We start from the raw sequence: 72,089 nt of genomic DNA, 5'->3' as shown, positions 1-72,089 counted from the left end.
TCATTACCGCCGACGTGAATAACTATTTTACCGTATTTACGTTTATCCTTAGCCAGCAGTTTTAAATAGGATTCTATGTCGCCCGCTCTGGCCCCTGGAATGCATTTGACTATGGTCGCTGGTGTCGCTAATGCCACGTTTCTGACTATAGAGCTGCCAATTACCAGAGTTTTGTTCTCAGGAAGTCAGATGAATTCCAACACCCATCACAAGTGAGTATCCCCTAAATCAGGCATCACCAAATGCCGGACCTCGGACCAAGCGATGGTTCTGTCCGGACCACATGAGCCGTGACCAATCTCTGATAAATTCATGAGAATAGATTATTTTCATGGAGCATTTTTTCTGACGGCGGGCGCTGCTACTCCAGTTAATATGACAATAGTGTCACTCAGTTGAACCAATCAGATCTTTTGTTTACACTGTGCGGGCAGCGCGCCAGAGGAGAGACAAACAGACAGAAGAGAGACAGAGACAGATGGAAGAGACAAATCTTAGTAACTGGACCTCGGTGAATTTTAATTGAATACTCCTGCCCTAAATGTTTGTTGAATTTGAACGGTCTGTGAAGCATCCATCACCAAGTAATTTGCGTTCTCATTATTTCAGGAACAGTTTTCTGAATGTCCTGGGAATGAGCTTCTGTCAGATCAGAACAGCATTCCGAATTCAGAACCGCACCAAATTTCAGATGCTGATGAGAACATGTCTGACAAAGATTACATACCCAATTCAGAGTCAGAAGATGATGATTCGGATGCCAGCATAACCTTCATGCCAAGTCAGTCGTTTCAAGTCAAACCAGTAATACCTGATGTTGGAACATCTTATGGGTCAAACACAAGCATCCTAGCTGGGCCCAGCACGTTAAAAGAATTGCCACCTCTTGAAGATCACATTGTTCCTGATACTGCTGAAACATATACTTCACCAAATTCTTCAGTAAAAGACTCATCAAAGGACAAGCCAGAGGAGCAGGATTTAACAAATCTGACTATGTGTAAGAAAAAGACTGTTTTGTTTGTGGTAAGCCACAAAGCAAAATTTCCCGCCACTTGAAAACACACAAGACACATGCATTTTCCCTTTCTGAGAACTCAAAACAGCGCAAGATGTTACTAGAAAAAAGGGAAATTTCACACATAATACTTCAGTTTTACAGGGTGGATCCGGACCACTAAAAGTGAAGAGAAAAACAAAGGCTAAAGTACCATCAGGAAAGTTTATTCACTGTATGTACTGTCAAGGAATGTACATTCGTAAGGAGCTTTGAGACATGTGCGCAGATGCCCCTGTAAGCCAGAAAGCCAAGATTTGGATAAAGAACCTGGGAGAACCAAAGTAGTGGGCTTGGCTGTAGCTCAGGAGTCTGCAGTCTTTCAGCAGATCTCAAGTAGTGTGTGGAAGCTCATAAGTGTCATGAAACAAGATGAGGTTGCCTCAGCTGTACGAAATGACCTCTCCATTATTCAGTTTGCCCAGTCACTCTACAATAAACATGGACAAGACCCAACAAAATATGAATATGTGCGACAGAAGCTCCGGGAAGTAGGGCGTTTGTTAATATGCCTGCGCACAGACTTCTCAGTGCATAACCTAGAGGAGGCTGTCAAACCCGCTAACTTTCAGAGAGTTGTGCAAGCAGTAAAGAAAGTTTCAGGTTTTGATGAAGAAAAACACCAAGCCTCGCACTGAAACTGGGACATACACTACAGAAAATCGCTGACATCATTCATTGTAGGGCACTCATGACAGAAGATGAAGAACTGATCAAGTCCACTGACATGTTCAAAGAATTGTACACCTCCAAGTGGTGTGAGTTAGTGTCTCACAGTGCCCTGAATACATCGAGTGATGCAAAGTACAACAAACCATCAACATTGCCCTTCACTGAAAATGTTCAGATCCTTCATCTGTACCTTCAGAAATCCGCCCAAAGTGCTGTTTGTAGCTTGAAGGAGGAAGCCACCACTATGCTCAACTGGCAAAAGTTACCCTTGCACAAATCATCGTGTTCAATCAAAGACGTGCTGGGGTGATTTAAAAAATGCGCCTCAAAAGTTTCCATGAGAGAGACAACACAAAGCTCCACAAAGATGTTGCCATGGGTTTGTCAAAGACTGAACAGAGGCTCTGCAATTATTTCAGCCGAATTGAAATGGTGGGAAAAAGGGGCAGAAAGGTTGCAGTTCTGCTCACACCAAGTGTCTTTGATGCTCTGTCACTACTTGCGAGTAAAAGAACTGAATGTGGTGTTGATGCCACACATGTTTTCCTGTTTGCAAGACCTAAATCAATGAGCCACTACAGAGGACAGGATTGTTTGCGTGTTCATGCAAACCAGTGTGGAGCAAAGCATCCTGAGCACCTGAGGTCCACACAACTCAGGAAGCAAGTCGCCACACTCTCACAAGTCCTCAATCTAAAAAACAACGAACTTGATCAGGTGGCAGACTTCCTGGGTCATGATATCCGTGTTCACCGTGATTTCTACACATTACCAGTTCCCAGAACACAGCTGCCAAGATTTCCAAATAGCTTTTGTCAATGGAGAAAGGGCGTCTTTCCAGCATGCAGGGGAAATCGCTGGATGAGATTGAAATTGAATGTTTGTATAGAAGTTATCGCTTGTAGATATTTTTATTATATATATATATATTTTATAGATAATTTTTTTAATGAAAAACTATGCTATATACTGTATACTCCGTGTACAATTTGCTTAAATTTACAGAGTAAATGTAACTTACAAATGTAACCCACATCTGTATAAGCATTATTATAATATTGATCGATTGATTGAGCACGAGCACACAAATTATCAAATGCTGAATGTTTTTTCTATATATTGTTTACTACTGTACATCTCAACATGCTCAAACTAATCTTTTAGAAAAGTTTTTTGTTTGTTTTTGTACCAATATAAAGTTGTTTTTTTTATGTCCAGCTGCTCATGTGAGTTTTACTAATACCATTTCCCAGATGAAATTGCATGAAGTGAAGCTGAAGTCAGTGACAGTGAATCTGATGAAAGCAGCACAGAGGTCACAGCATCAAAATCTGGAACTGTGGAGCCCGTGGATGCTGTGGAGCCCGTGGATGCTGTTTAAAAAGAATACAATAGAGTAGAAGATAACATGAAGGTGCAACAAAACAAATAAATTACAGAATCTAAATTCAATTTAATAAAAGGCAGTGGCAAAGAGAAACTGTACCACATCTGTACATAAATATAAGTAGCATGTGGAAGTAATCATGGAGGCCACTGAAGTCAGCGTTTATGGTTTCATTCAGAAACTGATGTGCACTGAAAGACAGTGAATTAATTAGCAGATGATAACAAGGATGAAGCAAAAAAGAGCAGACACGTTAAGCTTTGCTTGCACAGAAGTGTCCGCAGCTGTGACTTCTGCCACTGCAGAATTGTGACAAATGTTGATTTTGGGTTATGTAAAGTCACATGAATTCTTTTGTAAAATGCCTAAGACACTGCGGAGTGTTATTTCTAATGTGGACCAGTCTTGTTGATGAAGTCACATCAAGTGAGCAAATAACTGTAAACCTAAAGTGAAATATCAAGTTTTTTTTTTTATCACAGTAAACATCAATATCTTTTCAACTGTGACATTAGTTGAACTCGACTTTTGATGGCTCAAATTGGCTTCTGTTTGTGCACTAATTTTATTCTCCTTCACATATTTTCCAGGGACAGATGCTGGTCAAGAACATGGTTCCAGAAGGGTGCCAGAGAGCGTGGTCCAAGGCTGAGATTGGTGCACTAATACAGCATTTCAAGGATCAAGTAAGCAAGGGAAAACTGGCCACAGTCACTGTAAGCTGGTAGAATGTCCTGTGTTGGCACAAAGAAATGTACAAAATATAAGGGACTTTGAAAGAAAAAGTATCTGCAAAGAGGCAGTCACAGAAGAAATCTGTAATCACAGAGTTGAGTTTATTTTTTCATGGTGTCTAGCTGTTACAGGCTGTGATCTGGCTGTTAGTCAGTGTCCTCACCTAACAGAATGGTGATGTTTCAGCCTTAAAAAGGTGAATTAATCATAATAAAATGATTGTTCCACTAATGCATGGTGCAGTCAGGCTTGTGCATTTATTTTAATGTGTGATTTAAAAGTGACATCATTACCCTTTAAAGTCCCAATAGTGTTTTTTTGGATCTCATAAACCACATATTTTATAAAAAAAAAAAAAAACACAGTAGCGTTCAGGGGCTGTGTTTCAAGTGTGTTTTTTAAATCTAAAGCGACCTAAATTGTTTTCAGATTTTTTTTTAGAGTGTTTCAACTTAACTCCCAGGGCTCTAGGACCTCAGAAAACAGTAGTCCACCTAAACCACCACCGGCCTTTTTTGGAAAAAAAGGCTGCTAAACCCTACAGACCCGTATGTGTGTGTGTGTGTGTGTGTGTGTGTGTGTGTGTGTGTGTGTGTGTGTGTGTGTGTGTGTGTGTGTGTGTGTGTGTGTGTGTGTGTGTGTGTGTGTGTGTGTGTGTGTGTGTGTGCAGGGAGGAGAAGAGGTAAAGGTGAGCTGGCTGCCTTGTTCCTCATGGTAAGAGCTCGGAACTTTATTCCACATTTGCTGATTTTAAAGCTGTTAGCCTTTTTACAGTACGCTTGATAAATATATGGACTTAGTTCCACACGAGTTCAGTACCAGAATTCTGAAAAAAGTCATTTGTTTTATGATATCTCAACGATATAAAATTAAATTGTGGTACATACAGTGATCTTACACCTGTTTGTGTTTGTGGTCTTTTTTTCAGTGGCAAAACTTGGGAAGAAACCTGGGAGCCTGTCGACAACTTCTAGTTTAATTCCACTATCTGTACTTTATCCACAAAGATTTTCTGACATAAAAAAGGCATTACAATCTGCACCAAGTGAATGAAACGTTAGACCAGGGGTCTCAAACTCACTTTACCCGGGGGCCGCTGGAGGTAGAGTCTGGATCAGGTTTTTCACAAGAAAAGCTCTTACAAAAACATTCCAGTGCTATCAAATGTCTTTATTTTTATTTTTAACACAAAATAAGATAAATAAATAAATAATAATAATAATAATAAATAATAATAGTGGATAATAATAAATTAATTAATTCATAAGAAAAAAATCAATCAGTAGTAAATAAATAAAATGATAACAATTAAAATAATAATACAGCAGATATAGAAGACTGAAGAAATCACATATAGTTGCCGACTAGAGAAATGTAAATATTATTATTATACAGATTCAAATGTCTGTAATTAAAGTTGTTTAACCTTCAACTTTCTGAACATGAATGGAACATTGAACATAAACTGTTATGACCATGGCTTCTTCTGCCTACTTCTTACTGCGTGAGATCTGGCAGCGCTTCCTCTCGCATAGCTGAGCCACATTTGGCTTCAGGGAGGAGGCAGTTGAGACCCTCAGTAGGACTTGAAGATGCTCATCAGTAAGTCTGGACCTGTACTTGGACTTATTGAAGTTCAAGGTAGAGAAGAGCTTTTCACACAAGTATGTGCTCCCAAAAAGACACATGGTCCGCTTGAACATTCGGGAAAGCTCAGGGAAGCTGGGGGGCAATTCTCTCAAAAATTGCCCGAGCTTGTCTGCTTTTCCACTCACCTCCCTGAACTTGGCTTTGAGTTCAGAGTTGCACTGCAGGTCAACGAGCTCCATTTGAAGCACAGGAGGGGCAACGAGAAGGGGTCAGCAAAAATTTTAAATGAAGCTCTGTGCGTCTTGAAATCTGCAAATCTGTGATCAAATTCCTCCTGTAGCTTCAAAATGACATCCACATACTTCTCACCACTGAATGGTGGGCCTACATCCGTGAGTGCATTGCATGCTGGGAAATGGCAAAGGTTTGTCTGAGAAAGCTGGGCAGTTTTGCAGAGAATGCTCTCACGTTGTCATAGGCAGCACTGACAAGTTGCCCCTGGCCTTCTTGTTCAGTACATTAAGCTCATGTGTAATATCAACTAAAAAAAGCTAAGTCCATGAGCCATTTGGGATCACTTAGCATGGGAATAGCAACCCCATCTTTCTCCATGAAGGCTTTCACTTCAGCTCTCAACTCAAAAAATCTCTTCAACATGTTTCCCTGCTGAGCCAACATACCTCGGTGAAGTAGAGCACATCCCCATATTCTGACTCTATTTCCTCTAAAAAGGCACGGAACCTTCTGTGCTTTCAGTCACTGGATCTGATTTGGTTGATGCATTTCAAAACGACAGAAATGCCACAAAGGGCCTGCTGATGGATAATGCAGTGCAGAGCAATGGCCTCCTCCACACTCTCGTCTTCCAGTTTTTTTTTTTTTTAACGAGTGCCACCAATCCATTTTTCCTCCCCATCATTGATGGCGCTCCATCGGTTGTTATTCCAACAAACCTCTTCCATGGCAAACCGGCATTCTCAATGGCATCACACAGCTGGTGAAATCTCTCCTGAGCAGTGGTCTGGCCATGCATTGGAATTGCTGTGAGCAACTCCTCTAGGACTTCAAAATTGTCATCACCACCACGGACATAGATTGCGAGCTGGGCAGTGTCGGTGGTGTCTGTGGTCTCATCAAGAGCGACAGAGTATGCACTGAAACATTTTGCTTTCTCACACAGTTGATCACTTGACAGGTCAGAAATACGCTCTGCCACGGTGTTGGCAGAAAGGCTGATGTTGCTAAACCGACCTTTCTTTTCTGGACAGACAATACTTGCAGCCTGTAATATGCACTTTTGGACAAAATCACCTTCTGTGAATGGCTTTCCTGCTTTAACAATCATCTCACTAACCACATAGCTAGCTTCGACTGCTGCATCATTCTCTTTGGTTGCTTTCTTAAAGAAATCTTGTTGCCTTAGTAGACATGTTCTAAGATTAGCAACGCGGTTGGCTCTCTCATCTCCCTGGTATTTTGCATACTCCTCAGCATGTCTAGTTGTATAATGACGTTTCAAATTGTATTCTTTGTGAACTGCAACTTTCTCTGTGCAAATAAGACACGTTGAGATGCCCCTGTCTTCAACAAAGAAATATTACACTTCCCACTTTTCCTGAAATTGTCTGTGCTCATCACCAACCTTTCTCTTCACTGCAGGTTTTGAAAAATACATGTTTGGGGCTGTGTAATATAAATAATTCCACTTGGTGTCACGGTCGCATTGAAGTTTCAGTGTCTAGCCGATGCGTCTTTACCGCTTCTTTTTCTGCCTCGCTGAGCAGTAACTTCCGGGTTCAGACTGGAAGCCGAAGCGCGTCATAGATGCCGCATTCTGGCTAGTCAGGCATGTCAACACGGGCGCCATCTTGGAACGGGGTTTCTGACAGCAGTCAGGCTGTCAGAACGGGTCTGACAGCTGTGCTTCTGGCAAAATGCCAGACTTTTGTGCTGCTTACGAATGTTCCCGTGAAAGAAACTTATAAAATGATAAAATTTTGCTCAGTAGGCCATGTTATTCCTAAATGATCAATTAAATCAGTTTCATAGCACTAACATGAACGTTAACTGCTAACGTAAGTTATGTACCTGAATTTTTGCTCCATAAACACGGAGAACGGAGCGTTGTTCAGATGGAGCGGTTTTGTGTGTAAGCTTCCAAAAGAAAAATGGAAGAGGCAGGCATGGGCAGCAGCACTCAGGAGGAGAGGTTTTATCCAAAAGGACCGGTCAGTGAAAATCGGCTGAAAACTCAGTGAGTTGTGGTGACTTTAATCGTTGATAGACCTCTGGCTCTGTTGACTAATGCAGTAAGTAGACACGGCTTCCCCCGTCCCAAGATGGAACGTATGGTTCCAGTGGACAGCAGCATCAGAGGCGGCATCTACGTGTATCTATGGGAGCGCGTGAAGTGGGAGCGGCCACGCAAAAAATAGAACAGACGCCGAAACTGTCGCAGCGCATTACGGCGCGTCACAGCTGGTCTGGTCAAACTCGCGGGCTGCACTAACATTAAACTTTCATATTAAGGCGGGGGCCACAAACTATCGTCCCGAGGGCCGCAGTTGGCCCGCGAGCTTGAGACCTTTGCGTTAGACACTTCCTGTTTCCCAAATGGAAAATCTCCTTAAAAAAAACGTAATCTCCTCGCTCCCGACCTCCAAACCTCATTCAAGTGCGGTGAACGTCATGGAGATGAATGAAATCAGTGTGTTGTACCAGAGACGAGTTCAAAAAGTGGTTTTAGTTTAGTTCTTAGTGATTATATTTGGTGAAACAGACCAAATCAAATCTTGCAACAGTGTTTTTGCTCTCTGCTTGATTCTGTGCAGAGCCCGAATGTCTGGTGAAAAGTGAGTCCAATATTTATTTCTGTGACTGAGCTCACGTTCACTTTTCCAATAGAGTTGACACAATCAGGAGCTGCTACAGGTCTCCTAAAGGGGAGTGAGTGCCAGTGAGGTTAAATTTCAATCTTCATATTTAATTATATTGTTGAACGGCACTTGCAGTGGCTAAACCAACGTCTCACAGATACAGGAAATTACTCCAATGAGTCTCGTTCAATCTGAATGTTTAAAAAAAAAAAAAAAAAAGAAACATTTTTAAGAATAATTCTACAGCACAGGCAGAGGAATAAAAATTAAATACCTTTGTTTAACCACGATTATGCTCGTAAAATCACATGATATGATGAATAAAATATGCATAGAATATCATTTATAATACGTTCATAAGCGGCCTACTTAATAGGTTTCTCTTCTGGCTTTTATTTTGAAAGAGTAACCGGACGTTACTTATTGTTGTTGCTAACTTGCCAGCGACGGCATCATATCAATGAAACATCCTTGCGTGTGAAAAAGTGACGCTAGAAGGGTGCCCACAGCGTCACTTTTTGAGGAGTAGGGCCACAGACCAAGCTGCAGTTTTTCACGTATTGGGAATGAGAACATGTTGTATGATGAGACCTTCGCTTCTTTTTGAGTGTTCAAAATAAACCGGAATACTATGCTCTTAACACAACATTTAGTCAACATCATTGCTATGGGTAGAATTTGGATGGTATAGTATCATGAGCCATGATTTAAGTATTATGACCCCCGCACCAGGCGTTATTGAGCTTCTGCACACCGGTTGTTGTGGGCCGGGCCAAGTCAAAGTCCAGGGCTGTTTTTTAGTCCCAGTCCGTCCCTGGTCCTGAAAATATCAGGATTTAAAAACAGCAAGGTCAGACAGTCAAATGTCAAACAGTTTCTTATCCACTTAAAGGACTAAAGGTTAGCCTTTACGGTTTTAGGGGTTGTTATAATGAGACTTTCAAAACTCAGCTCAGGATTCTATCTAATATTTCTCCTCTGCTTCTTGCTCAATGAGATCACTTATTCTAACGTTCAGGTGCAGATGGTTTTTAAGCCAAGCTGATAGTTTTATCAGAAACATAGGCAGAAAATGTAGAATTTCATTACATCTGATTGATTAACTTCCCCAATCTTAAATCATTTACATATTCATCAGAATTAAATCAGCTACAGCATAAGGAAATTTCATTGTCAGATCTTTAACAGCTTAAATAAACAAGTAATTAAATCTGTTGTCAACCTGTAAAGGGACAGAGATGATGTTTTCACCAATTCTGAGTTACTATTTATCATCAGTATTTATATTTGATCTTATTAAACCATTTAACTATCACACTGCAGCAGATCTATGAAACGATTGATCTGTTCTCTTAACAGAGCAGCAAAGTGCTTTACAGAAAGTGAGTTAGATTATTAGGATATTAACAAACAGCAATAAAATGTGCTATGGGAGTCCGATATCACCGATGGCTTTCTGAAAGAGGAAAACTCAGAAAGTTAAAGGCAGCTGCAGTGAGTCTGAGTCATAACAAGTCAAGGTTTGTTTTTGTGGTGCATTTAAAAACTGCCACAGTGACCAGAGAGTTGTACACGGTGAACAAAATATGAATATTATTAGCAACTTCTACACCTGCAGATCAATAAACATGAAATAAAATGAGTGAACTAGAAATAAAAACAGTCTTTATATGATAAAAGTTCAGAGATGTAACTCAACCAGATTCACAGACTGAGAAAAGTGGGTTGGGTTTTAGATCATTTTAAAGAATCGGAGGTCTGAGCTGCTCTGACTGGAAAAGCTAGATTAATCCATCTGTAACAGGTTGAACATTTAACTTAAAGTGGTAAATCAAATTTTACGAGTTTACTTCAACTACAGCAACAAGAAGTAAAGTACAATACTGAGAAATATACACTCTTTGCCAGATATAACATCTCAGGCCTACATTTTGCTTTCAGCCCAGGACTTTATGTGCCGAGGCAGACGCTCGACCTTACAGAGCTGCTCAGTATGGATGAGGGCACAACAAGCTTCTTCTGAAGGTCAAACTGTTGATTCTGACTGACACTGAAGCAGTGTGAGCAGTTTTAGGGACTCACACCACAAAGGACATTTTGAACACTGATCCAGCAGTGATTGGATGTTGAACCACAGAACATTTGGAAGTGAATTTAATGCTTTTTGAGCTGCAGTCTGGGATCATTGCAAGCAGAACAAGGGCCTCAGAGGGAGAGCCAGAGACTGTGAATCTGACCATAAACATCACGCAAAGAATGAAAGAAGTGAAAACAAGAACATCTATATCAGCCTTGAGGGGCCTAAGAGAGCCACAACAGGTGTGCAAAGACCCACAGGAGCATGATGGACCTGTGATGAGCTTGGACATGATACAAAGAACTGCCAAAGACCACGAGGAAACTCTGATCCTCAGCATGAGCTGAGCCTCTGCAGGGTGGAGCGAGAGACCCGGTGGATCTGGCACAGATTTTAGAAAGGAAATTAAAATACAAATACTGATATCCAATTCAACCCCTCACAGTCTATCGGTGAGAGCTTTTTTTGAGAGATTTTTTAAAATGAAGGTTCTGGTGCTCTCCTAGGGTGTATATTGTGATAAAATTATTCAAACGGAGCTTCCCATGTTAGAGCAAAAATAACCAAAAGTTTCCTTTTGAAAGACATCTGTAACACCCACCTCATAGTACCTGGTTTTACTATCATTCAGTCTTTTATAGTCAAAACATCAAATAAAATTAAGCAAAACATTAAATACCAGCTATGATGGACCACACGCACTCACAGACACGCACACGGTCCACAACAGTCTCACAAGTGTCACCGTCCAGCCCTGCCCCTTTAAGACGGTGTCTGTGACGTACGTGTGCAGGGAGAGGGTCGATAAAAAAAAGATTGATGGAAGAAAACGAATAAAACCTGCGTTCCGCACAAAAAGGCTTGACTCCGTTCTCATTTCGCCCCACACTTTGGCCCGGACCCTACGATTGCCAGTTACCGGTAACGAGCCAGAAAATAAAGACCAGCTCCTTACTACGGTTCGGAGGCAGGGGGTTAAGAAGGTAACACAAGTCATCTATAACCCCTGTTGCAGGCCTGTGTCGTAGCTTGGGTGCGTTGGGGCTTAAAACAAACTGGCCACTTCACTTTTAACAAGCAGAAGGGAAATTAAAGGCACGTGCAAATCATGTACTCACAGCTCCAGACAGTCAGTGTGGTAAAGGGTACTGAACAGTAGCAGCACACAGTCCAAGCGGGCCGACACATCCACTCCTCACACACACAGCGGGAAGGACGCAGATCCTATGAAGTTCACGAGTTTCGCTTCCCTCTTTAATGCCGTCAAAACGTCCATCTCCTTCTCCTAAATTAAATGCACAAGGTAAATTCCAAGTCCACTTGCTGCTTCAGGCCGATTTAGCCTTAACTCAAACTAACCAAACACGTTTATACAGAGCAGACAGCAAGCTAATCACAGACACCGCTAGCTAAAGCTAACGGCTAATCACGTTTAGCATTAACAGTTCGTTTTATACTGTACAGCTTAGTCACAGTTTTCAAAAACACATATGCTCACAATTACCTCTCGGTTGATGACACATTTCTTCACATCAGGTAAACTAGCCGTTTCCCATAAAAATTAGAATTCTGGTCCACCCAATCACTCGTCTCCCTCCTCTCCTCTCTCAGCACACCTCAATCTCGATATCCCGCTATGTCCCACCCCCTCACCTACAGACTGCCCTGCGATTGGCCAGAGTTACCTGAGCTATACACATGCCAATACTATCAAACAAATTAATGATTGACAACTCATAAAACAAGTAATAATACAGCGAGCCGAAATAACACAATGCAGATGGAGGGGAGTAACACCAGGGCGCTGTGGCAGGGACTACGCACCATCACGGATTATGAAGCAACGCACCCACGCACGATGAAAGCCGACGCTTCGCTGGCTGATGACCTAAACAACTTCTTCGCACGCTTCGAGTCGGACAGCAAGCAAGAAGCTGCGCTTCCAGCCCTCTTACAACATGGTTCATATCAGCGGGCCAGTTCTTTTGTTTTTGGGTTCATGTGATATCTTGATTGGTCGACAAATGAACACTGGGATTGAACCTGTTAAAAGGCAATTCCTGAATGTAGAACATTGTGCATTGTTGTGCTGCTCGGTTCTTTTTCCTGCTCACACTCATCCACTTGTTAGATTAACTGCATCAGCAGCAGAACCACAGCAGGACTCACAGTCAGGTGACAGACCAGGTGCCCATCAGGCCAAGATGATGGTGCAACAATCACACAATCTTTATCTACATTTGCACATAGATGGGCCAAAAGGGTCACTGGTGAAGCTGAGCATTCGATCCTGACTGAGTGAAAAGCAGATTTGAAGAATTCATTCCATCAAGTGGCCGCCAAACCACTTGACCCAAAACTAGTGTTAGCTCTTTTGTATCTCTGATTCTCAGTTTTTCCCAAAGTGGAAATCACAAAAAAAAAAAAAAAAGTGTTGTGTATTGTCCACCTGGCCCTTTTTCTGAGTTTCTGTCTCAGAGTTTGTTATAATTGGCTTTATTCTTAGATATTCTGTATTTCACTAAATAACCTATGTTCCTATTTTGTACTTTTCCACTCTGCTCGTACTACGCAATAGATGACCTTGAGTGGTCCAAGACTTTAACATAGCATAACGAGACTAAATAACACTGACAGATGAAGCTTCTCTATCTTGTCAGGTCTGGCACATTAGATACACACCTAAAACAACACTAACACGTTGTTTATCACATCCAAAGAACTGTTCAAGGAGGTTTTCTCCTTAATCAATACTTCCAATTAGATTTGACAGGATATGTACCTCTTTAAAGGTTGCTGTAATTAAACCTTTGCTTAAAAAAAAAAAAAACCTCTATATGCAGAAGTTTTGGCCAATCTCCCGTTCTTGTTAAAATAGTTGCAGTTCAACTTTGTAATCATTTACATAGAAATAATCTGTTTGAAGCGTTTCAGTCAGGATCCAGAGTGCATCATAGCACAGAAACAGCACTGGTGAAAGTTACCAATGATCTCCTGTTAGCTTCTGATAGTGGACTTGTTTCTGTGCTTGTCCTGTTGGATCTCAGTGCTGCATTTGATACGATCGATCACAGCATTCTGTTACAGAGACTTGAACATGTTATTGGGATTAAAGGAACTGCATTAGGCTGGTTTAAGTCATATTTATCTGATAGATTCCAGTTTGTTCTTGTAAATGAGGAATCTTCCTCACACGTTGGAGTAAGTCATGGAGTTCCTCAGGGTTCTGTGCTTGGACCGATTCTTTTTACATGCTTCCATTAGACCGCATGGCATACATTTCCATTGCTATGCTGATGATACTCAGCTGTACTTATCTATGAAACCAGATGAAACCAATAGGTTGGTCAGACTACAAGCCTGTCTTAAAGACATAAAGACCTGGATGACTCAGAACTTTCTGCTTCTAAATTCAGACAAAACTGAAGTTGTTCTCTTTGGCCCCGAGCGCTTCAGGGAGAAATTGTCCAGTTATATAGTTACTCTAGATGGTATTTCCTTGGCTTCTAGTTCTACAGTGAGGAACCTTGGAGTTATTTTTGACCAGAATTTATCATTTGACGCACATATGTTACATCCCCCAAGGGGGTGTAACATACCAACAACCAAGGAATGAAGACATCAGGATATAAAATTGAAATAGGTTTATTTGCTTGAACTGGAAAAAGGATATCAGCTGCTTTTACCTGTGGGGGAGGAAGGGACAGATGGCTGGGCTAAACAAATGAAATAAACATAACAAAACCAAGCCCAACTGTCTACTAAATCTAAAAGTAGAAATCAAACAACCAAAACCTAAATTACTTATCCAAAAAGAGTTTATCAAAATAAATACAGAGGGTGGCACCAACCACTACAACTAATGATTTAGACATAAGGAAACCTGTGGGCAAGAACGTATTGGGTACCCCAGCTTACCTAGTCCACATTCCTCCCACCACATACCTGACATAGCAGCATCCAGTTTCACAGCTATAAGGCAGCGCAGGGCAGAGAGATGTGTGAGTGAGGAGGGCAGCCCCTAAATGATCTCTGCGAGCTTCTTTTAAAGGAGGGCTCCAAGGTGCAAGTCATCCAGGCAATCAGAGCAATCAAGAGCTGAGCCTCTCCTGAATCAGCTCTCAGACCAGTGACACCTGAGGAGAAGTGCTTGCACGTAACAACATATAAAACAGATTTCTAGGACTGCCTTCTTTCACCTTCGTAATATTGTTAAAATCAGGAACATCCTGTCTCAGGGTGATGCAGAGAAACTAGTTCATGCATTTGTTACTTCAAGATTGGACTACTGTAATTCCTTATTATTGGGCTGTCCCACATATTCTCTGAAAAGCCTCCAGCTGATCCAAAATGCTGCAGCCAGAGTTCTGATGAGAACTAACAGGAGAGATCATGTTTCTCCAGTTTTAGCTTCTCTTCATTGGCTCCCTGTTAGATTCAGAATAGAATTTAAGATTCTTCTCCTCACATATAAAGCTCTTAATGACCGAGCTCCATCATATCTTAAAGATCTCATTGTAAGATATTTTCCTAACAGAGCACTTCACTCCCAAACTGCAGGTTTACTTGTTGTTCCCAGAGTTTCTAAAAGTAGAATGGGAGGCAGAGCCTTCAGTTATCAGGCCCCTCTCTGTGGAACCAGCTGCCAGTTTGGCTTCAGGAAGCCGACACCCTCTCTAGCTTTAGGACTAGCCTTAAGGCTTTTCTTTTTGATAAAGCTTATAGTTAGGGATGCTTTGCTTTGATTTTCTATTTCCTCATATGATTTTATGTACATGTGACATTATTGTGGTTATTAACTTGTGTTTCCCTGTCTCAACGGGTATTCTTTGAATGGTGTTTTTCCCCCCTCTTTTCTATCTTCTCAAACCCGAGCTGGTCAAGGCAGAAGGCCACCCCTCCTGGTTCTGGTTCTGCCAGAGGTTTCTTCCTGTTAAAAGGGAGTCATTTCTCTCCAGTCTCCTCAGGCATGCTCAGGACGGGGGACGGGACCAAGAAGTTTCAGTATAATCTGTTGGTTTCCTTGGGTAGGAAATTGTTTTTGAATTGGCTTTGTATGTATGAATTTGACTAATTTTGAATTCAATTAATTGGATTTGATTGTAATTTATGACTACAGTAAATTGGACTCTAATTGGCTTGAACTGGACTGTATAATTGAGATGACATTTGTTGTGATGTGGCGCTATATAAGTGAACTGTATTAAATTGAACTAACTTATAGCCATCAAACACTGTCAAGAAAATATGCCTGAATTCTCTGCTTTATTATCCAAGGTTACTTAGGGAAAAGGGGTGGTAAAAACCCCTTCATGGAAGTGAAGTGCTTGTAACCTCTCCTTTATTAGTTAGCTCTGGCTCAGACTGCTGAACTGATGTTCAGCCAGAAGAAGACGAGTTCAGCCAGCAGTAACAGGACTGGACCGGAAGACACTGAGCTGCACTACACTACTGCACATTTATCATTCCCTTTCAGTGAATCATTACTCATCATATTGGAACAAGATCACATGTTCACATTTGCATGCACGTCATAATGTGACATGGGGGTAAGGTTAAATGTTCGTATGTATCGAGTAACATTTTGTTGATCAGTTTGGTTGTTTATTGTTATTGTTTACTGTTTGTTTTTATTTTCCAAAATGCTTTTTGTTTAATTATTTGGTTCATTCTTCTTTCTTTTTATGTTTTTTATTTGTGTTTGTATTATTTGTAGTTCAGCTAAGCTGTCCTTTGCCATTGGCAAAAGTCAACAGTACATAGCAGGACCTTTTGGAGTTCAAAGAAACCACAATTTTTGGGAAGTTCAGAGGTCGGTCGCTACTTGGGGTATCGGGCCACAGGAGAATTTTCTCGTTAATAAAGTTGTGAGTTACAAACAGAAGCTTGGTTTGAGCAGTTTTATTTTTGTTTATTTATCTTAAGTTGTTAGTTGTGTCTTACTTTATTTTTTTTAGCAAGCTTTAACTTTTTTAGTTTATGAAACAATGAAACAACACCCCCCCCCCTTTTTTTTAGGAAACTTATTGTCTTTGTACTTTGAACTGAAGTTACCCTATGATCAGATTTCAAAACTTTTCAAGAATAATGAAAACAGTTAACATTATTATCATGTGATCCTGGTTTTATTGAACTAAAAGGCACAGGCAGCTGAAGGAATGCAGGGATTAAGAGAAATTACATGAATTCCCTCAGTGGCATGAAAGCAAAGATCTAGATATAGTTAAAGAGAAATATCAGCCAATAATTTGCTTCCATAAACCTGTTGGAACAGCAAGCCATACAGCGGAGCAGCAAAAAAAGTTTCATCTCAATGAGAAGTAGTATGACCATGTTTTTAAAAGCCTCATGACAAATCTAAAATGAAAACAATGAACCCATCAACCGGTTTACATGACACAAGGGAAAAAAAAGAGAATTATTCTTTTATGATGTTGAAAAAGCCCATTTAGACAATATGTCTATTTGCTGTTGTTATAAGGTATCTTTCCATTGAATTAGTCCATACTTACATGTATAATGATCTGCCACAGAAAAAGTTATGCCTTGAATGTTTTCCCGTACAGTCAGGTGCCTTCACATTGGTCTTGAAACTTATAAAACAGGGAAACGATTGCCACTTTGTAGACAGCGAGAATCACATTCACAACACAAAAGATTTTAATATTATCAAATTTACAGTTTGTAGAAAGTCCCCCCCCGACACAGACAGTAACAAAAGATGGAGAAGTTAAATTAAATCATTTAAAAATTTCCAGCTGATCAAAATATCAAGACACCAATGTCAAGGTCTGGCTGAGTTTTCTTTTGAACAAAACACAGGACAAAAAGAACTAAATAAAAAGAGGCATCTCAGTCCCTTTCGTTCTTCTCATTCCTCCTCTAGCTCCTCATTTAGTGGCCCTCCAAGATGCAGTTTTACTTGGTTGCATGGTTCAGCATTCCAGCGTGGTTAATAGAATTAAAATCAATGACAATCTCAGTCTTCTTGGGCTTGAAGTGCCTAGCAAAACATTGAGGGAAAAAATAAACATCAGGAACACACACAACAGGCAGTGATGCCCAATGCAGTCCTGTTCTTTTTTTAAAGACAAAAAGTTTTTAAGCATGCCTCGGCCAAACAGAGTCTACTTAAGCGTTTTCATGCATAGTGACTTGATCCCTAACTGCATTATGTTGGTGTGTTAACCCCCTTTTGAGAAGCTCAACTTTGTATGATTTCAGTTGGATCTTTCTGTTTGACCTTTGAAAGATCAACATGCGATATATCCAATTCCAATACAACTTTATTTAAAAAGCACTTTAAAACAACATGTGTTTGTTTGCTACACTTCACTCACAACAGGTTTATGGACCAGGATTGCCTAAAAACCCATAGATACAGGATCAGTGACTGCAGATACAAGCTCTAATTTGTAGCCGTTACAACACTAAAGGGCATGAGTTTGAACATCAAGCAGTGACTGAGAACTGTTACAAATGTCTGCGATGTGTTGACTTTAGATGAATGAATGCATTTTAACAAACAGGCGCACGAGGTGACAAGCCAGCAACGGGGACTAACTGTTGTTAGTTTTAATACGTTTGTACAAAAAACAACCAGAAGTATCCATTTTTTGCTTCTACGTCTGCTCATAAACATGGACTTACTCACACAAGAAACCATAGTGTGCGTTTACCACTCCATTTGCACTTCATGTATCATCAACAAAAGAAGGGCATCGAGCTACTGATCCTCGGGTAACAGTGGGAGAGGATGTGAGCGTCCTTACCTTATCTAAGTCTTACTGCAGAGGTTTTCTGTCTCAGTTGGCATTTTATCAACTTCTCCACCAATTAACACTGAAGTATAATATTAATAGAGTTTACTGATCATCCAACTTCACAAATAGAAGTTAATGGCCATCTGATTAGACCATCAATGAATCTGATCAGAAGGCACAATCCCCATGGAGATTTGCTGATGGCTGATCTTTAGCCAACAATAAAGCCTCTGGAATTACTTGAATCACTCAACCTCCACTCACTATACATTTAAAGCAAGAAAGGAACACTTTCTTTGTTGTGTACCTGTACTGTATTCCTGCCATGCCGAGCAGCCTTCTGGAAGCAGTCATCTCAGGTGTATCATGGTACTTGTCAGAAAGATAAACCACTTCTTTAAGACCTAGACAAAGTGAGTTAGGGACACAGAAGGGAACAGAGCAACAGAAAGATTGTGAGTCTACTTTGTACAGATGCACTTCATGCCCAGATTAAATGTAAGGCTGTTAAATGCTGAAAAGGATAAGACATAATCCCACTGGACACGCCTTTTCTTCACGCTAAGCACATGCTTCCCATTCATTTATTTATTTTCCAAACACACTAACCTATTTAGGGTCAAAGGTTATTTATCTAATATGACATACTGAACAGAAGCAGTTCATTACAAATCACAACAGCAGTAGAGCCCGCGAGGGAAGGAAGAAGAATAACAGCTTTTGTAGAGTTGAAACATCACATGACTTTCTGACATCACCCACTTAAAGTGGATCCCAAAGAAAACCCCTATAAAATCTGGAAGGAGCAAAAATGTCCACGTTATTTTAAATTGTGATATTTAAAAAAAATAGAAATTAAAAGCTGAATCATACTGGAACTGCTCAATGCTATTAAATTGGTGTGTCACAACACCAGCATTTAAAATGCATTTTAATGCCATCATCACCCAAGTATGATGAGTGAATCAAGGATTTGAGGATCCAGAAGGTAAATCTGTATGCGCTGTCAACACTCACCGGCCTGGATAATTAGCTTGGCACACTCATTGCATGGAAACAAAGCCACATACATGGTGCATCCTTTCACATCCGCACTGTTCTTGTTCATAATGGCGTTCAGTTCTGCATGGCACACTGTGGGACAGAGCATTGAGACAAAAATCTTTCAACACAAAGCGCTGACTCCGAGCTTATCAGGTGACAAGGCTTCAGCCTGTTTACATTTGCTATATTCAAGATTTTAAGAAGAATATGGAAAATTGGTGGATTAATAATCTGCTTAGTTCTTTTTAAGAGCTGTTTAAAAAAAAAAGAAATCTCGAGATGCCATCTTTGCTGCTCCGCTCAAATGAAAATGTCATTCACTCTGACAGACGTGTGCATGTGCGTTTGTGCACGCAAGCAGGAGTTCATGTGGAAATCATCGACTTTATAAACAATAAGATAAAAAGGCGCTTGATGTGAGGTGTTGGCGGTGATAAGCTCTTTGGTTTTGTGGTGCCCTGCATTATGGCCAAACCTCTCCACTTTGGCATTATCTGTCAAAAACACATCGCTTCAAAAGTTTGTTCAAACTTTTTAGAGAAAAGAAGCGTTCTCCTGGCGATCCTTCCAAACAGGCCACAACTGATCGGTCTTTTTGTCCACTTGAACTGGCAAGGGTGGCACATATCTTGACTAAACAAAGAAAATCATCTTTTTGTGCCAACAGTCGAGCTGTTGTTCACCGATCACTGTGTTCTCTTGGCCAGCAACCGTGCAGCTGCAGCTCTTTGTCTCTCACTCTGCAGACTGCCATGTTTCTGTATGACTGACACACCTTCCTCGTCAGAAACAAATGCATTTAAGGCAACTTAATATTACTTATTATTCTATTCTTTTCTTACTGAGATTCACTTAAGAAAATTCTCACAACAAAATGGTGTCAGAGGTGGGATTCCATGAGAGATTGGTCAGAACGAGTTCAGACAATAAACTTGCTATAGGTTTAAAAGATGGGACGGTGGAGGAAGAACCTACAAAGGTTTTGTGCCTACTGACTCCAAACACAACCCACTTGTTGACATTTTATCTATTGGTGAGCCTAACAAACATAGAAAATGAATAATAACTAATAGATAATGAATATTATCTAATTATTAATTCATTTATTTTCCTCATTAGTAGTCAGAAATTGCCCCTGTCCCAACTTCTTTTCCATACCAAACTATCATTTCCTCATTTGGGATTGTATGCTCACTTTAACAGGTTCCTGAAAGCATATAATTCAAAGAAATGTCCGTACAGAAAAAGGCTGCTAATGCACACGTGCTCCTACCATAGGGGTACTTAGTGTCAAGCTGGTCATCAGCAGTCCGCGACCACGGTAAAAGGTCATCATCACAGCCATTGGGCATACCGTTGTAACCGATGCCAACTATCTTATTCTCCTGATTGACAATGCAAGCGCCCACCTGCAGAGAGAGGTTGCACACATTTTAATTAGTACATTTGCTTAAAATGACATATGTAGTGTATATATTCATGTAGACAGCCTAAATATTAACTTTAATTCTATATTAGACTCTATTGGATTTTCTCAAAGTGTTCACAGACCTACTCACTGCCTTAATCATACCCTTGACCTTGTGCTGACTTATGGCATTGAGAGTGAACAGTTAACAGTGTTCCCTCATAACCCTGTCTTGTCTGACCATTTTTTAATAACTTTTGAATTTACATTACTTGACTACACAGTTTCTGAGAAGAATTCTACATATAGAAGGTGTCTATCAGAGAATGCTGTAACCAGATTTAAAGAGTTGATTTCATCATCCTTTTCTTCACTGCCATGTGCAGATATGACAGAGGACGGCTACCTAAATTTTACTCCAGTAGAACTTGACTCTCTTGTTGACAGCACTATAGCTTCAATGCGTACAACACTGGACAATGTTGCCCCTCTGAAAAGGAAGGTAATCAGTCAGAAGAGGTTGGCTCCTTGGTATAATTCACAGCTGCGTGCTTTAAAGCAGACTGCAAGAAAGCTGGCGAGACAGTGGTGTTCCTCTAATTTAGAAGAGTCTCAATTAGTCTGGAAAGATAGTTTAATAACGTATAAGAAAGCACTTCGTAAAGCTAGAACTGCTTATTATTCATCATTGATAGAAGAGAATAAGAATAATCCCAGGTTTCTTTTCAGCACTGTTGCCAGGCTGACAAAGAGTCCGAGCTCTGTTGAGCCATGTATTCCTTTAACTCTCAGCAGTGATGATTTCATGAGATTCTTCATCAATAAAATTGTTTCTATCAGAGAGAAGATTAATGGAATCCTTCCCATTATCATCACTGATGTATCATCAAGTAGAGCAGCTTTAGAAGTATCTTTAGAACCTGAATTGTATTTAGACAGCTTCTGCCCAGTTGATCTTTCTGAGCTAACAACAGCAATAGTCTCTTCTAAACCATCAACTTCTATTTTAGACCCAATCCCAACCAGACTGTTCAAGGAGGTTTTCCCCTTAATTGACACTTCCATATTGGATTTGATCAATCTGTCTTTGTTGACAGGATATGTACCTCAGACTTTTAAGGTTGCTGTAATTAAACCTTTACTTTAAAAACCTACTCTTGATTCAGAAGTGTTGGATAATTATCGACCTATATCCAATCTCCCCTTCTTGTTTAAAATTCTTATTAAAATAGTTGCAGCTCAACTTTGTGATCATTTACATATAAATAATCTGTTTGAAGAGTTTCAGTCAGGATTCAGAGTGAACTGGTTAGTTACACACGTATAACAATCAGTGAAATGCAACTCTGTCTCTCAGACTGCGCAAAGATGTGTTTTAACAATAAAACAAGAGAAAATAAAAAGCTAAAATACATCAAATAAAAGACAAAGACCTGGATGACTCAGAACTGTCTGCTTTTAAATTCAGACAAAACTGAAGTTGTTCTCTTTGGACCTGAGCGCTTCAGGGAGAAATTGTCTAGTTATATAGTTACTCTAGATGGTATTTCCTTGGCTTCTACTTCTACAGTGAGGAACCTTGGAGTTATTTTTGACCAGAATTTATCATTTGACGCACATATAAAACTGGTTTCTAGGACTGCCTTCTTGCACCTTCGTAATATTGCTAAAATCAGGAACATCCTGTCTCAGGGTGATGCAGAGAAACTAGTCCATGCATTTGTTACTTCAAGATTGGACTACCGTAATTCCTTATTATTGGGCTGTCCCACATATTCTCTGAAAAGCCTCCAGCTGATCCAAAATGCTGCAGCCAGAGTTCTGATGAGAACTAACAGGATAAATCACATTTCTCCAGTTTCTCTTCATTGGCTAAGATATTTCCTCAACAGAGCACTTTGCTCTCAGGCTACAGGTTTCCTTGTGGTTCCCAGAGTTTCTAAAAGCAGAATGGGAGGCAGAGCCTTCAGTTATCAGGCCCCTAAAAGCAGAATGGGAGGCAGAGCCTTCAGTTATCAGGCCCCTAAAAGCAGAATGGGAGGCAGAGCCTTCAGTTATCAGGCCCCTAAAAGCAGAATGGGAGGCAGAGCCTTCAGTTATCAGGCCCCTAAAAGCAGAATGGGAGGCAGAGCCTTCAGTTATCAGGCCCCTAAAAGCAGAATGGGAGGCAGAGCCTTCAGTTATCAGGCCCCTCTCTGTGGAACCAGCTGCCAGTTTGGCTTCAGGAAGCAGACACCCTCTCTACCTTTAAGATCAGGCTGAAACTTTCCTTTCTGATAAAGCTTATAGTTAGGGATGGCTCAGATATAGGCCGAGACTGCTGGGGACCTCCCATGATGCACCTCTCCTCCGTCTGCTCTGTTTACTCTCCATGTACATATGACATTATAGATGTCATTAACTTGTGTTTCTCTTTCCCAGCAGGTATCCCTGATCTGATGCTTGATTCCTGACCTTTCAACCCCCAGCCGATGGCGGCCCTGTTTGGTTTCCAGTTTTTTCTTGTTAAAAGGGAGTTTTTTCTTTCCACAGTCATATTCTGCAAACTCAGGGTGGGGGATTGGATCAATGTGAAGTTTCTATGCAATCTGCTGGTTTCCTTTGCGAGGCAACTTTTCTTTGTTGGCTCTGTAAGTATTGAACTAATTTGGAATTTAGTGAATTGGATTTGATTAGATTCTGATTGTATTACAATAAACTGGGCTCTTATTGGCTTGAATCTTTGAAGTGCCCTGAGATGACATTTGTTGTGATTTGGCACTACATAAATATACTGAATAGAATTGACCCCCAATGTCTCATTTCCAACTTTGACAACATCAGATTCATGTTCATCAGAAGCTTACACCAGCTCAAACCTCACGCATCACTTGTCTTTTCGGAATCTGTTTTTAGGATGCCGTCGGCAATGAAACCACATCTAATATGCCTTGAATGGCTTCTTAAATCAACACTAGCTTTGAGTATGAAAATGCATTATTATCTAAAAGGTAATAATTCCTCTTTCTTGTACTCTTAGATTGCCATAGTACATGTTGCAATGCATTATGAACAGTGGTGACTGCCACGGTGTTTTCTTAACCCAAGCGCAGTACAAGTGATGAATTCAATAAGAAAATACCTGAAGGTGAAGAGGATGGAAGAGGTGGTAAGGTGAGAATCGAACTAAATCTTTAATGTCTGTGCCACATCTTCCTAATGCTCGCTAAGAAGCTCCACAAGCCAAAACCCACGTTTTTTTCCTTCAACGCTTGCTGAGAAGGTATTGAATGCACCAGCCACTGATCTTTTAGGCAGCTGTCTTTGCTCCTTCTGTTATGTAAGAAGGCTGTGAGGACTTGCTTTATTTCTCCTGTTGCCTTTTAACTGGAAAATTCATCCAAAAGCAACACCACGTGGCACTGAAATGAATAAGTTTATTGTTGGCTGATAAATGCTCTAATAATAGTGAAATCTGGACATTTGACATCATCGAGCCAGGCTGTATTGTGCACTTAAAGTGAGATGGACACTGCAGCTCAAAATGTCGAATACATTTTTTAAGAATTTTTAAATAATTCAAATATTGAGGGTGTTCTGAGGAGAGGGCAATTAAGACATTTATGTCTATAATTATTATAAGTTGGGGTTTCTTCTAACAAAAAAATTGACATCCTTTCCGAGTATCTAACTGTTTTAGTGCGTACAAATGCACGTGCAGACCCCCCCACACACAAACACACTCACCTGTGAGCTTGGGTCTTTACTCCTTTGGGCTGAAAGGAAGGCTACAGCCATGAAGTATTCTGGCCACTCCAGGTATTCTTCTCTTTTCCGAGTTGTGCCACTAAAGACAAACAGGGACAGACTGTAAAAATTTGAAATTTTTTACACAGCTTTGACAACTGCAATTGTGCAGGTTTTGACCAATTAGCAGCTGAAATCACTGGTCGAAGTTGCCTGACTTTTGACGGGACAGCATGAAATGGCAGAGGTGTGCAACATCTTCATGAACTATTTTCAGAGTGAGACAGGGAGGCTGATCCATCAGGACGCTGTCCTCCGGCGAACACATGTTGTGATGCACATATGCACTGTCCTTTTTGTTCACTGTTAATACCACTGTACATGTAATCCTGACTCATTTGAACAGTCAAAATGGATGGTAAAACATGGTGTTACAGTTAATTGAATTACTACCTTAAAACTGGTCAACTGAGAACAAAACAGTGCTTAATTTCATATGAACCACCAGTAAAGAACAGCGTTTTCCTTGCTAAAAAAACACAAAGGGCTCCATTGATTCACCCGAGTGAACAACAACAAAGATTATCTTAACATGAACTAAATTAGGATAGAAAAAAACCGCTAAAGATGAATGTTATCAGGGTAAATGAATTGTTTCGTATAAAGCCATTACAGTTTAGTTATGTTCTGGCTGGTTGGGGTGTAAACTGTAATGAAGCGGCGCAGAAATGATGCCTTTACTGTGCAAACTCTAAGACAGCACACTGGACTTTAATGCTTACCCGTGTCAAATCATTTCAAGTGAATCACGTTTAAAATCCTCACCTACTGAACTTCAACAGGCAAGTTCAAGTAAACCGAGGAGGAAGTGAATTAAATCAAACCCTACTGGTGACGGTCATTGTGTAATGCAGTCGTATGGAAGATGTTTGGGTGAAATTCTGAGAAAATTCATCAGAAAATGTAACAAGCTTTTTTTAAACATGTTTGGTTAAAACTATGAAGCGTTGGAGGTTGAGAATCTGCCCTCAGAGAGTCGCAGGTCTGTCGGACAGAAATGAGGGTGACGGCAGGAGGACACAGATTCTCATTTGTTGCCCCGCAGCTGTGCAAGCGGTCAGCTTCAGCACTAAAGCAATAAAGGTAAACTGAAGATAAATTGTGCCAATGGCTTCCTGGATCTATCTGAAAGCTACATGAATCATGCAACTTATGTGAGGTTCTCTGGGGTCAACGAGGGAGCAGGTGTATGCGGGGGGGCAGCTGGCGTGGTCTGACGCTGGAAACAGGAGTGTGCTTTTTGGACTACAGATGAACTCTACCAGGTGTGGATTCGGTACTTTGATGGGCTTGAGACAGAGACAGAGATTTCACAAATGTTGAACCCACTGATTTTTTTTGCCCATCTTCCAAACTGATGATTTCTAGACTCTGAGAACAAATTAGACAAACAGATATGAACCGCAGCTCTTCCCCCAGAATCAGGATCTGCTTCAAAAGCCAGTATTCCTAGAAGTTGTGTAATGTCACCAGTGATGTCATCACATGCAAATTAGGTCATTACATTTAGTACCTTCACTTTCACAAGCTTTGGTGACTCAATTTAATTAACAGTAACCCTTCATCTTGAACCATTTGTAAGCTTTTGAAATCGTGTCAAAATGTAAGGTTTTCTTTAAACAAAACAAAAACAGCACTTAAGCACGTAACCTAAGGGTTACATAGTTTGCCTTTTTTAAGTCAGCATATTGCCAATTAGGCAGTATATGCTAAGCACATCAATGAGCCCGTCCCATTGGTTTTTCACTAAATGAGAACACTGTCAACACGAGTGAGTCCCAGCTCTGAGTTCAAGTTCTACTAAGCAGAAAAAGATCTTTCTTAAATGGTCGACATCCTCCTTCGTAAGCTTAACAACACAACAGTCTCTTGTCAAATCAATTCTAGACAAAGATGCATAAAACCATCAGGCGTTCTCATTTTGAAAATCATGTGCTGTTACTTTGATTCGTTAGGCCTGAGCCTCCCAGCTACAGTCGGACGAGAGGCTCATTAAAACAACGTTAGTCAAATCTGACCCCGCTATTCCAACCCAACACTTGAGTCTGTTAACCTACACGGTGAGCCTCTGTCACTGATACACTGCAAGGAGCCGTCACATTAATCCAGGCTTCTATATTAAGTTGTGACTGTCACCTGAGCATGCTGCTGGAACCAATGAGAGCAGTCTCACAGCAGACAGTGATCATGATTCAGTTAGGCATGTAAAACTCAAACCAATCTTACAAGCTGGGCAGCTTGAAGGATAAAACAACCAATAACAAGCTGTGTCACGGTGTTGAAAGACACCGGTTTGAATCCCACATGGGCACCTGGCTCTTAGAACATACATAAACAACGTGGAGCAGATGTTTAGTGCCTTTGTCTCTTGACAAGATAAACGTGGATGTTTCCATGTTTTTCTTTTCAGAGAAAACATTAATATCCCATCACAATTTCAGTCAGGTGAGACAACTGTGTGTAATAAGATTTGTAGGAGTGGAATTGTAAATGAACCCCACTGTTTGACTGTGGATATCATCACGTTTTTAAACTTGTCGAAATGCTGCATCTTTCTGATAAGAAACACCACATTTTCTAGGTACAGATGCAAGATTTCAGGTGACTGTAAAAACGTTATACTGTTTGATGAACATATCAATTCCCTGGAGGTGAAATTAGAATTCCACACACTGAAATGTGTCTTTTGGACTTTTTATGCCAACAGTTGCAAGGTAAACTAAATACAATTCCCAACGCACATCTTGACAATGCTGTTTGGGCTGTTTCTGTTCGTTTCTGTTCGAATAAGACTGTACTCAGCCGTGGCTCAGAACCGTTGTAGGTACAAGATCGGCTCGGCTTCCAGATCGGCTCGGGGTCCTTCGTCTGCTGAAAACGTCACACAATACGCTATCTACAGTAACGCCACTCGGACAAACTATATTGCGTTCAACTTTCACGATAGATAGATTGATAGACAGACGCCATTTCTTTAAGATAATTTTCAGTTGTCTTATTTATTTAGACAATTATATATTTATATATGTATACACATATACTTTTAAACTATATTACACTTATCTGTGTGTCTATTTGTGTGTATAAACACACACATATCCAACAGAAAAATGAAATAAATTTTTATGTAAATTTTTTGCCTAAAATAAATAGGAGTTCACACACAGGTATAGTCAAAATAACAAGCAATTTATTGCTGCTTAGCACACAAACAATACACAAAACTGAAAATGAAGCTTCTCTTTGGAGTGAACCAAGGCAAAAATAATTTAAAAAACAAACTAGATTTTAAGGGGAAGCTACCTAAACCCTATGTCAAAGAAATACTTAATTTCTTCGAAAAACCTCTCCATAGCTACTGTCGATCACCAAAACACCGCGAAAAAAACTCCCACTTACAGCGTCTAGGTACATGTTATTAGCTGTTATGTTGCTATGGCTACAGCCAATCAATGTACTCCCATTCAAGCGTACAGCCAATCATATTGTGTGACGTAATCAGCAGACGAAGGACCCCGAGCCGATCTGGTACCTACACCGTCTTCTTTTCAGGACCATTTTAGTGACTTTTAGACTGGTCCGAACAATTCTGTAACCCATCCCACATAGGATTAATGACTATATTTGTGACGTATTTTAATAGCTACAAAAGAAACATTTTTTCACTGTTCGTCTACTTTCGCGATTTTTCTAAACATCTAAGCGGTCACCTTCACGCTTGAAACTGCAGTCTCGCGCATAGGAATCCCGCAGGTTTATCGAACACCAGTAGATCATTGCCGCTTTTGGGACTTTTCCACTTTTTTCCCCCACTCACCCGCGGATATTACGTTTCCGTGTGGAAAATAGTTCTGCCACACTATCGACAAACTAAGGGTTATAGCTTGTGAGGAGTTTAACAGATCCTTTATGTAGTAACTTGTTAAATGGGTGGCTTAATGGCACACGGAATGCGACATTACAGAGATAGTCAAGCTGCTCCCCTCAGACTTGAAACGTAACGGGTCGTATATTGTAGGTGAAGTATCTTCAAAACTTTGTCGCAGCACAATTAGTGAGGTGGATACAGACAGGACTAGTGAAGGGTATCTCTTTTAATTATAGAGCGATTCCAAGTCCCACAGGGGATACTTTCTTTTTCCATTTTTTTTTTGTTCCGGTAAGTCTAACAAATGTTCACTTAAGCAAAACTTCATTTACGACGCAGATGAGTTTGGATAGTAAATTAAAGTAGGTAAAATAGGTGATGGTGTTGAGAGCTTTTTCCTCTCATCCTGTTGATCTACCACATATTACAATCAAATCCGCAAACGTTGAGATTTAGATATGACACACACAATTCGGCATTAACCAGGACAGCTAAGCGTCCTCTTCCAAACAGCTTCCGTAGCTACCAGCAACCATAGACGCTTTTAGCTGAAGGTAGCCAGCTAACTTGGTCGCAGGTTAAACCGTAACAACGGCCCAACAAGTCGAGAAGAGACATGGAAAAGTCCACTAAGTGGTACAGTTTTACTCAAGTTACCAAAACAGAAGAAAAAAATCACCCGGGCAAGCTCCAACCTCTGCACACATACAAGCGTATTTTCCCTGTGTCTAAGAGTACATGATAACAGTAAAAGATCGATTAATTGTGCACAGTCTACAGGCTTGTGTTTCAAATTGAGAAAACTAAAATATTCACCGGAACCATTGCTGATTGCCCTAATGGAGCTGTCGTGTACAATGTAGGCGATAGTTACCTGTTTACAAATCCAGGCTGCTGGTTGCCTTCCATTGTACACCAAATATGGAGCTTTTGCTATCAGAAGTGTAGGGTCAATTGTTTACAACAGATGAGCAATAGAAATGCGCTGAAATCTACACCTCAAGTATAACTGCGACAGAGTATCATAAATAAAAAAAACTCCCGCGCTACCTAGTTACCGAAGGAACTCCGCCCTCGTTGAAACCTCGCAGGATAAACTGAAACTTTCTCCTCAACACTAGTCTGAGTGGAAGTGTGAAATCACAGGCGCTATTCATAGAGATTTGACAAAGATCACGATAGCCACCGTGTTGCCGCTTCGGCTTCACGTCTGTCACAAAAGGACATCTATTTTTTGGATATAGGCCAGTCTATTGTAGAAAGCAGACTACCTGCTAGACCTGCAATGGGGAAAAGTATCCCTTTTACTCTTCCGCGTGCCCTCCCTTTGTTAAAAATAAAATGTTTAAAACGTACACACCCTGAAATGAACTTCCAAATCAAATCAAATTTTATTTATATGGCACCTTTCAAACTTTAATAGCAACACAAAGTGCCTCACATAGGCTAAAAACACAAATGATACAACATACCAATCCTCGTAAATACCCAGAGACACGGAGACAAACAGACGCACGCACGCACACACACAGGCTCAGACCCACTGCACCTATCGGTACTAACTCCTGACGGGCTGCGGAGGTGAAACGTTGCATGATGGGATATCTTGCTCCGATTTTGACCATCGGATGCTCACTACATTTCGCGGTGAATTGTGGGATACATGCAGTGAACATTGACTAAACATTCGGACACCACTACAAAATGGCGTGGTCACTATATAGTGGTCAGGGAGTGATTTCGGACACAGCACAAGACTATGAAGCTGGTGGCTTGAAAGCTATTGATTTTGAGAGTTTAAATGTTGTACTAAAATGAAGGTGGTTAACATATTTCCTGTATTTGGTACCGTGTCCCCAGAGGTATTTTTAAAAAAAAGGGTGTATTGAATTTGTCTTTTTTTATTTCAAGAATTTTAGAAATAAAAGGAATGTTGAACAAAGGTATGTAATTGCATTAAACACCAGTGACTGGATTACAACTAGGTAACACACACAGTTTTTTAATCTACAGTTGTTAAAGTTTTAAAGGCTTCCCTTTCTTCTTATTGTACATCTTTTTAATATAAATCAAAGCAATTTCAACTTTTGCGTGACACCATAACACAGGGCAAAAGATGACGAAAGCATTCACACAATCATGCACAGTTTTGAAAACAAGTCAGTCATGGATTACCAACAGTGATAATCTCATTTTACAGTGACAGTAGCTCCACAACATGTAGGCTGCTTCTTACACAGTTATGAAGTTACAAAGCAAGTAATATTATTTATATATATATATATAAATAAATGTAATATTATTGGCTATGTAGAGCACTTTGTGTTGCAATTTATTTTGTATGAAAAGTGCTTTAGAAATGAAGACTGATGGATCAAGAGTTCCTAATACAACCATTTTAAGTAACCAAATCAGTAAAGTGGCAGTATCTGCCATTTGAAGAAGTGGAATGAGAGAATGTAAAATGGAAACGTTTGCTGAAAAAATGTCTCAGTATCATCTACATCTACTATGAGAATTTCATCTATAGTCCTAATTTCAAAAAAGTTGCAGCACTGTGTAAAAAATAATGCAGTGATTTGCAAATCTCATAAACCAATATTTTATTCACAATAGAACACAGAAAACATGTCAAATGTTGATAGTGAGTCATTTTAGCATTTCATTAAAAAAGAAAAGCTTATCTTGAATTAATTGCAGCAAGCCATCTGAAAAAGGTTGTGACAGAAACAATACAAAGCTAGAAAAGTAAGTGGTTAGAAAAAGAAACATCTGGAGTCACATGTTGAAACTAAGGATAATTGGCAAAAAGAGCAACCTGGAGAGGCAGATGGGTAAAGGTTCAACAATCTGAATTAAAAAAAAAATAAAAATTGTGATTTTAATCAACTACAGTACTTAATATCATCAAAAGATTCCAAGAATTGGGAGACCTCTTGATGAGCAAGGGACAGTCAAAAATCAGTGTTGGGCATGGACTGAGGAACCCTTAAAGGCATCGTTGTGAACACAGTTTGCTGTGCTGTGGACAAATGCAGGTTAAAGGCACCATCAACGCTGAAAGGTATAACAGGTTTTAGAGCATTATATATGCTCCCATCCAGATGACATCTTTTTCAGGGACGGCCTTGCATATACTGCAGCCATTACAAACAGGACGGCCTCTCAGCAGAAGACAGGCGATGGACTGGCCTGCTTGCAGTCCTTCTACCCTGTAGAAAACATTTGGCGTATCATGAAACACAAATTAGGACAAAGACCCACGACTGTTCAGCAGACAATGCTATACGTATCAGACAAGAATAGGACAACATTCCTCTCCCAACTGCTGTTATAAGAGGGGGAGATTCTACGCGGCTACAAATGGACTGTATTTATAATGCGCTTTTCTAGTTTAGCTGACCACTCAAAGCACTTTTACACTCCAAGCTCCATTCACCCCACATACATTGTGGTAATATGTGGCATTTTATTATGGTACTTTGACGTACCACTTCCAGAGTGTTGCAGGCTGCACAGTGCTTTTTTCCCCAAGGAAAGTGTCTTCCCCAAGGAAACTTCGACATGAAGCAAAGAATTGAACTGCTGATCTTCGAATGAGCAGATGCCAGCTCTTCCTCCTGAGCTACAGCTGTCCAGTCATAGCCGCATCTCAACCTTTATGAGATACTTTGCTGCCATCAAATTCAAGATGGGCTAATATTTTTTTGTAAAACAACTATCGTTTTCTATGTTCTTCTGTGGATAAAACTGTGCATATTGTTTTATGTCATACTGTCCATTCTGTTTTTATTTATGTTACACAATCTTTTTGGAATTTTGGTTGTCCTTTACTGTACTGTCAATCGACAAAATGAGTCACTACGGTTACAAAGAGGTGGGAGAATTGTTCTGTTTTACCTTTGAGGCATTGGAGTTAGAGCTGGAGGAGTCAGAGGAGGTAGATGACTGGTGATGTGAAACACCAATCTACAAAAAGATTAAAAAAATAGAAATAGAAAGGCTCACTTTATGTGAAAACATGCTGCTAGTATTACCCAAAGCTACTTTGGTCCGGTAACACAGTTTAAATTGAAAATTTCAGAGTTACTGCCCGCTGAGAGACCTGCTTGTTGCCAGTCAAACATTAGATGCTTCAAATCCAGACAGTATCAGAACAAAAAAAAAAAAAACATTGAGATAAACCTGTCAAATCTTTTATTTTGAAAGTGAGACGTGTAACATAGCTGTGACAACTCCTGGTTTGGTCAGCTGGGATCTTTGTTTTAAAATGAGAGTGAATAAGCCTTCCTGTAACAGGTAACAGAGGGTTTTACTGTGAAAATCTGTCTAAAGTCGTCTTCCTGTTGGTATGTTACAGCAGGTAAGAGAGGGTTTTACTGTGAAAATATGTCTAAAGTGGTCTTCCTGTTGGAATGTTACAGCAGGTAATGGAGGGTTTTACTGTGAAAGTCTATCTAAAGTGGTCTTCCTGTTGGTATGTTACAGCAGGAAACAGAGGGTTTTACTGTGAAAATCTGTCTAAAGTCGTCTTCCTGTTGGTATGTTACAGCAGGTAACAGAGGGTTTTACTGTGAAAGTCTATCTAAAGTGGTCTTCCTGTTGGTATGTTACAGCAGGTAACAGAGGGTTTTACTGTGAAAGTCTATCTAAAGTGGTCTTCCTGTTGGTACGTTCCTTTTAGTAATGTAGGCTTTTACTTTCAAAGTCAGACCGATGACGTGCTCACAATGTTTGTCTTGTTGATACGTGTTTGCTTCATTAAATGCATGTATTTCTATGTGTATCCTTCATGTGTCTGTCTGATGTTTGTGTGTGTCTCATTATTACACAGAACAGCCATCTGAAAAATTGTTGAACCGTGAGCGCCAGAAGGGACGGCTGAAGACACTGATTATTATGCTGCTCCTAAGTACGGTACAGTTTTTATGGCAGTTTAAAAATAGTCCTCACTTTGATTTTTGAAGGAGACCTGGTTTATAATGACGGTCAATGGGAGCCTGAATGGTCGCTCTCTGCGCTCAGAGGCAATTTGAGAGAAAACCGTGAGGCCCAGCACAATGACAGTCACACAAAAATACCTACGTTTTCAAGCATAATTTGTCTAGGTGCAGCAGATATTGTGGACATGAGAAGTTTGTTTGAGTTTCTTTCAGATTAATCTGGAGGCTGTGAAAACAGAGTGGGAGACCTCAGGACAGCAGAGTGAGAGGAGTCCTGTCAGAGCATAAATTTTCATAAAACTAAAACTGCCATTGTGTGAAAACTATAGAAGATATCAGCAAACCCTTTAATTCAGTAAAAGTTTCATCTTTCCTGACGCATTTATACTTTGAATGATATCTCTATGACAGTCACAGCTGATGCATTTCCTCTCGGAGCCAATTCCCAGTTTTTTCCTATTTTCTGGAAAACCGTTCGAGTAATGAGAAAGAAAAAAACAAGCACACATAGCATTTGGTCTTTGTCGGACCAACCGTGCGGGACAAGTTATGTGATTAATTGACAGATTAGTATGTAAATAGTAATCTGTCTGCATTGGCACCCACAACTAAAATAGATTTTTTTTCAACAAGTTCAACAGTAACACTTATACAGCATCTCTGCAGCTGTTTTGCACAGCTGTTGCATAGGTGTGTTGGTGCAGGCTGTGGTGGACTAGCTTAGAGATCGCACTATAGGGCTGTGAGTTTAATAGCCTTACATCTTGCCTTCATTTTGACATATCAAGCTTGCTCTAGTCTATACTTTCTAAAACAGTTAAAACATTTAAGCTGTGCAGACTTCCTTCTCCAAACACCACAATGGCCAGTAGAAACAGTATGGAAACAAAAATATTAATTCATTCCATTTCTCCATAAAACATCCAAAACATAGATTTTCATACTTTTTCGTACCACATGGGGAACCTAACATGTTAGCTGGCCTGGCGTTCATTAACAGTTTGTGCGCATATGAGCTCCCTGTAAATCTATTATACAGATGATAATGTGGGTTACATTCTTTGGAAAGAGGACTGCATGAGTAATTAACAGCTTGTGGAAAAAATGGAAATCAACCATCGATCATAAATACCGTAACAGCGATTGAAATGTCAAGACATTTTAATTTCTTGTCCTACCTGTGAATTGCTCAGTTCAAGTTTAGTTTCCAGTAATAGGACTCTGCTCGTCAGGTTTTCCCAACTCTCTCTTGATATGGTGACAACTTGTCCATCATTCTGTGATAGAATATGATAAATGCAAAATGACCAATTTAGGTGGTTTTTTTCAGATTTTCTCTGGAACCTAGCCAGTAAAGATAAAACTGCAATAAAATATTAAAGAAAAAATAGGGAACATTTTATTAACCTTATCTGTGTTTCTACACTTCTCAAGTTCCTCCATACGTTTTTCCAGAATAATCAGCCTGTTGAGCCCAGACAGAAGTGTCTCCAATTGAGCCTCCAACGCTGAAAGTCTTCCATCTACCTCTGATGACTGAAAGACCGAAAAGATGGATTATATACTGGCATGTGTTCAACCTGCACAGAAAAGAGCAGGATAGACCCAATGGATCCCCAGAACTGCTGATCATAGTACTGGTACTACTTTGTCATTATCATTGTTATTGTCCACCATATGCAATGTGAAACAAGAGGGCAAACTGGTCTAAATAGTCCCTACTATTCATTTCTAAACTATTAAAGATGTCAAACTCAGACTCAATCTGTATACTGACTGGTAAATGCTAAAAAACACAAAAAACCTTGTGTTCTTCTCCTTCTGGCAACTTTGCAATCAGATTTCCAGGAGAGGTGTAGGGGCATGTTTTAATATGAGGGGTGCAGGTTACATTATATGACGTAAATTCTTCTGCATGGGATGAATCTGCAGTAAGAGTAGAATGATTCTTCTCCTTGGATACCTGAAATACATAAAAGCTTAATTGTATTAAGCTAAAAATAAGTAATATGAATTCACATTTCTATTAATACACTGAACTCCCCACACACTTCTGCCAGTTTAATGCATGAAAAGAAAGAGTAAGGTCACATTTTTTCATATCTATTGAAGGCTACAAAATCGTTTTGCCATACCGAGTGAATCCTGTATTTTCTGAAACAATGACTCTATATGCGACATGAAGCCCTCTGCGTATTTACTATTGTAATCGCACTTTATTCATTTATTTGTTAGACTTACAATAGTGGCATCAGTCTGGATTGGATGAGGATTCCCTCTGACATCACTGTGTGAAGCAGGCCATCTGCCACTGGGCTAAAAAACACAAATGTCCATACACTTACACATTCTTATGCTACTAGCACATTGTATTAAGTTCCATTCATTGGCGAGCCTAATACTAACCTTAACCTCTATCTTTACCGGTTTATGTCTTACACGTAACCATAATCTAATCTTAATTCATACCTTAGCCAGAATGCCAGAAATAACATTTTGCTGCACTAGAACTGGGGTTAAGTCCCTACAAGGACTACTGGTCCCATCAAGGGTTGCCAGGATGACTTTTCTCTGTGCATAGACCAGGGCTGCACAGCTTAGGTTTGCAGAGTTGCATCTCAACAGACAACAAGACAAAAGTGGAGATGTCTGACCATAATGCACAGTGCCCCGTTTGAAACATATTTCATACAGTTTCTATTTATCATGCACTTATATGTAACCTTGGAATTGAGATAAAGTGTACTTTTCTTTTTTAAACATCTACTCTCTATCATTGGTCTCAACTAAATGGCGGTTTTACTTTAAGGGTCCTCATACAGACCAAGCTGGCATGTTTGGAGCTTTGCTGAACATCTGCCTCTCTTGAAACTCATTCCCATTGTTTCACTCCACAGCTGATTGCGGGCAGCTGTAGCTCAGGAGGAAGGTCGGAAGGTCGGTGGTTCGACTCTGGCTTCCCCAGAATACATGTCGAAGCGTCCTTGGGCAAGACACTGAACCCCACGTTGCCCCCCCAGTATCATTGGGGGTATGAATGATTAGAAAAGCACGTAGTTAAGTATCTTAAGACGTGCTGTATGAGTGTGTGTGAGTGGGGTGAATGCGGCATGTAGTGAAGCGCTTTGAGTGGTCAGTTAGACTAGAAAAGCGCTATACAAGTACGAGTCCATTTACCATTTGTAGAGCATGCATCACAGCTTTATGGGAGAAAGCTCACTTCGATTGGCTGCTTAGCATGTCAAATAAGTGCATAAAAAGGAGGCATCAGAATGACACAAAGCAAAAAATGTTTAAGTCAAACAATCTCTACTCATTTGTCATCTCCATTTCTTTAAAACAAGCCAAAACTATACAAAATTGTAACTATCTGGAGTGAAGCAACTGAAGACCAACTGATAATTATAATACAAGAGACGGGCTGTGGGGCTGCATGATAGTGTAGTGGTTAGCACCGTCGCCTCACTGCAAGAGGGTTCGGGGTTCGATTTCTGTGTGGAGTTTGTATGTTCTCTCCGTGTATGCGGGAATTGTCCCTAGGTGAGCGTGGATGGTTGTGTGTCTCGCTTGTGTCTCAGAGTCCTGTGATGGACTGGTGACCAGGGTGTACCCTGCCTCTCACCCAATAATAGCTGGGATAGGCTCAGGCGACCCCGCAATAGAAAATGGATGGATGGTCTTTTTGAACAAGCGCAGATTGTACATCTTGGTCAGCAGTTGGAAGTCATATTTTCTACATGTTCAAATTACACTGGCAAAGCAAGGAGACACAGCTGGAGGCCTCTTGTCAGGGCAGCATCCTCACACTGGTTTGGCGTCTTAGAAACCCCAAGAGTTATGTTAATTACTTTAACATTAGACGGCTTATACTAATACTAGTGGCATAAAAATAAAATAAGAGACAATTAAATTGTTGATTGCAATTATTCAAATGATTAACTCAAAAATTGTGTTGCTAATTATGTTGTACTAATTATCACACTTTGTATACAGCTTGAGACCAAGGCCCTTCCAGAACAGTTACACCCCTGTATTCTGTAAATGACTCATACACATCTTACTTTAAAACGAGTTACATAGAAAGCCCCAACAGTACTGTGTAAACACTGTACTCTCTGGGGCAAAAAACTCAAGTCATGACTTCAGTTTCTAGGCCCGCAACACCCCAGTCACTTGATGATGAAAATCACATCCATAGCTGTACAGTTGCAGAGCTGACACAGATTTGTTTTTCTGACAGTGATGTTTCATCCCACAACTGTAGCAAGAGCCAAGAGTTTTAGAGCATTCAGATCAGAGAGGATGTTTAGTTTTCCACTTTCCTATATCTGAATATTGGTAATGAGCCTCTCTGGTATGCTTTCATTCTTTTACATTCTTCTTTAAGTCATACCACAGATGACTGTCAGGGCTTTTACTAGAAAAGGCCAATGCTGAAAGATCAAACTATGTTCCTGTTTCAATTATCTGAAAAAAAAGAAGAAGAAAAAAAAAAGGTTTCCTTCGCACCAGTACTTCAATTCTGATAATTGTAATTATGAGAATATTATTGGCATTTACAGATCTTGATCAATGCCATTCTGGCCAATAGGATGAATACATGATCAGAAACAGTTTTTCAGCTCTTACCTTTCAGAAATTTTAATTCAGCATTATTTTTCTAATTTCTTTTTTTTTTTTTAAACAGCATTTTCTCTTTCAATTTCAAGTCGGATCATTTTTAAGTAAAATAACTGGTACAACAATTTTGTTGTTTTAAGAACTTATAAGTTTGTAAAATTGCTGCAGTGATCAACTAGCTAAAGAATTGATTAAGAATGGGCTACAATTCCAAGTCCAATGGAATGAATCATAGATAAAACGCAATTATACGATTGTGGAGGTAGAAGCAAGTGAAGCTGCATGACCCTGTAGGAATTTACAATATGGCCAGATTTTGTGTGAACACGGCCAAGGCATATGTTCCTCCTGTACACTGTTGTCTTGGCCAGCCTGTTGCACATTCACATACTTGCAATTCTGGTGCAGAGTGCAGAAGAAACAGGAGTGACCATTTAAGACATCAGAGAAATAAAGCTGCATTTCCACATCAGGAAACATTTCCAATAACCTGGGTCTTTCGGGGGAACCATCAACAGAATTAAAGGTTTTCTCTCCTAAAAAGACCAGGAGAAACTCATCCATGCATTCATCTCCAGTAGACTCCATTACTCTAATGGTCTTTTAACTGGACTTCCCAAAAAGAGCAATAAACATCTGCAGCTCATCCAGAACGCTGCTGCTGGAGTTTTAACCAGGACTAAGAGATCTGAACACGTCACACCAGTTTTAAAATCTTTACACGGGCTTCCAGTCAGTCACAGAATAGGTTTTAAAAGCCTACTGATGGTTTACAAATCCCAGAATCTGTGATATGTTCAGAGAATATAAACCCAACAGAGCTCTTAGATCCAAAGACTCAGGTCAGCTGGTCCAGTCCAGAGTCCAGACTAAACCTGGAGAAGCAGAATTTAGCTGTTATGCTGCAAACAAGTGGAACAAACTGCCAGAGGAGATTAAACTGTCACCAAATGTAGACATTTTTAAATCCAGGTTAAAAACATTTCTTTTCTCATGTGTCTATGCATGAAATCTGCACGGTATCTTTTAACCTATCTCAACTGTTGCTTGTTTTTAATGATTTTATTTCTTTCTCTTTATATTCTTTTACATATCTCAATGCTTCTTCCGCTCCCCGCTGTAATACTTTTATTTTATTGCTATTTTTTTATTGTTTTGTACATGAAATGTGCTATACAAATACATTTGACTTGACTTTGTAAGCTAATAAAATAATTAATCGTGTAAAATGGAGCAGTAGGTCTACAACAAATTGAAATGTAATGAAATGGGTAAAAAAAAAAAGTATTCATCCCGAAGGGAAATTATAATGTTGCTGTGTCCATGGGATTAGTGTTTCGGTCGGGGCAGATGGCCACACTTCCTGAGTCTGGCTGTGGCAGAGGTTTCTTCCCGTTCAAAGGGAGTTTTCTCTTTCCAGTCACCTTGTGCATGCAGGACTGGATCAGCTAGGCTTTTAATTGGTTTTATGTGAATTCAATTCAATTCAATTCAATTTTATTTATATAGCGCCAGATTACAACAATTGTCATCTCAAGGCACTTAAGTAATATAGTCCAATTCAAGCCAATTGGAATTCAATTCATTGTAATCATAATCCAATTAATTCTTATAGAGCTAATTCAAAAAATTTATATCCTAACTAAGGAAACCAACAGATTGCACCGAAACGTGTCTTCAGTCCAATCTCCCGTCCTGAGCGTGCCTGTGGCGACTGTGGAAAGGAACGACTCCCTTTTAACAGGAAGAAACCTCTGGCAGAACCAGAACCAGGAAGGGTGGCCATCCGCCTCCACCAGCTGGGGTTTGAGAAGACAGAAAAGAGGGAAAAGAGGGGGGAAAAACACCATAACACCATTCAAAGGATACCTGTTGGAACAGGGAAACACAAGTTAATAACCACAATAATGTCACATGTACATAAAATCAATTGTGAAATTAAACAGGGGGAAAAAGAGAGCAAGGTGAGGAAAGGTGTGACAGATGAGGTCCCCCAGCAGTCTAAACCTATAGCAGCTTAACTATGGGATGTTTCAGGATTACCTGAGCCATCCCTAACTATAAGCTTTATCAAAAAGGAAAGTTTTAAGCCTGATCTTAAAAGTGGAAAGGGTGTCTGCTTCCCAGACATTTACTGGCAGCTTATTCCACAAGAGAGGGGCCTGATGACTGAAGGCTCTACCTCCCATTATACTTTTAGAAACTCTGGGAACAACAAGTAAACCTGCAGTTTGGGAGCGAAGTGCTCTGTTAGGAAAATATCTTACAATGAGATCTTTAAGATATGATGGAGCTCGGTCATTAAGAGCTTTATATGTGAGGAGAAGAATCTTAAATTCTATTCTGAATTTAACAGGGAGCCAATGAAGAGAAGCTAAAACTGGAGAAACATGATCTCTCCTGTTAGTTCTCATCAGAACTCTGGCTGCAGCATTTTGGATCAGCTGGAGGCTTTTCAGAGAATATGTGGGACAGCCCAATAATAAGGAATTACAGTAGTCCAATCTTGAAGTAACAAATGCATGAACTAGTTTCTCTGCATCACCTTGAGACAGGATGTTCCTGATTTTAGCAATATTACAAAGGTGAAAGAAGGCAGTCCTAGAAACCAGTTTTATATGTGCGTCAAATGATAAATTCTGGTCAAAAATAACTCCAAGGTTCCTCACTGTAGAACTAGAAGCCAAGGAAATACCATCTAGAGTAACTATATAACTAGACAATTTCTCCCTGAAGCGCTCAGGTCCAAAGAGAACAACTTCAGTTTTGTCTGAATTTAAAAGCAGACAGTTCTGAGTCATCCAGGTCTTTATGTCTTTAAGACAGGCTTGTAGTCTGACCAATCTATTGGGTTCATCTGGTTTCATAGATAAGTACAGCTGAGTATCATCAGCATAACAATGGAAATTTATGCCATGCTGTCTAATAATGTTACCTAATGGAAGCATGTATAAAGTAAAAAGAATCGGTCCAAGCACAGAACCCTGAGGAACTCCATGACTTACTCTGGTGTGTGAGGAAGATTCTTCATTTACAAGAACAAACTGGAATCTATCAGATAAATATGACTTAAACCAGCCTAATGCAGTTCCTTTAATCCCAATAACATGTTCAAGTCTCTGTAACAGAATGCTGTGATCGATCGTATCAAATGCAGCACTGAGATCCAACAGGACAAGCACAGAAACAAGTCCGCTATCAGAAGCTAACAGGAGATCATTGGTAACTTTCACCAGTGCTGTTTCTGTGCTATGATGCACTCTGAATCCTGACTGAAACTCTTCAAACAGATTATTTCTATGTAAATGATCACAAAGTTGAACTGCAACTATTTTTTCAAGAACTTTGGACAAAAAAGGGAGATTGGATATAGGTCGATAATTAGCCAACACTTCTGAATCAAGAGTAGGTTTTTTAAGTAAAGGTTTAATTACAGCAACCTTAAAAGTCTGAGGTACATATCCTATCAACAAAGACCGATTGATCAAATCCAAAATGGAAGTGTCAATTAAGGGGAAAACTTCCTTGAACAGTCTGGTTGGGATTGGGTCTAAAATACAAGTTGATGGTTTAGAAGAGACTATTGCTGTTGTTAGCTCAGAAAGACCAACAGGACAGAAGCTGTCTAAATACAAATCAGGTTCGAAAGATACTTCTAAAGCTGCTCCACTTGATGATACATCAGTGATAATAATGGGAAGGATTCCATTAATCTTCTCTCTGATAGAAACAATTTTATTGATGAAGAATCTCATGAAATCATCACTGCTGAGAGTTAAAGGAATACATGGCTCAACAGAGCTCGGACTCTCTGTCAGCCTGGCAACAGTGCTGAAAAGAAACCTGGGATTATTCTTATTCTCTTCTATCAATAATGAATAATAAGCAGTTCTAGCTTTACGAAGTGCTTTCCAGACTAATTGAGACTCTTCTAAATTAGAGGAACGCCACTGTCTCTCCAGCTTTCTTGCAGTCTGCTTTAAAGCACGCAGCTGTGAATTATACCAAGGAGCCAACCTCTTCTGACTGATTACCTTCCTTTTCAGATGGGCAACATTGTCCAGTGTTGTACGCATTGAAGCTATAGTGCTGTCAACAAGAGAGTCAAGTTCTACTGGAGTAAAATTTAGGTAGCCGTCCTCTGTCATATCTGCACATGGCAGTGAAGAAAAGGATGATGAAATCAACTCTTTAAATCTGGTTACAGCATTCTCTGACAGACACCTTCTATATGTAGAATTCTTCTCAGAAACTGTGTAGTCAAGTAATGTAAATTCAAAAGTTATTAAAAAATGGTCAGACAAGACAGGGTTATGAGGGAACACTGTTAACTGTTCACTCTCAATGCCATAAGTCAGCACAAGGTCAAGGGTATGATTAAGGCAGTGAGTAGGTCTGTGAAAATCCAATAGTCTAATATAGAATTAAAGTTAATGTTTAGGCTGTCATTTTCAACATCTACATGAATATTAAAGTCACCCACTACAATGACTTTATCTGTACTCAGCACTAACTGGGATAAAAACTCTGAGAATTCAGACAGAAACTCAGAATAAGGGCCAGGTGGACGATACACAACAACAAACACAAGAGGTTTTTGTCATATCCACTTTGGGTGGGAAAAACTGAGAATCAGAGATTCAAAAGAGCTAAAACTAATCTTGGGTCTAGGACTGATTAGTAACCCTGATCTGAAGATAGCTGCCACTCCTCCTCCTCTACCTGTGGTTGGAGGAACGTGAACATTTAAATAGTCAGAGGGAGTTGATTCATTAATGCTAACATGATACTCCTGCTGCAGCCAGGTTTCTGTAAAACAAAATATATCAATATGATGATCACAAATCAAATCATTCACTAACAGAGACTTCAAAGGGAGAGATCTAATATTCAGCAAACCACATTTAATAGTTTGATGTTTTTGTTCAGTTAAAGTTTTTGTTTTAAATTTTTTTTGCACAAGAGGATTTGCTCCTTTTGTGTTTTTTGATTGAGGGGGGGGCAGCATCAGGTGGGAAGCCGCAGAGAAGTGTGTAAGACTACAACTCTGCATCCTGGTCTCAACCCTGGGATGTCATGTTTTTGGATGACTAATAAATTCGTCCATATTTCTAGAAATTAGAAGAGCTCCTTCCAAAGTGGGATGGATGCCGTCTCTCCTCATCAGACCAGGTTTTCTCCAGAAAGATTGCCAATTATCTATGTAGCCCACGTTGTTTGCTGGACACCATCTAGACAACCAGCGATTGAATGAGGACATGCGGCTAAACATGTGATCACTGGTCAGATTTGGCAGGGGTCCAGAGAAAACTACGGAGTCCGACATTGTTTTGGCAAAATTACACACCGATGCAACTATAATTTTAGTGACCTCCGATTGGCGTAACCGGGTGTCATTACCGCCGACGTGAATAACTATTTTACCGTATTTACGCTTATCCTTAGCCAGCAGTTTTAAATAGGATTCTATGTTGCCCGCTCTGGCCCCTGGAATACATTTGACTATGGTCGCTGGTGTTTCTAATGCCACGTTTCTGACTATAGAGCTGCCAATTACCAGGGTTTTCCTCAGCGGGTGTGTCGCTGAGTGGGGAAAATCTATTAGAAACGTGGACAGGTTGATGGTGAACCACGGGCTTGACTTTAGGACTGTGACTCCTCTTCCTGACAGTCACCCAGCCACTCTTAAGTCCCGGCTGCTCGGGATTTGCTCGGGGACGACTAACAGAGCTAGCTACGCTAGGTGGCTCCGCATTGACTAAAGGGGCCTGGCTCGCTATCGGGTGGTTTTCAACAGTGCAGAGCCGAGCTTCCAATTCAGATAACCTTGCCTCCAAAACTACAAAAAGACTACATTTGTTACATGTACCATTACCACTAAAGGAGGCAGAGGAGTAACTAAACATCTGACACACGGAGCAGGTGAAAGCAGGAGATAGAGGAAGAGAACTGGTAGCCATGCTAAGCTAGAGAACCAGACACACCGCTAAAAAGTGAAAAATAAAAACTAAAGATCTGTAAGAGTGAGCGTTAGAATATAACAAGTATGGGATAGAGTTAACTATGCAAGATGTGTAAATTATAGGGAGAAATAAGGTGATTATTAGTAGTTCAAGAAGAGCGAGAACTGTCACAGTGCACACACACAAAGCAACAGGAAGTGATGCAATACGTCTTACCGCAAAGCAAAGCCGTCCATTGAACTAATTTGGAGTTTAATGAATTGAACTTGATTGTATTACAATGAATTGGCTTGAATCTTTGAAATGCCTTGAGATGACATTTGCGGTAATTTGGCGTTATGAAAATATAATGAAATTGAACAAAATTGAACTGAATTAATAATAACAAAAGTACCATGCTTAAACGTGTTTTTTAAATAAAGACACACTCTCTAATCTAGAGACCATAAATAGGCTGATTAAAGCTCTTCTCATAGCATGTAGTGGTGACTTTATGATATAGACTGTAAAAAACATGGATGATTCGGCTCTACTTCCTACCACTGTGGAATTTTACGACAAATCATTGACCTCATGAGCACCACAATGATGCAAATTTGGAGTCAGAGTCTGTGCAGTATGGATTGGGGCTGGCCCCACAGAGTCAAGGTCCCACCCACACTCATGGGCACAGCATCTAAATTACAGTGACATGTTAACAACCAGTAAATAGAACAAGTAATTCTACGAAAACAGCCTAATATTTGAAAATGCTGCATTGCTATACATGCAAGTAATGCTGCTTTCTGTCACGATTTATGCTTTGATTCATGTTTTGTCTCGTCATTTCCTGTTTTATTTTTAAATATCAACTTCCCTCTTGTTTCAGGTAACTTGCCCTTCCTCCTGTGTAAAGCGTCTGATTGTCTTCCCTGATTCACAAAGTGTTTCCACCTGTTCCCCTTGGCTCCTCTTGTGCTCAAATAGTCTGCATCTCCCTTGTCTTTTGCCAGTGTGTTGTTTCTGCCATGAGCCTCACCCTCGCATCTTTGTTCCACAGTGTCCTCAGTCATAGCTTCCTCGAGCCTGCAGTCGAGCGATTCGCCTAATTTATTCATTATCCATAGCTTTAGTTTTATCATGGTAAGTTTCGTAGCTTTGTTTGGTTTCGTAGCCAGGTTTTGTTCCTCCGTTTTTTTGGAGTGATCTTTGTTGTAATCTTTTATAGCCATCTCCGTTAGCGGAGCTTTTGCATTCGTTTAATGTTAAAGTTTTATAGTTCCTCCTCTAGTGGAGCGATTTTGTGTTTTGATCGTAAAGATTTTTGTGCCGCCGTTATAGGTATGCTTATAGATAATTGTTAAGGTTTCATAGTGTCTCGGTTTTTGTTTAAGTCTTCCTCAGTTGGAGAGTGTGAGTTTATTTTGTTACCTTTAATAGCCTTTTGTTTTCCTCCCAGAGTGGAGAGGTATTGTTTGTTAGTTTTCATAGCTGCACTCTCTTCATCCATAGCTATTGAGGAGAGTGCTCAGGAATTTCACAGCCCCTTTGCTTTGCTCTGTGTGGAGATCCTCAACCTACTGTTTGTTGAAAATAAACTTCTTGATTTTGAACTCGACCCTGCATCTGTGTCCTGAGGCCTTGACAGTACACACTGGCCAGTAAGGACGCAGCACTTTTCACTCATTGAAGGATCTTGCTAACATGGACCCAGCAGCATTTGACGCTCTCCAGAGCCGACTCATGGCCCTATACAAATGCTTCGCCAAGGGGGGTGACATGTTTGACCGGTGGTGGGCGTCTGGTGAAGTCCTGGAAGTGTTCCGGTGGGGACGTGTTTCAGGGACACCCGGAAGCCAATAAGTCTGGGAGTGTGTGAAACAAGTCCACTACAAGGCTCTGGACGTATTCGGCGTGGACTCGGCCGAAGTGTCGAGAGCACTCTGAGAGACTCTTACATCTCATTTTGCCTCCCCAGTTTCTCCTCCTGCGTTGCCGTCCCCACAGCACGCCATTGCCGCCGAACTCCGCTGACGAGGTCCTGCGCCAGCACTCCGCTGAAGCCGCCACAACCCCGACTGTTACTACCAAGACCAAGAATGTTTTGACAAAGCCTGTGACAACCAAGACCAAGAATGTTTTGACCACGACCAAGCCTGTTGCCAAGACTAAGCCTGTTACAACCAAGACCAAGCCTGGCCCACCAATGATCCAGCCTGTTCCGGCGGTCAAAGTCCCTCCCTCCCACCCCGATTTGGAAACGTCTGGGAGCCGTTCCTTGAGAGGGGGGGCTGTGGGCGTCGTTAGGGGTGGGCCGAGTGGGCGCATCTTCGTCCTCGCCTTCGCCTATGGAAGCACAGGTGGGCGCATCTCCACCACTGCCTCCGCCAGTGGGAGCCCAGGCGGGCCCACATCTACCTTCACCAGTGGGAGCCCAGGCTGGCTCACGTCAGCCCTCGCTGCCCTGAAGGGGCGACCGGGTCACCGGAGATCTGGCCACTCGCCAGATGGCCCCTGGCCCCAGGGACCACCCGCTCAGGAGTTTCACAGCCCCTTTGCTTTGCTCTGTGTAGAGATCCTCAACCTACTGTTTGTTAAAAATAAACCTCTTGATTTTTGAACTCGACCCTGCATCTGTGTCCGGAGGCCCTGACACTTTCATGGTTACTGTAATTAAACACAACTATCACAATATGGTTTTGTTACGTCTGAGAGTCCAAAGGGTGGCAAGCATGGGTTCAAAGATGCTTTGGAATGTTTTTCTTGAGTAACCAGGTGACAACAACACTAATGACTGGGCCAGAGCACTTGGATAGTTGAGTCACACACCTAATATACGTTCTATATGTCAATGTGTGTTTAATATATCCAACAAGTGTAAATAAACAGAAGCCATGGAGAAAATCAACGAGATGGTAATTATATTAGAGGCTCAAATAAATGCTTTTGCTGTGGATGATTACCTATCAAGGACCAGATGGAGTAGGTGGTCATAAAAGAGTCCTAGATGACTTTGACACCCTTAGAAATCAACTTGTTCACATGATTAGAATTTACATTATACTATTGTGTAAAAAGCTGCAGAAAATACAGGCAAATGCTTCCACAACTGCCTGGATTATTCATCTCCACATAAATAGACTAAAATTTGGAAGACTGAAAGGTTGTGTGTCTGATATGGTCTTCAGCAGCAAGCTCGTTGTGTGGATCTTACACTGGTGGGTCTCCCTGAGACGAAAGGTGACATCAGTGCTTTTCTGGAAAAAATACATTCTTGAAGTGCTAGTGACAGTTTCCCTAGGCCCATATCGATTGAGAGGGCACATGGGATACACGTGCGTGAGCTGAAGCTGAGATGCAAAGGCGACGACTACATCAAACAGTGATAAAGTGACACTTTATTGGGTTGTTTGACTGCAAACAATTAAACAGTTCTTTACTGATACTCTGGGTTAGGGCTCTATGCTGATTGATAGGCATGCTGTTTCTCACTGTGTTGTAGACATGTGTGGACCAGCCAAGCTCCACAGCTCAGCCCCCTTCAGGGACCATTAGGAAGTATAGACTGTGGGAGGGGTGTTTGTACTTCAGTTGGGCAAGCACACTCGGTTTTGTTCTTCACGTTCACCAGCACATATTTTTTCATTTTCCTTATTACATTTTAGTTCTGTTAAGCAGTCAACCCAACTATACTATTTTTAACATCACAACATGCTTTCTGGTCTTCAGTTTACGTCCTGGAATATAAGGAGCCACACGACCAAGTCTAAAGGCTAAAAAAGTATTTCAACATTAGATCTAAATGACCTGTGAAAATGCACTTAAAGTTAGGAGGAGATGGTCAAGCCATCTGTTTGTAGCTTCATTTAGTTCACACTGACGTGGGGTGATCACTAATTCATAATTCTGTGCCTTTTCATTTAATCGGTGTCAATAAAGATCTGATTTGACAGATCTCTTATCATTCAACGTGAAATCCTCTCAGTTAAACTGACTCATGTTAATCTCTATAGACCCAATTTGGTTTTATCTCTGGCTGACTTGCATTGTTAAACTTTGAGTCCTATAATTTGAAATTGCCTGTACGATAGTATCATAATCTCAGAACATGCCTCAGTTTAATTTCTTTTGAACTTGCCGAAATCTTTTAAATACGTTCCTCGATGGCACCTCAAGTTATTTTGGCACAGGAACCTGGAATTTATGCAGTTTATTGGGCACAAATTGCTTACTACTTTGAAAATAATAGTGATCAGAGATTGTTTGGTATACGGTGGGAAGTAAGGGTGCAACGATTCATCGACATTGTCGACCAAAATCGATAACATAATTAGTCGCCGACGTATTTAATTGTCGGTTACCTCGTCACACGTCTTTTTCACGCTGTCAAGCTGAACATTATTTTACGTACGGAGTGAGTCATCCCACTTCCTACATATCTCTGCTTAGAGATGCTTGCGCATTACGGTAAATAATAGCGGTAGATGACCTGTATAAACATAGTGAAATGGCTACGGATGAATAATCATCCTCTCGTCCAAAAGTGTCTAGGGTCTGGGAGCATGTCACCCTCAACACCCAGAAAAAATAGATTTCCTACAAAGCTGACCTCACGTATCACGGGAGCACGTCTGTCATGCATGAACTTTTGAAGAGGAAGCAGGTTGGAGCTCTGGGAGACAGGTCTCACCATGGTATTTAGATATTTAGCTTGTTAGCGTAGCCTGCTTGCTATAAATAAGCGGAGTTGTCTTGGATTTTAACATTAAAGTCCAACATTAAAATTGTATTATTCAACTTCAGTCCAAAGTTACAACCAGGCTGTATTCTTTTTCACTTGTTCACTTTTTGATATTGATTTGACTGTTGGTGCATTACTGTTAGAACTCTTCTTATCATTTTCACTTAATGTTAAAAGACCAGATGAAATATGGCTTGAATGTATCCTTTTTCAGTTTTGGATTGTTTTAATTAGTAATTAACGATTAGTCAATTAATCGTTTCAATAATCTGACTAGACGACTATCAAAATAGTCGTAAAGTGTGAAGCATTTAAAGCTGAGGGGTCAGATGATAAGCTTTACAAGCTTTGTGCAGAAATCCTTGAGAAAGGAGATGGAACATCGAGAGGAAAAGATAAAGAAAATTTAAACATTTTATTTTGAAAACCCCTCCCAGGACTTATTCAATGAAATTAACGAGCTATGGGCTAAATACATCTACAAACAAGGCAACTAAAAGCTTGTTTAAACTGAAACAATCTCAGTGTGAGCAAGGTGAACAGGCTGGTAAGCGTTTCGCCTGGCGTATTAAACAGTCGCAAACTTGCTATGACAATCTGCAAAAACACCAACTTAGAAGGCAAAAAGATATTGAACACCGAATAGCTCTGTATGCCAATTATGTCATTCAGTTTCGTTCCAATTTGAAACAAACTTTACCCACTTTACTTTCTTTTTAAGATCTTTTGGACTCTTTGCCGGTTACAAAATAAATTATGCTATATCTGTAATACTGTTTATGAACAAAAATGAGAGACTAAACCCTCCTATTCGCATTTCTTTAATGATCTCACTAAAAGGTTTCACTTATCTAGGTGTGGAGATTTCACCTAATAATGTTCCAAATAACTACAATCCCCTCATGGACACTCTTCAGCTTGTGAACAGATGGACAAAAATACCCATTGGACAGATAAATATTCTGAAAACGTAAATTCTACTAAATGTTTGTATCGCTTTCAATCTGTTCCACGCGCTCCCCCACCGTCACTTTTTCGTTCACTTAAAAGGCTCTTTTCAAACTTCATATTGAACAACAAGCAGTCAAGGCTTAGGCTATCACTGTTTATTTACCACATGACAGAAGCTACCAAATCCTGAGTGGTATTACTGTGTATGCCCAAATTAGAACAGGAATGTTATATTTTGACAAGGATTATATTCCGTGTTGGGATTCAATAGAAGCATGACTAATTAATATTCCTGTAGATTTATATATGGACTCTGAAGACAAGCACGCGCACCCTTTGTTCATATTACTCTCCTGATATAGCTCAATGCCATCTGGGAGAGTCTACCAAACAACCCCAGTTTTCACCCATTTTTGGTAATGATGATTTCCAACTTGGGAGAGCAGACCCAGGATTTAAAAGTTGGGCATTTCTAGGTATAGCTAAGATGTCAGACCTCTATAATGATAATTCTACTCTCATGACATTTGAAGAACTTAAGTCTTAGTCGTAGATATGGGATTCCCTCAAAACATTTCTTTAAATATCTGGAACTGAGAAGCATTATCTTGGCCAAACATGGTAGTAACTCGAATCTTCCTCCTCTTTCCACTAGGGAAAACCTTACACTGAACCTTCTGTACTCCAGGGGACAGGTTTCTTTACCATATCATTTGTCTGTAAGTTAGTCAACAGAATCATAAAACAACATCTTACAAGCATGGAGGACATACTTCCTGTGACAGGAATACTGGTCAGAAACAAGCATCTTGGTTCATATCCAAACCATCAACAGAAATTCTAAATTATTATAATACACAAGGCTGAGTAGACTGTAAATTACTCCAGCTGAGTTACACCATTTTTAACTCGAACATTCCTCTCTCTTGTTTCAAATGTAAGCAACAAATTGCATGAGGGAATATCCACAGATACCGTCATTTTGGAAGAAAGTGGTGAATACGAGTCAAATCATTGGTAAAGAGTTGTTCCTTAAGCCAAAAGTATGTTTATTGAATATCTACCCGGAAATCTTTGCTTAGAAGTGAAACTATGTATATATAGCATGTGCATGGAAAACGGAAGCAACTTGTGTCACAGCGCAATGGTTGAGAGAAATTACTTTTTATTTTGCTTTAGAAAACATAAGCCACATAAGCAAGAAAAATGGACAAGTTTTGGAACATCCGGAGGATTTTTCTGTGAATTTTTGGAAATGAATAATATTGTAGTTGATGGTTGGAATGACCATACGTTTTTTTTTGTTGTTTTCTTTCTATGAAGCTGTAGCACACTGATAGCTATAACACAATCATGCAGGGATGAATGTCTGATGCGTGCTGTAAATGGGATAATTTGTCCATCTGGGCTTTATGGCCATAGTTTAAACTGTAGATGGTTAACACTACAGACACCAATGTGTTGTTTTTTTACCTAAGACTTTTTTTTTGTAGGTGCTGTGAAGATGTGGTGCTCTGTGTTTGGTAAATTAAACTAAAATTAAAAAGAATTACATTTCTTATTTGCAAATGTTTGATCAATGTTCTTTATACTAACTCAATTACATATAAGCTTGAAATAACTAATATCAATGCAATCAGTTCTGTATTGCTTTATCATTAGAATATGTCCCAACTCAATAATCAATCAAATAATCAATCAAAAGACTCTGTACCTTGATCAGCTGTTTGTGTTTTTGCAGGACCAAGGTAATGACATCACAAATGAAAGAAATTTTCCTTTGAGAGAAACCCAACAGGAGGAACTGCTGTTTGGTCAGTATGGGCTTATAGTGGAAGACATCTCTTAGCACCTGGGGGGGAAAAAACATGCACACTTAGTTGAATGGACTATGAACGATAGTAAACTTTCACTATGTAGTTATGACTGCAAACTCCATAATCTTTGGGACAAAGTCACATTTTTCTTTGACTTTAATTTAAAGTAATGTTCATACATTTATGTTCCACCATGTAAAAATGACACTTCCTATACATAGTCATTTAAATCAAAGTCTGGAATGTGCACTTTGGACCACTTTGTCCCATTATAGAGGGCATCTTAAGGCCAATATCTCCCCTGGCACTTTTCCATTAAATGGTCCAGAATGGTTCAACACACAGTTTTTGTTTGTTTTCCATTGTAGGTTTTACCTCTGATAGCAACAGCGTTTTGGTACTACCTCCGCTGAAGCTCGAAGCTAGCCAAGCCAACAGTACACATGGAAACACTAAAGTGCACTGATTTGTCAGAGAATTATCATGTGGGTGTAAACAATTCTTCACAGCAGCACACATCACACTGCTTCCTTGTTCTACGAAGTTGCTTGAAAGTCATACAATTTACAACATAAATTAGGGATATGTCATTTGTTCGCACAGATCATCTGTTGTGTGCATAACTACTGATAACATAAGCTTGTTTTTTAGCCATAAGTAAGGATTTACAGATTGAGCTTTTTTTCCCCGCTGAGCGGAGATGAGCTCTGCAACATGAAGTCATTATGATCAATCTCAAAAGATATTTGTGGAGGGGGCGTGGTGCATCAGCTGCAGGAGAGAGCTGTGGGGAGCAGGACTAGGTGAGTGATTAGTACACCGGCAGTCACTTGTCTAATCACTCTCCTCTTTTAAAAACTCAGTAGCGTGCTGGAGCTAAAAGGGAGGATTGAAGTGGAGTCGGCAGCACGAACCGGGAGGGAATGCCTGCAAACGACTCCACATTCGTGAAAAAGAGTTAAATAAACTATACGTTGAACTGTCCGCTGTCTCCGAGTCTCTCTGAGAGAACCCGCAGTGGCAACAGGCCGCCACATTGGCATTGGGATTCAGCAGAGGAGACATAACGGAACCGCAACAGCCCATAACAGCTCTGGCCCAAATGCTGGCGGAGGTCGCGGCGATGAATCGGGACCAGGTGGCTCTCGGCAGGCAGCAGCTGGCCACACTGCAGGGCAAGGCGGAACGGCAGACGGAGCTGCTGGAAGCACTGGTGGCTCGAGCCGGGACAGCGGCACCGGCCCCCTCGCTCGCTGGGGTCGGCCTGTATAAGATGACGCCTGAAGAAAACCCTCAGTCATTTCTGGGGATGTTCGAGGCAACGGTGGCGGCGTGCAGATGGCCGGAGGCAGAGTGGGCCGTGCGGTTGCTTCCCCTCCTGTCTGGGGACGCCCAAACGGCGGCGCTGACCCTTCATGCTCGCTCTTGAAGCCAGTATGCGGACGTCAAGAGGGCAGTCCTGGACCACCTGGGGTACTCGGCGGAGGACCATCGCCGCCGGTTCAGAAGGACCCAACTGGGCCCCACGGACCGTCCGTTCACCTATGCGCAGCGGTTGACCGACGCAGCGACACGGTGGCTGCTACCAGGGGACTCGAATGGAGAGCGGAGGATGCTGGGACAAATCGTCCTGGAACAGTTCGTGGAGGGGCTGCCGAGTGGTACGGCGGAGTGGGTACGCTGCCACCGACCCACTGACCCGGAGGCCGCGATCACCCTCGCGGAGGACCATCTGGCCGTTTTTTTCCAGGGCCGGACACCGGAGGCTCGGCCAGGGCTGGGCCGGCCAACACCAGCGCCCCGGAGGAGGCTGTCAACATCTGGCTCTCAGCTGGCAACCGCACGACCGTCTCCTCTCCCCCGCACTAACCTTACCTGCCCTCTCTTTCCACCCCAGGTTCCAGCCGCTACAAGTCCTGCTCCCGTACCACAGAGGGTCCCTCAGGTGGCGGGGCAGGAGTGTTGGAGATGCGGGCAGCCCGGTCATTTTCGCCGCGAGTGCCCGCTCATGGAGGTCGGACAGGTGATTCGGGTTGTTGGCCCTCCAGCGCCCTCCCCCGGTCCAGGAGGGACGTACAGCGTTCCGGTAAGGAGGGGGGTACACATCAGGCAATGGTGGACTCGGGCTGCACACAGTCTATAGTTCACCAGAATCTGATTTGGCCTGGGGCTTTCATAGAGGCAGAATGGGTGGATATTAGGTGTGTGCATAGTGATATTCACAGATACCGGTTAACCAACCGGCCGTCCCGAAAGCGCCTTTGCGCCCATTGCCGCTGATTGAGGTCCCATTTGAGCGTATTGGGATGGACCTCATCGGGCCCTTTCATCGGAGCGCGCGTGGATATCGCTTTGTGTTAGTTCTGGTGGATTATGCAACACGATATCCAGAAGCAGTGCCGCTGCGCACCATCTCTGCAAAGAGTGTAGCGCAGGCACTGTTTCAAGTTATCTCCCGAGTCGGGATCCCGAAAGAGATCCTGACTGATCAAGGCACCCAATTTATGTCAAGAACACAGAGAACTGTACGGATTATTGGGCATCAAGTCGATTAGAACCTGTGTTTACCACCCTCAAACTGACGGCCTGGTGGAGCGCCTGAATAAGACGTTGAAGTCCATGATCCGTAAGTTTGTGCACGAGGATTGTAGTAGGTGGGATAGGTGGGTTGATCCTCTGCTGTTTGCAGTGCGCGAGGTACATGACATATGCATCTGCAACCACTAACAACCTTCCCTGAGTTTGTTTCAGCAAAAAACACAATTTCAACAGCCTCAACAGACTTCATGGCCAAAGAGGACCTGCAGTGTACCTCCCATCTGTCACCAGAATCTGACGAATCGTACGAGGAAAGCTGGTTAAGGGAGAGGTTTGACAAACTAACACTGACACACATTTTTCGGACAGAACATAAATATGCTGTGTCAGTCTCTCTCACACCAGCTCAACGTAACATGTACACCATGGACTACTCAGTCCCACACATCCCACTAGCAAGACACACATCGGATAGCTGGGAAGATTATGAAATTGTGTAAGCCTACAGCCGAAAGGCAAACATCTGATAGATCTATTATTTTTTCACCTTCACTGACATCTTTTGTGCACACAGAAAGAACAGTCAACAGAAAGTATGATGTTAACCTTGTCAAAGATTGTGAAAATGTTGTCATCATTCCAAAATCAGACTTTAAACCTTGCAAGGCTCAATACTCACTTAAACAAAAAGCCATTGATAATATACCACCATTCTTTGAGTCTCTTAAGGCAGCAGGAGTAATTGTTCCACGTAACGATTCTCCAATACGCACGCCTTTGTTTCCTGTCATAAAATCAGAGGCAAAGATCAACCAACAGACTGGCGCTATATTCAGGATCTGCAAGCAGGTGATGCAACCAACTAATGCAAAATTCTTTTCAGTGGTCAACCTTTCAGACACCTCCAGTGTTCCAGGTCACCCAGGAAGCTAATTCTGGTTTGCTTTCAAATTCAATAGGAGGGACTACACATTCACACGTCTGTGCCAAGGATACTGTGAAAGTCCCACCATTTTCATTAAAGCTCTCAGACAGTCTTGAACCCTTTGTTCTCTCCCCAGACACTGCTTTGTTACAGTATGTGGATGACCTCATGATCTGCAGTCCGACTAAAGAGCAGTGTGAAGCCAACACAGTCACACTCTTGAAACATCTGGCTAAAACTGGTCACAAAGCCAGCTTGACAAAACTCCAATTTGTCCAGGAAAGGGTTGTCTTCTTAGGTCATGTCATCACTTCTGAAGGTAAAACTCTTTCACCAAAAAGAGTGGATGCAATTCAGAACCTTCCAAAACCCATCACAAAGAAGCAGATGATGTAATTTCTTGCTATGTGCTCTTACTGTCGACAATTCATTTCCAACTATGCCATTCTTGAAGCTCCACTCGCCTCCCTCATTCATGGCAAAGGCCTGCAAGCAAAACATGAGATCAAATGGACTCCTGAAGCAGAACAATCTTTCACAGAACTAAAACTTGCTTTACAAAGCACTCCAACTTTGGGCCTGCCTGACCCTACCAGACCGTTCATTCAAACAGTAGATGAAAAAGATGGATGTATGACTTCTGTTTTGTTGCAGGATCATGGAAATAAGCTGCGGCCTGTAGCTTATTTTTCTTCAAAACTGGACCCCGTGGCTGCAGGTCTCCCAAGATGTATCAGATCTGTGGCGGCAGCTGAAAAGACAGTTATGGCCTCCAGAGACATTGTGGGCTATTCTGATGTAGCTCTCCTGGTCCCACATGATGTGTCCATGATTTTACTTGAACAAAAGACTTCTTACCTCTCCACAGCACGATGGCTACGATACAACAAAACACTTTTAGAAATGTCTAACATCACTGTCAAACACCCTGTGTTAAAACCTGCCACCCTCCTCCCCTCACCAGATGACAGAACACAACATAACTGTGTTGCTGTCCCCCAACCGGTTTGCTTGCCAAGGCCTGATCTACAAGAAACACCATTAACAAATCCTGATTTGGTTCTCTTTGCAGATGGATCAGCTTCACGTGACCCACAAACGGGTCACAACAGAGTTGGTTTTACTGTTGTCACTAATCATGAAACTCTTCTCCCCAGCTCACTCCCTCCTCACCATTCTGCACAGGTGGCAGAACTGATAGCAATGGCAGAGGCATGCAGACTAGCTAACAACAAAGCAGTAACCATCTAATCTGATTCCAGACACATGTTAGTGTTGTCCAGGATTTTGACACTCTGTGGAAACACAGACAATTCCTAAAATCTAACGGCAAACCCATTCTCCATCATGACAAAGTCACAGCTCTTCTTGATGCCATTTCACTCCAAAAAGTCAATCTCTGTTTGTAAATGCTTTGCTCACACTAACAACACAGGTCCTGTCTCTCAAGGAAATGCAAGAGCGGATGCTGCTGAAAAAGAAGCTACACTCCTACCCACTATAATTTATCCCTGTCACTATTTCCACCTCTCTCACAACGGTGCAATCTTTTGCCACACCACAGGAAGATGAGTGGCGAGGAACCGATAATAAGCCTTGTCTACCTAAACATTTTTTCCCTCATTTCGCGAAATTGACACATAGATTGGACCACGTGTCAAAAGGGGGGATGATGGATGCCATAACCCAGCACTGATTCACCAAAGAATTTTCAGTTCATACAGCAGAAGATCAGTCAACCACGTATGGTTTGTGCAACGCATAACAGGTGAAACCAAAGCAGTCACACACATCGCTCACCCATCACCAGACAGACCATTCGAACACTTAAGGATGGATTTCATAGAACTGTCACCAGCAGAAGGAAAGAAACGCTGCTTAGTAATAGTTGATGTGGTCAAAATAGATTGAAGTATTTCCAGCAAAACACCAGAGTAGCCAAGTGGTAGCAAAGGCTCTGCTAACAGAGATTACTCCCCATCTGGGAACTACAGCTACACCAAAACTGAGCAGCGATAATGGCTTTCACTTTGTCAATTCTGCAATAACCCAAATTAGTGAATTTCTTACCATTAATCTCAGACAACATTGTGTATAACACCCTGCCAGTAGAGACGTTGTCAAACAAGAAAATGGCACTCTGAAATCAAAATTTCAATTTTGGCAGACCTCCATCTCTGGGAGTAAAACCTGTAACCAGGCCACTCCCCTCCACTGGCCTATGTGAGGATATATGCTACAATATTGCAAAAACTTATTCTCTCTCTCTTTCTCTGCAGATTTCCAACCTGGGTGGTGAGAAACGACTTCAGAAAGGAGCACTGGAATTCCAAACGGTGACCAGATCCATTCTGACAACGCATACCATTGCGAAGATAGCCGAGAGGGCAAAGGTGGGTTCACGCCAGCCACTGCAGGAAGATCCCCGAGCAAACGGAGGAGCCCAGAGGACGCGAGGACGGACGGACGACACGAGGACGCACAGAGGACGGACGGTGACGGACGACACGAGGACGAGCAGGGGCCAAAGACGACGGACGGTGCAAGGACGCACAGACGCCAAAGAGGACGACCCGTGGAATTGGCCCTGTGGATTCAACAAACAACAACCAGACGTGTTCCACCATGCATCACCTGATTCTGATGCTGTCATGTTTGGCACAGCTGATGGAGGCTTACACCTACAAACCTGCCAGGACTGTCACTTTGACAGAAGGTCAAAGTGCAACATTCACCTGCCTCTTTTACCCTGAAATTTGGCGATCAGGACGGGTTCAGGCATATTATGCCAAGTATGACAAATACCTATGCAGAGACCCCTGCGGCCCACACGATTGGCACTTGATCGTTGCCACCACTGACAAAACCATTGCTCCAAACAGAAATCCCCGCTTCACAATAACAAAACTTCCAAATTCCAACGGAGCCCAGATCACCATCTCTGATGTCAAACCCACTGATGCAGGCACGTATTGGTGTGGAATTGAATATCCAAGCTCGGATATGTACAGACAACTCACAGTCATAGTCAATGGGCCACCAGACCCACATGACGCCCTACTTAACATGCTGTCAGATGTTAACACGGTCATGTTGACCTCTGGAATTGAAGACAACCACTCCGACGATTATGAGAACATTACCAACATTATCAAACACATGAAAGATGCCATTCAACTCCCTCCTGTAATAAATGACTCATGGTTCCCTTGGCTGAAATCTTTGGGCCAAAGATGGCCAGCATGGTTTTTAACAATAATCCCATATGTAATGATTTTCCTTTTGCTCTGCACCTTAATTTCATGTGTATTGAAATGCCTGTCTAACGTGCTCATGAAAAAGATGACTCATTCCTCCACATATGTTCAGGTGAACGCCAATAATGCTGATCAAAATTCAACCTCTCCTCATATTCCTGACCCCGATATTTTACACCCCAGCTAAGACTCTAACTTTGATAACAGTTTGTAAAATTTTATTTCATTTTGTTTTTTTGGGTTGTTTTTTGTTTGATTTGTTTTGTTAGTCTTTACTCTGCTCTAATCAACTACCACAATGATACATTTTCAAATAGCGTACCGGATACTTAAGTATTCTCTTGCATTTAGTTTTCATCCATTTTATTTTTCTTAAGTTTGTTTTTTGTTAGTGATTAATTAATAATCAAAAGGGAGAATTGTGATGGTAAATTTTATGTCTCAGGACTGACAGACTCTCCAATCCACATTAACCATTTGTATCACCCAGACACGCTAATTGTTTTAAACTATTTAGCTCTTAATTAACACTCAGACAAGATAATCGTTTTAACCTCCTGTTTCTTAATTATCATCAAGACTGCATCCTGCCCCCCTCTGGAGATGTTGTTACACATCTAAAGGTATAAATGCTCTGGATTCCTTTTGTCTGTATCTTTTCATACCATTGCTGCTGAATGGTGTGGACTGATCTTTTTCCTTGCAACGAAGAATAAAAACTTAGCCGGCCGGCCGGCCGGCAGAAAAAGTAAGTTTCTCTATTTCATTGCTCATCAGAGGTATTAGGAAGGAAGCGATTGAAAACTTCCATAACAACGGCAATTGCGGAGAGGGATGAGTTAGGGCCTGAGGTCCCAAAATCGACCAATCCCTCCTCGCTCCTTTGTGAAAACCACCTCTCACCGTCCCAGAGAGCAGACATATCCCAGTTGCAGCAGCATTACGCTGATGTGTTTTCCCCCCTGCCAGGACGAACAAGCCTTATTCAACACCATGTTGAGACACACCCGGGCGTGACAGTGCGTTCACGTCCCTATCGGTTACCTGAGCACAAGAGAAAAGTGGTTCAGGCAGAATTGGAAGCTATGCTGGAGATGGGTGTAATTGAGGAGTCTAACAGCGCCTGGGGTAGTCCCATCGTTCTTGTAGTCAAGAAGGATGGGTCTATCCGGTTCTGTGTGGACTATCGCAAGGTGAATGATGTGTCACGATTTGATGCCTATCCTATGCCCCGGGTCGACGAGCTCCTGGATCGCCTGGGCACTGCTCGTTTTTTTACGACACTGTATTTGACCAAGGGCTACTGGCAGATTCCCTTGTCTCCAGAGTCTAAGGAAAAAACGGCCTTCTCCACTCAGTACGGGTTGTACCAATTTGTCACACTTCTGTTCGGGTTGTTCGGGGCCCCAGCCACATTTCAACGCCTTATGGATCGGGTCCTGCGGCCGCATGCTGCTGCTTACCTGGATGACGTCATCATCCATAGCAACAGCTGGGTGGAGCATGTGCAGCAGGTGGCGGCAGTGCTGGAGTCACTGAGGCGGGCGGGGCTCACGGCCAATCCAAAGAAGTGTGCAGTTGGACGGAGGGAGGTACGGTATCTGGGGTACCACTTGGGCGGCGGGCAGGTGCGTCCACAGGTAGACAAGACAACAGCGATTGAAGCCTGCCCAAAACCTAAGACCAAGAAAGAGGTGAGGCGGTTTTTGGGGCTGGCCGGATATTACCGGCGATTTATTCCCAACTTCGCGGAGCTGACCAGCCCCTTGACCGACCTTACCCGAAAAGGGGCCTCTGATCCGGTCTGGTGGACGGAGCAGTGCCAGGCGTCACTTGAGAGGGTAAAGCAGACCCTCTGTGGGGAGCCTCTTCTCCACACACCTAACTTCTCTCTCCCATTTGTCCTGCAAACTGATGCATCGGGAAGGGGGTTGGGGGCTGTTCTGTCCCAGCAGGTGCGGGGCGTTGACCGCCCAGTGCTTTACATCAGCCGGAAACTATCCGAGAGGGAGACCAGATACAGCACGGTGGAGAGGGAGTGCCTGGCCATCCGGTGGGCGGTCGGCGCTCTGCGGTATTACTTGCTGGGGCGCCCATTCACCCTCTGCTCGGACCATGCTCCCCTCCAGTGGCTCCACCGAATGAAAGATATCAATGCACGGATCACCTGCTGGTATCTGGCACTACAGCCTTTTAAATTCAAAGTGGTCCATAGGCTGGGGGCACAGATGGCGGTGGCCGACTTCCTTTCCCACTCGCATGGCGAGGTGGGGGTGGGGGGGAGTAGGTTAGGCCGGACGGCTCCCCGGCCAAAGTCAGGCGGTGGAGGTATGTGGAGGGGGCGTGGTGCATCAGCTGCAGGAGAGAGCTGTGGAGAGAGCTCTGGGGAGCAGGACTAGGTGAGTGATTAGTACACCGGCAGTCACTTGTCTAATCACTCTCCTCTTTTAAAAACTCAGTAGCGTGCTTGAGCTAAAAGGGAGGATTGAAGGGGAGTCGGCAGCACGAACCGGGAGGGAAGGCCTGCGAACGACTCCACATTCGTGAAAAAGAGTTAAATAAACTATACGTTGAACCGTCCGCTGTCTCTGAGTCTCTCTGAGAGAACCCTCAGTGGCAACAGGCCACAATATTCAAACCCTTTTAAATTAAAAGCCTGTGGAAAATTGCTTGCCTTGGGTAAAAGCATCTGCTAAATAAAAGTCATGTGGCAAACAAACACAGAAAAGTTGTATGCTCCAACTGAGTCGTCACAGCTTCAAACATGATGCAACTGTCCATGCTGCCCACACAGAGTGGATAGTCTCTGCTGTGTAAAACGAAACCTGGACAAGTTGTATCGAGTACTTACTTGGATTTAAAAGTGCAGTGACGTATCTTAGCTCCAAAGTGTGCAACATAGCGCAAAAGTCCTGATTCTAAGATTAAACGTGGAAGCTAATTTCTTGGAAATAAAAGTTGCAATAGTGTTTGCAATTTGCTTTGCCCTTTCTGAATTGGGATGAAGCTTTGACAACGCTTGCCTGATGGTCCTTTGGTTGGCAGCAACTACGACTAGGTGTTTTTTTTTTTCATCCTTCCCCATCTGGAAATGTGTAGTGTTCTTTCTCATGTTTGTTGTGTTCCCCGAATATTTTAAGTTTAGCACCATATAAGCCAAACTGCTTCCATTTGGTAGCGCTTAATGCATAGGGTGCCAGTCAGATTTCTCGCTCAGCCACCTTGTGCATGCTGTAGACCAGGGCTATTCAACTTCAATAGCAAGTGGGCCGGATATGAACATCACTGGGGGTTCGTGGGTTGCACAGAATATTTGTCAACTAATGGATAAAAAAATAACTCTTGATAATAGAGAAGGAATGACACATATCCATTTTTTCCACTTTAATACTTCCACATAAGGAGCATTTAGAACCAAGGTCAACATACTACATTCAAGATGAACAAAACAAAGCCATCAGACCATAAATAGGACTGTTCACAACATAACATGAGATAAACAGTTCCAAAAATAGCAGATCCATACCCACAGTCAAAATAATCAACACAAAACCTAACTGTTTGTCACAGAGACTGATATTGGTTAACATGTCATGGTTAGACCAAAAGTTCTCCCTCAGGCTTCACCTAATTCTTCTTTTTAACGCAAAGGAGAATTGCACATGAATCATTTAAATCTGAGAGATGCTGTCATCAATAGAAGACATTACCATTAGCATACATCACACTGCTGTCATTTTGAGCCTGTTCAGGTTAGTGGGAAAAATGACACTGCCTTGACTTTGCTATTTCAACACAGTTTGGCTCATATGTAGTCAGAGCAATCATGGAGCAATGTGCCCTTGTTTTTATGGCATTCATATGAGAAAAGCTAGACTCATGTAGAATTGGACCCAAACATTGTCAGTATTAGCAAGGCCACTTTCCTCACTGTGGGGTACTGGTATTGGTTAACATGGTTAGACCAAAAGCTCTCTGCACCCTCAGACTGCAAGTGCTGTTCTGAAGCAAAGGATGATTGCACATCAACCATTTCCAACTGAACGATGCTGTCATCAATAGAAGACATTCCCCCTTTACTTTTGCCTCAGGTTTGATAGAAAAGGGGTTACGAGCAAAGTGCAATACCTCAATGTTGAATGTTGAACCCTAGAATCTCTCAGTAAAGTTCTCAGTCAGTTTCATCATGAAATCTGTCACGATGGCCGTTATCTGTGCCTCAGGTGCCGTGTTCATGAATCCACGCAGTCGTGGAAAGTGCAGCAATCTGTTGCTGTTAGGTCTGCTGTGAAAATGGTTAGCTTTGAAAGCACAAAGCTTCTCCACCAAATCAGCAATAGAATTTTCTCATCCCTGCAGTCCAAGATTCAGGGTGTTCAAGTGTTTTAAAAGTCACACAGAAGGTGCACTTCTGCCATGAACTGTTCATCCAGCATGCGCTCCAGGAGGTTTGTTGCCCTTACACATGTGAAGAAAAGACACAATCTCCTGGTGGAGCTCACAGAAACGGTCCAAAACATTTCCCCTGCTAAGCCATCTGACATCGTTATGAACAAGCAAGTCCGTGTGTTCCGCAAACATGCCGGCAAGCATCACACGGAAAAGGCGGTGTTGCAGGCTGGAGGTTGAGCGGGTCAAATCCACAATGTTCATGACAGTGTCCATGGTGTTTTTCAGATGTCCGCTCAACTTTGCACACAGACTGATGAATGATGGAGTGCAAAAAAGGCCCCAAACGTTCTTCTCTAAAGCGCACTCCGTTGTGAAATCTGACATAAATGCACAGCTGAGCCATGTCAGTACAGCCGGTAGATTCATCCACAGCGATTCTCATGACATCAAACCTTTTTTTAGGTTATCCAAAAGCTTCCTTGACACATCCTTTGCGAGTAATTCCATTCTGCGAGGAGTTGATGAATTGAGAGAGGCACTTCTGTAATGGATGAGGTGACGCTTTCCTTTACTTTTTCATCAACGACAGCGAGCGTACAATCTTTAACGGTCTCCGCCTCGGTAAAAGGCCTCTTCTTTCTCGTTCGAGTCCAGGCTACACGGAGAGATGCTATGATAGCCCTCTCTTGTTCCGTGCAAAAGGGCGGCAAAAGGGCGGCCTGACCCTGTTGAAATGATGCTAGCAGACTGTACTTTGCGTCGCCGTTCATCCGAGCCCTCTGGAAAACGGGCCGTGGTTTGACTTGTAGTGCCGCTTCAGGTTGCATTCTTTCATCACAGATAAGCATTTGTTGCATAGTAAACAGCCCAGTTTAGTATTGGTCACGGCAGGCAATAAAAATAAATATTTGTCCGCCCATTTGCTCTGGAACTGGCGGTTTTCCAAGTCAATTTTCCGTTTCTTCGGTTTTGAGAGCGCCATGCTGATGCTGATCTCTCTCACCCACGAGCCCAGGCAACTGTAGAGCAGCGCTGTGATTGGTGCGATTGGCTGCGTGATTGGCTACGCACCACGCGTCTATGTCACGCGAGCGACATAGATATTTACGAGTGAGATCCAGATCAAAACCGTTGTTGATTTAATCATTTTTCTACATCAGACACTGTTATTTACTGGCTACAAAAAATTACAAGCGGGCTGTATCCGGCCCGCGAGCCGCTAGTCAAATAGCCCTGGTTTAGACTGTCCTGGTGCTTTACTTCCACTTTTTCAAGCTCCTTTTGTGTTCTGTCAACACGAGCTAATCAATTAACATATAGAGAAGCTGATTTTTGACATTTGTGAAGTGATTCTGAATCTTGAAATAGAGATTTAAATTATTTCCCCTACTCCTTCCTGTCACCACTTTAAAACACGTGGCTCATCATTAAACACAGAATATGATGAAGACAACCCAGGACAGCTGGGCAGTTAGAATCCTATGCCAGTCAACAATGGGACAACATTCCTGTCCCAAAGCTATCCCAAAAAATAGTGTTTGAACAGAACTGTTCAAAGTAAAAGAGTAGAGCTACAGACTTGTGAATGTGGCTCTGTCAAACCTTTTTTATACTTGTTAATGCCATAAAATTCAAGATAAGCTAATATTTTTCATTCATTCTTTCGTTCTTCTATTTTCCATACTTTGGACAGACGCAGTGTACATCCTGCACAGGATGCCAGTCCATCTCAGTGCCAACACAGAGACAAATGAAGCAAACAACTATGCATGCTCGCTCGCTCACTCACTCACTACTCGGGTCAGTTTAGAATCTCGAATTAACCCAACATACACTATTTTGTACTGTGGAAGAAAGCCTGATTACATAGAAAGGCCCAGATTCAAACCAGGAACCTTCTCGCTATGAGGCAACAGCAGTAACCACCATACTACCATGCAGCCTAATGTCTTTCATGAAACAGGAAAATGAGTCCCTTTCAATCTTTACTGTTTTTTTAGATTCTAGTGTGAATAAAATTTTGGTTTGTGAGATTTGCAAATCATTGCATTCTGTTTTTATTTCAATTTTACCTCACGTACAAATATTTTTTAAATCAGGATGTGTGTTCCTCTATTAGTAATTAATAATATGCGGTCCAATCATTTTCTAAATATGCAATAAAAATCTAAATTTAAAGGAAGCATTTCTGAAATTTGAGGGAAGGCCATTCCTCTCGATAGAACTGGTGGAACTGCAGCAGCTGTTACCTTATACAGAGTGTCAGTGAAGCGGAGGTCAGTTTTGCCAGTCACTTCCAGTCCATCTCCAATAAGCTGCGCAGCAAAAGGTGGAGAGAAGGAGGTGAGAGTGAAACTCACTATTGGCAGAAAAGCTGAAGGATCTCCCTTGGAAAGCCTGGTGGAGGGTTGACAATAAAATATGATCAGTCAGACAAAACCCTGATTTTCATTCAAATATGAAGCTGACAAACATAAAGGTCTTATTTTTTTTTAAGTATTGGAGAATAGTTTGTTGTGGTTTCAAACTTTTTAGGCACTTAAAAAATAGCAGATGACTGCACGGAGCATCAGTCTATCATCATCTATTACAATTAAACTTTATTATACTTTCATCATCGTAAAACCTGCATGTGGCTACCACAATAAGATGGGATTCTCTCATGATTGTGATCTTGCTAATCTCACAAGGATCCAGCTGCTTTGCAAAGTGCTAAACAACAAACTGAAATGTCATCGTGATTTCTGAAATGTTGTGAGCCCAGTTGAACACCTGATTCAAATGATCAGCTCGTCATCAGGCTCTGCAGTGGCCTGATGATTTGAATCAGGTGTGGTGGAGGAGGGAAACATCGACAACATGCAGGGAGGTGGGATGTTATACATGTCACACTGTCAAAAAAAATATTTAACAGGTTTATCTCAAGGGGGAATGTTTGTTCTGATTCTGTCTGACTGCATCACCATAGCAGCCTGTCATTCAACTGGACCTCATCTTTTCCCTATGAAGCCACCTCACACACACTCTCTTTCTCCCATTGTCTACCTGAGAGGTACCTTGCCCACCCATAGCATCAACTCTCTCTTATCTAAGGCTTTCAGAAAGACCTTTTTGCTGTTCAAAGGTTTAAAAAAAATGTTTCAATGTAACTTTTACTGAAACAGCTGTTTGTTCTTAGAGGCACAACCTGTTGTCCTCTGTCTCTGGCTTTCACAGTGCATTCCCTCCCTCACGCTGCCTAAAGGAGGCAGGTTCTACCATAACAAGCCAGGATCCCATATATCAAACTATCTTTTAGCTTATCTCTGCACCTTAGCTGTTTCATCTTGGATTTCATGTGTGAAATGTTGGACTGACAACCAGCAGGTCTCTCGGTGGGCAGTAGCTCCATTGGAACCCATCAAAATTTCTTCAGAAATGTTCTAGTTTATTTTATACCAGATCATTTTCCAAATTCTTTCAAAACTTTAATTACCTAAGGTTCTGTTGCAAGAAGATTTGTAGTATATAACAGCAAATCATTTGCATAAAGCAGGGATGTGAAACTCCAGTCCTCGAGGGCCGCTGTCCTGCAGGTTTTAGATGTTTCCCTGCTCCAACACACCTGATTCAGATTGATGCCTCATTAGCTGGTTTGTGCAGAATGTAACAATCTTTTGAAAAGATCAATTTAATCTGAATCAGGTGCGTTGAAGCGGGGAAACATCTAAAACCCACAGGACAGCGGCCCTCGAGGACTGGAGTTTCACATCCCTGGCATAAAAGGTGACTGTATGTGTCTTGCCACCACATGTAATACCTTTGACATTGAAGTTGTTTCTTAGAACTATGGTGAGTAGCTCTATAGTGAGAACAAAAAGTATGAAGAGGAAAACAGTCAGAAGATATATTATTGGTGTGTACTGAGGTAACTGGACTTGAGTAGATAATTGAATAAAATTAGAATCAAAATTGGAACCAAACCTAACCTGAAGAATCGATAGTCGCACTCAACCCTATCAAATGCCTATTCGTCAGTGTTATTACTGCTTCTGGGGACTGGGTATCAGATTAGTTATAGATTATATTAAAAAGTCTGTGCAGATTTGAATATGAATGTTCCCCCTGAACAAACCCAGTGTGATCATCTGAAACTACACAAGGAAGAACCTTTCCACTTGGTTTGGGGATAGTGCAACGATGGGCTCTGTCCACATTTAGCGTAAGATTAAAGGTTTCTTCTCCAAATACCCTTAGAAGGAGATTGACAATAAATGCGGTTGGCTGCGGCCCCTCTGTGTTTTCTCTTATCCCCAGGATTCAAATGTTTCTGCCGTCTGGTGTCGTTCTCCAGATACGCAACATTATCCTTCAGCATGGCGTTCTCTTTGGCCAGTGATGCTCTACGGTATCTAGTCGTCTATCAAACACGTTCAATACTTCTTTCACGTCTGTGATTCTTTGGCCATATGTACTTAAAGTCAATCAAGGCTTGTATAGTACCGACGGCTTAAGCTAGCACTTTCAAGGTATTAGCATTGGACTCTGCTTTGGAGTTATCCACAGACTTTGAGTCAACAGTCCTCGAGGATCTACTCTCTTTAGGCTCTTTTGGTGGCTTGTTTGACATCTTCGAGATGGTCACCAATCTATAAGCAAACTTTATGTAAGATTTGAAGTTGCTGCGAGGTGGACGCCTCATCGGTAAGCAAGTGATTTTGGCTAATCAGCTGAATGTCAAGAGCTATTATACTAAATTAACTTATAATGATGACAACTGTAGTTTAAAATTAACTCAAAATAGCAGCCATAAATAACCTTAATTCACTCTGTAACAACAAGAACAATACTTGGGTTTAATGAGGTTTTTCATCCTTGTGTCATATGACAATGTTATGATTGGAGCACTTGAATGGCTTACCCACTGTAGTCGACATATCCTGGATACTTGATCACGCGCAGAAGAGTTTCTAGTTTACGAAGACAACTCTGGACGTCTCCAGTAGAAAACATTTTACCTATCAAGAAAAGGGAAAGCTTTGGTTCAGTTCAAGTTAGGTTTTAAAACCATTGTTAAAACCACATCTGAGGTGTATACTTCGAAGCAGATTCAAAGCAAAGCTTACACACATAGACTTCCTGTGTGTTCATACTTGCACATTGTTTTCTATGAGTCAAATGAGATGTTATCCATTCAATTACATTAGACCAAAAGATGTCTTGTTTGACTGTTCATGTTCAACATCTGTTCAATGATCCACTTTTTGTCACAAGGTTTGGTGTGGAGGTGAAGAGAGAGAACCCAAATGCAGATTAGAAATGTAAAACTGGATTTATTCCAAAAAAACCTGTAACACAAAACACAGCTGAGCAGGAATACCAAAAAACCTAAACTGACGAAACAAAACCCTAGGACCAAACGAAAACCTGACTGACATGAATAACTACTTTACTTAAACATGAACAAGGACTGACAAGGAAAACCATGGATTGCTATGACGAAAACCTGAAAAAAACTGACTTGAAACAACATAAGTGAAAGTGAGGATCTGACAATGAGCATGAACAAACCGGGGGACCAAATACAGAGAAGGGTGATTAGTGAGTGAGTGGAGCTGATGAGAATGAAGGGAGTGGAGCTGATGACCAGACCAGAGGGAACTGAGGAAAAAGGTGAACACATGGCAAAACTAAAGACTAGACAGAGACATAAAACATGACAAAAAAATGCAAAACACGACACTTTTCTAAAAATATCAAATGTCTAATATCTAAAGATAACAAATAATGAGCAAAAATTCAAAGATTTAGCAGCTTTCTTATTTTTAGTCAGATATACTTTGGATGTGCTTTTCAGTTTCCTTTTCAAAGGCTACAAATAAAGGTTATGAGTGACTACATTTGGTTTTATGAATATCTTCGATCTGTTTGGTCATAATTTCAGACATCAGCAGAGATTAACTGTTCTGCATGACGACGTTTAAATCTTATTTCGGTCTGATTTTGCTGTCTGGGATTGTGAAAAAAGTAGAAAAAAAAATCAGCCAAAGTAACGAAACGAAACTCAGTAAACCAACAATGCAGTAGTACACTTTTCTAACTTCAGAGTTCAGGGCGAAACGAACGCTATCTAAAATTCTTCGGAACGCGGTTAACACTCCGATATCATGACTCCGTGGTAACAAAAGGGCACTTACCCTTGAAAATAATTCCAATAAAACTTTATAAAACACTATAAAAGTCACCAAAGCTTGATTTTTTTTTTCTCTTGATTTGAGCAACTCTTGTTTTTACCGGGAAGTCAACAGCACGCCGCACGATTGGCTGGTCAACCGGTACAGCGTTCTGCGTAATGACGTAATATCTTTGTCATTTTCTTCTTCTTCTTCATTGAATTTTTATTGTGGTTGGCAACTAGTGCATTACCGCCACCCTTTGCTCTGGAGTGCAAAATACATTTGTATAGTCTAATAATCCAGATTGTCTGGTGAATTCAAAGGGAAAAAATAATACTAGGTCCGCTGGCCAAATTCTACTAGGTATTTAATATTGATATTCTGATCTTCCTTAGTTTTTCTATAAAACATTCTCTGTGTGTGTTATAGTTGACAATGTCAGAAAAATCATGAAGTTATACTATGAGAAAAGCTGCAAGAATACAGGTTTATGTGATGGGGGAGGCTTCCTCCTATCTTCTGGTTCTCATAACATTGTATAGCTAGTGAGACTGTTTTTGACTGTCTGAACTCAATGTCTTATAACATGACTATCTGAACTCATTTTCCCATAACATTGAATGGCTAGTATGTTTATGCATTTAGCAGACGCTTTTATCCAAAGCGACTTACAGATAGGGTAAGGGGGTCTTGCCTATCCTGCAGGGATTTGAACCCAGATCTCCCACATGAAAGGTGGCAATCATACCACTATACTATCCAGTCCAGTAATGTTAGTTTTCCATAACATTGTGTGACCAGTAAACATAAATCATATAAATAGCAATAGTATAATTTTGTGAAGACGGACAACTCTGAGCCAGCTTCCTGATAGGTTGTGAGGACTTGTCTCCTTCTTGCAAGAAATAAATGCAATAAATAAATGCACAGTGTCCCTTCTCGCAGCGCTACTGAAATACATCTTCTGAGAGCAGGCTGTTTGGAGGGGTGAAGACCATTATGCAACCTGCCAACCCCCAGGTGGTGTAAGCACCACTCTCTTAAAGGAAGGCAACCCTTCCCCTCACCATGACAACAAAGGTTTAGCCAGCTGCAGGGGAGGCTGAAAGTGATTGTCCCTGATAGAACCAAGCAACTGAACCAGATGATCCTGAATGAGTGGGAGCTCCCAAAGTGGTTCAACCATCATGGCTTCAACTGGACGTCAGTGAAAGGTTAGTTTATGTTTGTACGTTGGCTTATTGCACACTGTCATGTTGAGTTGCATTTGCTTGGCTCAGTCCATAGATTTGCCAATGTGTGGGTTAATAATCATGAAAAAAAGAAACATGAACATTTCTTCTTCTGCTCTGTGCCGGATGTGAATCAGAGGAGATTAAAGCTGTGGTTGATTCCTGTAATAAAACTAATTAAACATATTTATATAGGTCCAGTCAGGTTACTTTATTTATACAAGTAGGTGCATTTGTTTTACAGTGAGAGATGACATTCATTCATACATACAAACTCTAAAACAAATGCAATATGGAATAACACAATGAACCCAAAAGAAAATATAGCTGCAAGCAGCGATGGCGGGGTCTAGCAGAATAGCAGGTAAGCCTGCGGCTGCTCAGGAAGGCATCATGAGTCCATAGACCAAGTTTGGTGTTTGAAATGAACTCGTCTTCATCCAGGGATTCCAACGGTACCTCATTTGTCCAATTTGAACAGACGGCTCCAAAGCTATGAGCAAAATGCAGTTTGTCTACTTATAGCGCCTCCACTGGGTGGAAGTGCAACAGACTTCTTGGGCCTCTTAAAGACTTGGTCATGAGTCTGTGTTAGAAGTTTGATGTCAAAAAATTAAATGGTTGCTGAGATATGGCCTCACGTCCTGTTTGGCGCGTCATTGCTGAATTTGATTAGCTGCTACGGGCAAATGGAAGTGAATATAAAAATTTCACATGATAGCTCTTGTGGGGCATGGTCTGAAGATTCTATGTGTCAAGTCCCGTGGAAATCAGACAATCTGGGTGACCTGTAATGCGTTTTGGAGGTTTTTGACATAATTCAAAATGGCGGACAATCCGAGATGGCGCGAATGACGTCATAGGATTCGTTGACCTCGGCTATATCCACGGATTACAACGGTACCTAATTTCTGAAATTTGGACAAACGGGTCAAAAGTTATGAGCAAAAATGCATTTTTTCTAGATATAGCGCCACCTATAGGTCAAAGTTCTCCAAAATTCTTGGGCCTCTTCAAGATCAAGTTATGAATATGTGTTATGAGTTTGATGTCAAAAGATTAACCGGTTGCTGAGATATGGTCTCACGTGCTTTTTGGCGTAGTCGCCGTCAACTTTGATTGGATGTACTGGGTGAACAAAGTCGAATTTGAAGTAAAAAACGAGCAACTTTTGTGCGGATTGGTCCAAAGATAATCTGTGCCAATTTTCATGAGAATTGGTCAAAATTTGTGACCTGTGAAAATTTTTTAAGGTTTTCAACAAAATCCAAGATGGCGGAAAATCTAGTTAGACGGAAAATGACGTCATAGGGTGCGTTGGAATCGTCATGATCCAAGGATTCCAAAGATGCCTTGTTTTTGAAATTTGGATCAACGAGTCAAAAGTCATTTAGCTGAATGTAGTTCAAACTTTGACGTGTTGGTGGCGCTAGAGAGTTTTGAATTTGGGCACGAAATTTGTTGAATTTGCTAATGGGAATGTGCTAAATAGATGTGCCAAATTTCACAACTTTTTACCATTGCGTTAATGGGGCTGCCATAGACTTCAATTGCAGCGGAAAGTAGAAGAATAATAATAAATATAGCTGCAAGCAGCGATACGGGGTCTAGCAGAATAGCGGGCAAGTCTGCGGCTGCTCAGGAAGGCATCATGAGTCCATAGACCACGTTTGGTGTTTGAAATGAACTCGTCTTCATCCAGGGATTCCAACGGTACCTCATTTGTCCAATTTGAACAGACGGCTCCAAAGCTATGAGCAAAATGCAGTTTGTCTACTTATAGCGCCCCCTCTGGGTGGAAGTGCAACAGACTTCTTGGGCCTCTCAAAGACTTGGTCATGAGTCTGTGTTAGAAGTTTGATGTCAAAAGATTAAATGGTTGCTGAGATATGGCCTCACGTCCTGTTTGGCGCGTCATTGCTGAGTTCGATTGGCTGCTACGGGCAAACGGAAGCGAATTTAAATATTTCACATAATAGCTTTTGTGAGGCTTGGTCTGAAGATTTTATGTGTCAAGTCCCGTGGAAATCAGACAATCTGGGTGACCTGTAATGTGTTTTGGAGGTTTTTGACATAATTCAAAATGGCGGACAATCCAAGATGGCGCGAATGACGTCATAGGATTGGTTGACCTCGGCTATATCCACGGATTACAACGGTACCTCATTTGTGAAATTTGAACAAACGGGTCCAAAGATATGAGCAAAAATGCATTTTTGCTAAATATAGCGCCACCTATAGGTCAAAGTTCTCCAAAATTCTTGGGCCTCTTCAAGATTGAGTTATAAATATGTGTTATGAGTTTGATGTCAA

General features: G+C 41.4%; 2 protein-coding genes across 2 annotated transcripts; both read right to left on the bottom strand.

The window, feature by feature from the left end:
- Positions 1–16,518: 16,518 nt before the first annotated feature.
- On the bottom strand, positions 16,519–29,293 carry dctd (dCMP deaminase). Its single transcript, XM_072383897.1, has 6 exons — positions 29,138–29,293; positions 24,336–24,435; positions 20,475–20,610; positions 19,175–19,291; positions 18,465–18,561; positions 16,519–17,397 (listed from the first exon to the last, which is right to left on the bottom strand). The coding sequence occupies exons 1-6, from the start codon at positions 29,170–29,172 to the stop codon at positions 17,313–17,315; spliced, it is 570 nt and encodes a 189-aa protein (XP_072239998.1). The 5' UTR covers positions 29,173–29,293; the 3' UTR covers positions 16,519–17,312.
- A 2,837-nt stretch (positions 29,294–32,130) lies between these two features.
- Positions 32,131–67,381, bottom strand: cep44 (centrosomal protein 44). Its single transcript, XM_072383896.1, has 8 exons — positions 67,290–67,381; positions 64,639–64,786; positions 51,175–51,312; positions 35,448–35,522; positions 35,011–35,169; positions 34,614–34,742; positions 34,385–34,483; positions 32,131–32,232 (listed from the first exon to the last, which is right to left on the bottom strand). Exons 1-8 carry the CDS (start codon positions 67,379–67,381, stop codon positions 32,131–32,133), a joined length of 942 nt encoding a protein of 313 aa, XP_072239997.1.
- Positions 67,382–72,089: the final 4,708 nt, after the last annotated feature.

Source organism: Leuresthes tenuis, unplaced genomic scaffold (genome assembly GCF_036924035.1).
Source record: "Leuresthes tenuis unplaced genomic scaffold, fLeuTen1.0.hap1 SCAF_4, whole genome shotgun sequence".
Taxonomy (NCBI): domain Eukaryota; kingdom Metazoa; phylum Chordata; class Actinopteri; order Atheriniformes; family Atherinopsidae; genus Leuresthes; species Leuresthes tenuis.
Note: the sequence above shows the minus strand (reverse complement) of the source record. Positions and strands in the feature narration are given on the sequence as shown.

Bases quoted from the DNA above. Each gene is read 5' to 3' on its own strand.
- dctd (XM_072383897.1), bottom strand. From the start codon at position 29,172: ATGGAAGGCAACCAGCAGCCTGGATTTGTAAACAG. The intron at 20,611-24,335 runs GTGAGTGTGTTT...CTCTCTCTGCAG, and splicing joins GTAAAGACCCAAGCTCACAG to GTGGGCGCTTGCATTGTCAA. The intron at 17,398-18,464 runs GTACACAACAAA...ATGTTTTGCTAG, and splicing joins ATGGCAGGAATACAGTACAG to GCACTTCAAGCCCAAGAAGA.
- cep44 (XM_072383896.1), bottom strand. From the start codon at position 67,381: ATGTTTTCTACTGGAGACGTCCAGAGTTGTCTTCGTAAACTAGAAACT. The intron at 35,523-51,174 runs GTACAGAGTCTT...TGTGTTTTTTAG, and splicing joins AACACAAACAGCTGATCAAG to CCCAGTGGCAGATGGCCTGC. The intron at 35,170-35,447 runs GTAAGTCTAACA...TATGTATTTCAG, and splicing joins TCCAGACTGATGCCACTATT to GTATCCAAGGAGAAGAATCA.